The 69,606-nt window shown below is 50.9% G+C and overlaps 2 protein-coding genes and 1 pseudogene across 8 annotated transcripts in view; 1 reads left to right on the plus strand and 2 right to left on the minus strand.

Annotated features, from left to right (window-relative positions):
* Positions 1–4,406: 4,406 nt before the first annotated feature.
* ZMIZ2 (zinc finger MIZ-type containing 2) lies at positions 4,407–24,028 on the minus strand. 3 transcript variants are annotated; one of them, XM_021669333.2, is made up of 19 exons: positions 23,984–24,028; positions 16,331–16,442; positions 16,092–16,206; positions 15,490–15,692; positions 15,069–15,252; positions 14,516–14,776; positions 13,521–13,700; positions 12,752–12,829; positions 12,388–12,556; positions 11,392–11,536; positions 11,080–11,290; positions 10,045–10,150; positions 9,612–9,769; positions 8,527–8,594; positions 8,007–8,075; positions 7,434–7,678; positions 6,690–6,859; positions 6,363–6,605; positions 4,407–5,529 (listed from the first exon to the last, which is right to left on the minus strand). In XM_021669333.2, the coding sequence occupies exons 2-19, from the start codon at positions 16,378–16,380 to the stop codon at positions 5,422–5,424; spliced, it is 2,763 nt and encodes a 920-aa protein (XP_021525008.2). In that variant the 5' UTR covers positions 16,381–16,442; positions 23,984–24,028; the 3' UTR covers positions 4,407–5,421. The 3 variants fall into 3 exon arrangements, with proteins under 3 accessions (XP_021525008.2, XP_064222782.1, XP_012313793.2); XM_064366712.1 differs by lacking the exon at positions 23,984–24,028 and adding an exon at positions 23,624–23,666; XM_012458370.3 differs by lacking the exons at positions 12,752–12,829; positions 23,984–24,028 and having other exon boundaries at positions 16,331–20,715.
* Positions 24,029–48,934: 24,906 nt separating this feature from the next.
* LOC105721317 (heterogeneous nuclear ribonucleoprotein A3-like) lies at positions 48,935–50,130 on the plus strand (annotated as a pseudogene).
* Positions 49,748–69,606, minus strand: part of OGDH (oxoglutarate dehydrogenase) — a 470,461-nt gene continuing 450,602 nt past the window's right edge. For all 5 annotated transcript variants that reach the window (XM_064366720.1, XM_064366721.1, XM_064366723.1 and 2 more), the window contains 11 exons: positions 68,836–68,938; positions 68,408–68,536; positions 67,905–68,055; positions 67,479–67,606; positions 67,196–67,374; positions 66,705–66,776; positions 64,990–65,118; positions 63,931–64,003; positions 60,588–60,751; positions 60,240–60,394; positions 49,748–60,099 (listed from right to left, as the gene is read on the minus strand). In XM_064366720.1, the coding sequence (XP_064222790.1) occupies positions 59,979–60,099; positions 60,240–60,394; positions 60,588–60,751; positions 63,931–64,003; positions 64,990–65,118; positions 66,705–66,776; positions 67,196–67,374; positions 67,479–67,606; positions 67,905–68,055; positions 68,408–68,536; positions 68,836–68,938 (1,404 nt within the window). In that variant the 3' untranslated portion in view covers positions 49,748–59,978. The remainder of the gene's footprint in view (positions 60,100–60,239; positions 60,395–60,587; positions 60,752–63,930; positions 64,004–64,989; positions 65,119–66,704; positions 66,777–67,195; positions 67,375–67,478; positions 67,607–67,904; positions 68,056–68,407; positions 68,537–68,835; positions 68,939–69,606) is intronic.

Genomic DNA, 69,606 nt, shown 5'->3' on the forward strand with positions numbered 1-69,606 from the left:
ATTAAAATTAAAAAAAGTGGGAAGAACAATCACACCAGTTTAACTAATCAACTATGATGGAAACTGTGAAAGGCAGTCCACAGAGTGAATGGAGGCTTCAGGACGAGGCCCTGACTTGTCCTGGGGTTCCCCCAGGAATGGCGTGTCAGCCAAAGGCTGACTCAGAAGGAACAGGGTAATGTGGAGACTGCCGGGAGCAGGCAAGGGCCAGGGATTCTGACTTCATCCCAAGGCAATGGGAGGCCCTCTGTACTCCCTCTTATGATAACTGCTTCCCTCCTTTCGGGCAGTTCTCCTGACCTCAGTCTAGCTGTGTGGGTGGGCCCCTACCTGGTTGAGTCAACCAGAGCCCATTCCTGGGATTTTAAACTTGGAAGCAGAAGGAGAGTGATCATCACCTCTTTTCAGGGGTGAATCAATGAGAAGCGAGGCTCAGGAGCTTGAATCTCAAGTTCACAGAAGCAGCTGGCTGAGGGTGAAGCTCGCACACAGAGGCAAACAGGTCATCTTGGAAGGATGCCTACCCATGTCCAGCTGCCCCTGGAGCCCTTTCAGGACTGCTGTTTTGAGCCTCTTCCTTCCTTAGCTGGTTTAAATTGGTCAACGTCACGTGCAATTGAGTCCTGGCTAATGTACCATGAAAGGGTTCAAGACTTAGTCAGAGAAGAGCTGGGGTATAGGAGGTTGGGGAAGGGTATCCATTCCTCCCTTCTAGGTGGTAACTGAGAGAATAAACAGGAAAATTTACAGTTAAATGAAAATAAACATGGAAGCTTTAAGGATCTGTTAACAACAAGGAACAGACTCTAATATTCACTGACATAGTTTCAGAAAGGGCAAAATTAACCGCTGGTGATGGGCCGGAACAAAGATGGCCTGGGGTGCGGTGTGGGTGTCTCCTGTCAGGTGCGGAATGACAAGTACACAGGCGTGTGCGCCTACCGAAACCTACTGCACTGCGCATCCGACTGCACCGATGTCCCTGGCTTCTCTCTTTGAAGCAACCTGGATGACAGGCCATCCTGAACCAGTCATGTCCTGCCCTCCCATCCAGGGTAGGCAGGATGGACTGTCTCAATGGCCAACCACCAAAGCCTGGAAGGTTGGAAGGGTGGCAAGGAGGAGACCCACAGTGGGTAGAGTTACAGGGGGCAGAGGTGGGGGCCACTGTTTGCTGGGGAGGGCCAGTGGAGGGAGCCGGGGCAGAGTGGGAGAGAAGCTGGCCCCCCACATGAGTAGGGGTAGTTAGGAAGTGTTTTATCCTCTGCAATGTTTGGGAGAATTTGGAGATTTATGTCCGTCCATTCTTTAGTGTTTGGTAGAATTCACCATCTGGTTCTGGGCTTTTCTTTGTTGGGAAAATTTTGATGGTTGGTTCTACCTATGTGTTTTAGGTTGGTTCAGATTTTTTCATTTTTCTTCCTTTTTTCAGGTAGGGTCTCTGTCTGTCTCACTCCTGGCTGGAGTGCAGTTGTGCCATCATAGGTCACTGCAGCTTTGAACTCCTGGGCTCTAGCTATCCTCCTGCTTCAGCCTTCCAAGTAGCTGGGGTTACAGGCACATGCCATGATGCCCAGATAATTTTTAAAGTTTTTGTAGAGGCAGGGGTCTCTTGCCCAGGCTGGTCTCAAACTCCTGGCCTCAGGCCACCCTACCTAACTAGTTCTCCCCAAGTGCTGGAATCACAGGTGTGAGCCACGGTGCCTGGCCCTGTTCAGATTTTCTATTTTTCCTGGGACAGTTTTGGTCATTTGTATCTTTCTAGGAATTTTTTTTTTTTCTTGCATTGTTGCCCAGGCTGCAGTGCAGTGGTGCAATCTTGGCTCACTGCAACCTCTACCTCCCAGGTTCAAGCAATTCTCCTGCCTCAGCCTCCTGAGTAGCTGGGATTACAGGTGCCTGCCACCCCGCTCGGGTGATTTTTTGTATTTTTAGTAGAGATGGGGTTTCACTAGGTTGGCCAGGCTGGTCTTGAACTACTGACCTGGTGATCTACCCGCCTCGGCCTCCCAAAGTGCTGGGATTATAGGCATTAGCCACCGTGCCTTTTTATTTGGAGACAGTGCAATTGCATCTTGGCTTACTGCAACCTCTGCCTCCTGGGTTCAAGTGATTTTCCTGCCTCAGCCGCCTGAGTAGCTGGGATTACAGGTGTGATCCACCATGCCTGGCTAATTTTTTTTTTTTTTCCGTATTTCTTGAGACGGAGTTTTGCTCTGTCGCCCAGACTGGAGTGCAGAGGCACTACCTCAGCCCACTGTTCAAGTGATCTCCTGCCTCAGTCTCCCAAGTAGCTGGGACTACAGGTGCGTGCCACCACACCCAGCTAATTTTTTGTATTTTTAGTAGAGATGGGGTTTCACCATGTTAGCCAGGATGGTCTTGATCTCCTGACCTCATGATCCGCCTGCTTCAGCCTCCCAAAGTGCTAGGATTACAGGCGTGAGTCACTGTGCCCGGCCAATTTTCTTATTTTTAATAGAGGCGGGATTTAGATATGTTGGCCAGGCTGGTCTCGAACTCCTGACCTTAGGTGATCTGCCTGATCAGCCTCCCAAAGTTTTGAGATTACAGGTGTAAGCCACCACACCCAGCCAAGATCTCTCCTTTTTAAATGTTGGCATTTGCAGCTATAAATTTCCCTCAGAGCAGTTTTTCCTACATTCTTTAAGTTCTGTAAGTTGTGTTTTTGTTTTTATCCATCTCTCAGTATTTTTTAATTTCCCTTGTGATTTCTTTGACCCTTTGGGTTGTTAAAAAGTGTATTTATTTTCTGGATACAAAAAGAAAAAAAAAGGTGCTTAATTTCTATGCATGTGTGAATTTTCATTTTCCTTCTGGTACGGATTTCCGCTTTTATTCCATTGTGATTGGAGAAGGTAGTTTGCAGAATTCCGATCTCGAATTTACTGGGACTTGCTTTGTGCACTAACATGTAGTCCGTCCTGGAGGATGCTCCCTGTGCACTTAGGAACGTGTGTTCTGTTGTTGTGGGGTGGAGTGTTCTGTTAGGTCTGGTGAGCCTTTTGGTTTTTATGTAATACTTGGCACATACACAAGAATATTTGTGACACAGCACAATAAAGTGAAACCCACGAAGCCAACACTGACCCTGAGGTTCAGAACCTCCAGCATCTCTGCTCTTCCCCGAGCTCAGCCCTGTCCCCTCCTCACAGGTGAGCACTGTGTTGTGCTGGCTCCCTGTCCTCCTTGATGACTTTAGCACCTGGGTATGAATCCCATACATATGTAGTTTTGAGCTTTATAAAAATGGCATCACACTATATGAACTGTCTTGCTTTTTCATCCCATGGTGTTTCTGAGATGTGTTCGTGATGGGGCCTCCCTCAATCATTTCTCCAGCCTTCTGAGGATTGGTTTCTGGGTCGTTTTCAGTCTTTTGCTTGTCCCAGTCTCCTGGTTTCTCCACTCCATCCAGGAGCATCCACGTTTGCAACAGGTGGGGAAGGTGGTGCACTGGATGTCCAGCATGCAGTCAGATGACACCCAGGAAAGGAGGGCCCGGTCCAGGCCGTGGTCAGATGGGGCTCTGCCGGGCTGCTGCACCCAGCACCAGGAGCGCACACGCCACTGCTCCTTTTTGTTGTTTCCTCCACATCTGTTCCCTCTTCCAGAGAGGGCAGAAGAGCAGGAAACAGAGGCTTTGTCAGCAAACAAGGAAGCCCACCTGTGTGTTCCCAAATGTCGACGATTCAGGGGCACTGCTCACACCAGACACCTCCCTCTCTCCCCGCTGCAGCCTCTGGGCTCACACAGACAGATGCGCTCCTCCAGCGCCTCGAGGGGCAGGCCTTGGCCATCAGCCTGAGGATGCCCAGCATTGCCCTCCTCCCCTAGGTTCCTATGCTCCCCCGGCAGTTCTTGCCTCTCCTGCTGTTGGCTGGGAAGGCCCTCGAGGATGGGGCCCAGGACAGGAGGAAAGGGTGACCCCGACCCCACCAAGCTGGTAGGCAGGACACACCTCTGCAATCTCTGGGGAGTGACAAGCAGATATAGGTGTCCCAGGGACAAGAGCTGAGCTGGAGTAGCCCCTGGCTGGGCTGGGGCCGCCAAACAACTGGCTCAGTGCCCCAGGGCAAGCCCAGATAAGGTGATATAGTGGCAAATGTCTCCCCTGGGCAAGCCTGGGACACTTCACAGAATAGCTTTTTAGTTGAAGCCAACTTGGAAAATTCCAGGGAAAAGGAAATTTACTATGGGCCAGGAATAGCTAAGCCTTGGCTTGGAACATCCAGAGCTCAACCCGGGGCCCTAAAAGCCACTGGGAGGTCGGCCTGGCCCCCAGAGCCAGCAGCACAGGCTTTGCAGGCACAGAGGCCCAAGCTTCAGGCAGGTTGCTGGCTTGAGACCACAGTCCCTGGGAACACGAAGGAGGGACTCAGCCAGGCCCACCAAGAGGGAGTCCTTTAATAGAGATCGGCACAGACAGGAGACACAACAGCCCGGGCGCCCTGCTCACACAGGCACAGGCTCGGCCCTGAGCCAACAGATGCAGTGGCTCCATCCTCCCCCACCTGGGTGTGGACCCATGGGGTGGAGACAGAGAGGTGGCTTTAAAAAACACAGCTGTACTAATTCTTCACTTTCACGGAGAAGGGGAATTTGGGGGAGAACAGCCCGCTAGAGAATTTTTACACAGAGCTGAATCTGAGAGCCCACCCACCCACCTCGGCCAGGCTGAAGCTCGCTGTCCCCTACCCACTGGAGGTTCCTCCCTGATCTGTCTACACACGGGAAGGAGCAGAGCACACAGGGAGACCGGGCTGTACAACAGGAACATGCTGGCTGGACAGCTGGCTCCCCGCTCCCAGCTGTTAGTGTTTCTACACTATGTACATTGTTGTGCTTTGTAGCTCCCCCACCCTGAAGCCTCTGCCTGAAGCCAGGGTGGGGAGGGGAACCCGACACCACACACGGCTGGGCTGCCAGAGCTCCAGGCCCCCAAGAGGCTGCCATTTAGCCAGGTTCCAAGAGCTGGACTGCCGGGCACAGGCGCCATTGGAGCCAGAGGCCCAGGGGACAGAGCCAGCCCTGCCAGATGCCCAGCTCTGCCCAGTAGAGGAGTTGAAACAGAAGGATCAACACTGGACAAGAAGCAGGCTGGGCGGGGGCAGGCAGAGGTGGAAGGACAAGATGCGAGGCAGTGAGACCAGGGGTGTGAGGTGTGTGTGGACAGGGCTGAGCAGGGCTGGGCAGGGGCACCTCAGCAAAAACCGTTCTGCAGCAGCAGGCTGGGTAGAGGGAGGTGGCGAGGGCTGACGGCAGAAGGCTCTGGCTCCAGGTGTGTTTTTGGGGAGGTTTGGGGAAGACCACCGGGTGTCCCATGGGGCTGGGCATTAAGGGCAGGGCTGTGGTGACATCTGTGAGCGTGTCCCCCCTGGGCCTGGGGTAAACACAGGATCAGTTGTTCTCAAACAGAGACAGCAGGTCGTCATTGTTGTTCGTAGGGAGGTCGGGCGGGCCCAAGTAGGACAGTAGCTCATCAGGGTTGGTCAGTTCTGGGAGCAGCTGAGGACAAAGTGAACTATGTTAGCAGCTTTGGTCTCTGACTGGCCGCACCTGAGTGATCATCCTGTCACCACATCCTGGCCCTGTCCCCAGGTGCAGTGGGGATACCAAGCAGGCCTGCCCCACACACAGGCCAGGTGCAGGGCCCCACCATAGGCCTGCAAGTGCTCAAAGGGGCACACGCCACCCCCAGGGGCCTCCCTGCAAGGCCGCTCTGAGGCTAGTACAGCTCGCAACACGCTGTTTACCACCACCAAAAAACAGGATGTGAGGCAGTGCAGCCACTCCGTGCACTTTGTGCACCAGCCTGCGTGGGGATCGCCACCGTGATTCCCCAAGGTGAGTGCTGGTGGTGGAATTCCAAGCCCCTAGGATTTTCTGCTTGGAGCTGTTCTTCCTAACTTTTTTCATGTTGAACTTCAATGAGTTTCTATTATGGTCCAGGGACAGTCTGTTCTGTCTTTCATGTACTGAGTCTGCACTCCCATTCCACCTGTGAGTCAAGACCCAGAACTACTGAGCAAATGGACAGATGAAATCTGATTCTAAGGACCACGCATCAGCTTCCAGTGCAGTCTCCTCTGAGACTCTGTGTCCACCCGTACGGCATCCAGGTCCCTCATGAACACACATGTGGAACATCACAGCCCACCCACAGCTACTCCAGGTACCTAACTTGAGAACTAAAGTTGCATTTAGTTGACCTTATCTGACCGGCTCTCTGAGGGATCACTGTCTTCCCTTCCACAAAGCACACGGAACCCAGGGACAACAGACACACCACCTCTAGCCCTGGCTCCCACGTACTCCCTGGCATGGGGCCTGGTACTCACATCCAGAACTGGTTCCGGGGCCTCCCCAGCTCCAGACATGCTGGGGGGCCCCATCACACCTGCGGCAGGACTGAAGGCCAGTTCGCCCGTGGGCCCTAAGCTCGCTTGGCCCAAGGGCTGCCGGGACACTGGGGGAGGGTTTGAATGGTGCAGCTGGGGACCTGGAGGGGCCCCAAGGTTGGAGGTGTGCAGTCCTGGTGTCCCAGGATTGTGAGTGGGGTCCAGGTGACCTGCTGGTGCCACCTGCAGACAGAGAGAATTTGTTAAAACGGCTCAGGTGCTCCCCTGGGGAGACAGGCCCCCTTGGCCTCTCGGCATGGCACTGACCTGGCCTGGGAGGCAGGCAGCAGACTTCTCTGGAGTCAGGAGACTGCTGGGAATGTCAGACTGGTAGGAGATGGGGGGTGGCCCCGGGGTGAACTCAGCAAGGGTTGGGGTGCTGGGCGTGGTGGGTGGGAAGGACTCAGGGAAAGTTCCAGGCCCCAGGAAGCTGGAACCTGCGAGGAGAGTTGGGCCCTGGGTGAGGGCTGGGAAGGCTACTGCCGGCAGAGGGGCCAGGAGGGAAGCTGGCTGTGGCACGGGTGGGACTTGCAGTGCTCACCCACAGACAACAGCGGGTTTTGCAGAAGTCGCTATTTGGAAAAGGGCATTTCTTCTCATTGCTGCCAAGGGAATTGGCCTTGGGACATTCCTAGGAGTGAAGGTCTCGGAGGTTATAGGAATGGGAGCAGCCACAAACAAATGCACCAAGAGTGTGAGGTGGGTCCCCGAGGGGGGCCCCAGATGGGGCCAATCTGTGGAGGTGTTCTAGCCAAGAGTCCCTTACTCCACATAGGGGGAAGGAAGGGTAGAGGCCCCACTGTCTGTTTCCTAGGCCCATAGCCGAGACTGTGCCTTCACTGCCACGTCCCTGAGATGGGAGGTGCCCCATGGCATGTTTTCCGTGGAAACATTGATAACCTAGGTATGTGGTCCGCATAGCCACATTCTTGCAGGTGAGGACACTTATCTGGGGAGAGGGGCCATGTGCCTAGGGTCATCTGAGGTTCGAGGCTGGCCTGCTGTACTTACCCTGGCCAGGGTAGTCGCTGGGGGCAGGGACTGAGGGGGGCTGCAGGGGGGCAAAGGGGGCAGCGCCAGGGCCCAGGGCGGCGATCATCTCCATCACGCTGGGCATGAGCACATGGGCGGGGCTCACGGTGCGGCAGCGCTTCAGGGCCGGCCCGTCCGGCTCCTCCTTGATGTGCATGTCAGGCTTCACAGGCACTGGCTTCCAGCTGCACGTGGGGTCGATGGTGATCTCCTCATAGTCAGAGCTGGGCAGGGAGACGTGGGGAATGGTTACCTCCTGCCCTGCTGCCTGCCCAGCACCCACTGCCCTTCCTAGCCCTAGGCTAAGTTTCCAGGCAGGCCCCCACTCAAACGCTCGCTGCCACCCAGCACCTTCCACACCCAGCAGGACGTTGGGCCCAGCGCCAACACTCAGGTAGGACACACACGTTATCCCTGGCCTGGAATCCAGCCTGCTCCATGCCAGAAAGAGGCTTGAAGGCTGCACTCGGCAAGGGACATCCGCCCCCACCACGTCCTGGGGCTGCCCTCCAGTGGTCACAGATGCGGGGGTCATGGAAAAAGGACACTTACTTCTGAATGTAAATCAGGATACCCAGCATGTACTGGTCCACCTCCAGGCCCTCCAGCAAAGCTGTCTTGCTGTGGGGAAAAAAAGGGACACAGCTCAGAGGCCTTGCACAACCTTGTCCTGGGCACGGGCCCTGTCATTTCTCAGCCCTGTCAGCTGTGACCCTGCATGAGGCAATCCTGTGTGAGGCAACTGTACAAGGTGACCGTGTGAGCTGACCCTGTGTGAGGTGACAGTAAGGTAACCCTGTGTGAGCTGACCCTTGTGTAAGGTGATAATACGAAGTGATCCTGTGCATGCAGTGACTCTGGGTGAAGTGACTCTGTACAAGGTGACTACATGAGACGACCCTGCATAAGGCCACCCTATATGAGCTCTCTGTGCTGAGCTGCACAATCTTGGTCCATACGGTGACTTCTCCCACCAGGCTTGTGTCTTTGATGATGCTGTTGGAGGTTTCACCCATGAAAGCCTCTAAAAGCACCAGCCCCTCCCCCATCACACGCTGCATCTGAGACTCACTTGCACACAGGGCACCTCCAGGTCCCCCGCTCACAGTTGAGCTGCAGGTATGACTCCAGGTCAAAGCACTATAGAGAGATGAGGAGAAAGTCAGTTTCTCATTGTGGGCAGGACAGGGAAGACCTGGTCACTCTGCAATCCATTTTCAGGAATGTGTGACTTATTTACATGCATATCTGAGACACTTCATGTACCAGGTTTTCACTGCACCATCATTCCAATGGCTCAAGGTTGGGAAGAGCCCAGAGAGCTCTCACTGGGACTGGAATGCCATGTGGCCAAAGCAATATTTGGGCAGCCGTGCTGACTGGGACCCACTTCCCGAATATGGTGTGTCTTTGTTTTGTTTTTGTTTTGAGACAAAGTCTCACTCTGTTGCCCAGGTTGAAGTGCAGTGGTGTGATCTCAGCTCACTGCACCTCTGCCTCCCAGGGTAAAGCAATTCTCCTACCTCAGCCTTCTGAATAGCTGGGACTACAGGTGTGCACCACCATGCCCAGCTAATTTTTGCATTTTTAGTAGAGGTGGGGTTTCACCATGCTAGCCAGGCTGGCCTGGAACTCCTGACCTCATGATCTACAAACCTCGGCCTCCCAAAGTGCTGGGATTACAGGTGTGAGCCACTGCGCCCAGCCTCAGAACATGGTGTTAAAAGAAGAAAAACTACAGCACAGAGCAGTTTGTGCAGTAGGGACCACTATGTAACCACAGAGACAGTGGGCTGTGTGTCTACTTGTCCATACCCAGAATATTTCTGCAAAGACACATACGCTAACAATGGTCACCTTTGAGGTAGGGCAGGAAGAAGACTGGACCCTGCAACCTTATGCCTTTCAAAACTTGAACCCCATGAATGAAGCAGGCAGTAAAAAATTCAGTAAAATAGTCATCATATTTGGAAGAAAAAATAGTATAGTTTCAGGGGAGCCTGGCCCACCTGCCTCCTTGGCGGGGGAGGCCTGTGCTATCAGCCTGACAGCCAAGACACTCGGAGTTCACGCCTGTCCAGAGGTTGAGACTGATGTATTGGCTCAAGATATTTTAGCAGCAGCAAATTCTGGCAAGGTTCTGCAGTAATCACCTACTTGTATGTGGCGACAGTCATGACCTCGGGCAGGGAGCTGGATCCTGCGGAAGGTGATGGGGCACTTCAGGGACACCTTGATAGCTGTCTGCTCCACCCCGTCCTCTCCGTTGGGCCCAGGGGTGCCAGGGATGGTGCCGCTGCTGAAGTTCCGCTTTACTGACATCAACAAAGTAAAGGACTTGAGTAAATGGTCCCCAAGATGAGGAGGTGTGAATGGGGATGGCAACCAGGCAGAGACCCAGTCACTGACCCACTGACAGCTCTGAGGGGCCACTTGGAGCTAAGCACTGCCCCTACTGCAGAGCCACCTGTCCAAGGAGATGGCCTTGTATGACATGGGGAGGTGCCTGCAAGGAGCAGTGTTCGGCTTGGGCATGGGCCAGACAGAGGGAGCATGGCTGCTCGGCAGCTTTGGGGCTGGGGCCACTCACTCTTGGTGATGCAGTGCTCGGCAGGCAGGAGGCGCTTCTTGAGGAGGCCCTGCAGCACCGAGCGGACCGACGGTCGGTGCACTAGTTGCAGCACGAAGAGGTGGGACTGCAACACAACAGGAGGATGTCACTGGGGGGACTCAAGCCAGGGGCCACCTTGGTCAGGGAAAGGGTCTGCTGGGGTGTGTGTGTCAGGGTCTGCCAGCTGGGGAAGGGATGAGGCTGAGGGCAGCGTGGGCTGGAGGTTGGGGGTTAAAGTTAGCCTGCCACACTCCTCGGTTGGCCCCATCTGGCTGTCTTTCCTGGGGAGCCCCGGTGACCCTGGCCTCAGTGCCCCTGCCCACACTTGTATCCGTCTCTACAGTTGTGCTGAGCATCCTGCCTGCTGTCTAACATCACCCAGTCACCCCCTCTCCATCAGGAGAATCACCTCAAGTCCGCTTGAATGTCCCCCTGCTTGCACATCCACAGTCACAGATGCTGGGTCTATGTTGACATCTGCCACATCCCAGAGAATGTGATGTGTGGCCGCCCTGTCCCCAAGGGCCTCATGGGCAAGCTGATGAGTGCGCTCATAAGCTGTATCTTTCTTCTCTAGCCCAAGGGTGACCCTGATGCTTGCTAGAACCCGGTAATGCCTGATCAGCTGGGGACTCCGAGCTCCATGAGCTTTCTGCACAGCCTGGTTTCTCTTACATAATTAATGTGTGCATCATATCTAGTCAATTTATTCTAACTGGAAAACAGCTAGGGTGTATTACTGGATCCCTTTTCTTAAAGGGCAAGGATGACAGATTAAAATGGAAATACAAGGCAGTAACAAGAAGCAATGCATTTTTCTGAAAAAAATAAAGCCTCCACGGCCTGCTCTCCACCCACAAAGGGGGCGCGCACAGGCGGTTGCAGGATCTGATGGTGCTGCAGCCCGTCCCGCCCAGGTCCTGGCTCCGCTCCCACTGTGTGGCCAGCCCAGGCCCCGCTCATACCCTGCCCCACCCCACAGCTCCACCCTCAAGGCGCCGCAGGGGCACGCACGCAGCAGCAGGCGGTGACGGTGATCTGGATGGTGTTGCGGCCTGGCTGGCACACGTGCTTCAGGTAGAGCGGCTTGTGTGAGGTCTTGTTGTCACCGCGCTCGATGGTGAGTGGTGTGGCGTTGACGCTGACCTGCACCGAGGCTGGCCAGTTGGTGTTCATCTGCCGATCCTCGTGGTGGTAGCACTTGAACTGCAGCTCCAGGTCAGGCCTGCTCAGGAAGATAGGTGGACACCCAGAAAAAGGGCCCTGAAAGTGTGGCAGGAGGAACAGGGCCACGCAGGGGTCAGATGGGGGCCAGGCGGAGCTCACCTCAGCATCAGGGTCTTGTAGACTGAGTCTCGCAGCTGGAAGACATGGTTGCTCACAGCCAGGTTGTGCTGCAGGCGGAAGGGCTCCAGGACCACCCCATCGCGCACAGGGAAGGTCAGCCGCAGCTCGTCACAAGGCCCGCTTCCTGGAAGCAGAGGCCACTAGCTGTGAGCTGGGCTGCCCCAGTGGGCGTGTCTTGTGCCACTCAAGGAGGACAGTGGCTCCCTAGCCCCATTCACTGTAGGGATCTTGGTGAAGGGAGTTCCTCCTGTCAGGCACTGCTTGGCAAGCCTGAGTGGTACCCTGGGGCTGGGGCATGGGCCTCAGGCAGTATCTCTCCTGAGGTCTGGACACTGCCTCCTGCCTCGGCAGCCTGTCCAGTGTCCTCTAAACCATAATAGGGGAACATGTCCCCAACCCAGACAAAAGGCGTTTCCAGTGCTTTCAGGGAGACTGGGAGGCCAAGATGTGTGAGGGCCACCTGCAGTTGCCCTACAGCTTCATTCAGAGTTCTGCGATCCCAGCTTTTGCTGCTGTGGTCTCCCTGGAATGGCCTTCGGGGGTTCATAAATCCCCTGAAATTATATACAAAATTTTGTGCACAGGGGTATTTTTTTAGTGAGAAGACCCACAGCCTCCAACAGTTTGCAAAGAAAGCCACAAACGGGAATAAAAAAAGGTGAAGGCTTGGCACTAAGCGACTTATCTTTAAGAAGATGGAATCCTTGGCTTTTTTTTTAAGACAGGGTGTTGGTTTGTCACCCAGGTTGAAGTGCAGTGGCAAGATCATACTCACTATAACCTTAAACTCTTGTGCTCAGCCTCCCAAGGTGCTGGGATATACAAGTGTGAGCCACCACACCCAGCCCTTTTCTTAGGGATATGGCAGCCACCCCCTGTCCCCCAAGCTCCTACAGGACTCTCTGGAGTCCTGTGATTCCCTCATGCCCACCCTGGCCTTGTCACCCCTGTTGTCCCAAGAGTGCACAGACTCACCAGAGGGCGATGAATGCAAGGAGTTGAGGCTGGGCTTGAGATCAGGCAAGAAGGGAGACTTGACCTCTTGGCTTGGTGACATGTAAGGGACGCTGCTGCTTGGGGTCATGGGTGGTGTGGGGTTCCCTGGCAGTGGGGAACTGGGATAGCCCGGGATGGAACGGGCAGGCTGTAGGGTTGAGCACAAACAGTCAAGGCAGAATGCTGGGGGGGACGGGGTAAAGTCTGTTCACGGAGCACCCACTGGGAACCATGAAAACAGAGGTGGGCAGGAGGCAGCCCCAGGGGTGCCTGCCCAATCACCCTCTCTCCATTTGCCCACCCTGTGAGCCTCCCGGCCCATCCGCCCGGCCAGGCCCCCTACCCCACTCAGGCTGGGCTGGCTGTAGCCGACGCTGCCCCCGTTGAAGCTGGTGCCCTGCCCGTTGAACTGCTCTGTGGGCTGCGGGAGAGAAAACTGCATGCACCTGGGGCTCCAGCCTGACCCCAGCTGGGTCCCCTGGACCTGATTCTAGAAGCCCGCCATACACGGTCTTCTTTACACTTTCTTGTATTTTCCAAATAATCTACAAGTAACACTACTTAAAGCAATCATGGCCACAGAGGAAAGTGATCACACAGGTCAGAGGGGCTGAAAAGACAAAGGCACACTAAGCCCTCCCCACCTCCTCCCGCCAGCTGCACCGCCCGGCGCACCCAGGCTTCCAGGGAGGTGCGCTCTGCCCATGCATCCAGAAAGCGTGCATGGCCCGCATCAAGGGCCTGTCTTCTCACTGGATTTCTCTGCGGCGAGCAGAAGAAATGAGGACACTTTTCCATAAAGGACATTCAAATGTCTTGGGTACCTGCCTGCTGCTCCCTGCACTGGATACCCTGAGACATACAAATCTTGTAGAGGGTACTTTCGGAACTAGATCCCAAACCCCTGGAGCGCTCCTGCACTGGTCAGGATCCCCCAGCCCCCACCCCCATCTCCTACAGAGCTGTGGTACATTAGCACACACGGACCCACACACCCTGCTGCCCGCTTTAGCCACCCTGTCACTCTCGAGGACAGGACTGCCCCGAGGTCCCCTGTGTCCCACAGCACTCAGCAAGGAGCCCGGCACAGGGCCTGGAGGAGCCTGCCCTACCTTGTAATGCAGTCCCGTGGGGCCGGGCACAGACAGGGACTGGCTCATGCCCTGCTGCAGGGGCAGCCTGTGCCCAGGGTAGGAGGGGGAGGGGGCAGGGGGCTGCCCGGGGCTGGGCGCAAACTGGGCGGTGCTGGGTGCGTACTGGCCTCCTTGCAGATACTGCTGCCCTGGATACACCTGAACAAGAGGCAAAATGCCCGAGGGGAGAAAACAGGCATCAGGGGAGCTGGTTCCAGAAGGAAAGCAGAGTCTCATGTGTGGCAGGGTCGGGGAATGAAGATCTCTTGGCCCCCTTGAAGATTCTGCTGTGACGACAGTGTCTGGCATAGGCAGTTCTCACACGGAGAAGCCTTTTTTTTTTTTTTTTTTTTTTTTTAGAAACAGTCTCATTTCGTCAGCCAGGCTGAAGAGCAGTGACACGATCTTGGCTCACTGCAGCCTCTACCTCCCAGGTTCGAGTGATCCTCCTGCCTCAGCCTCCCAAGTAGCTGGGATTACAGGTAAGCGCCACCACACCCAGCTAATTTTTTGATTTATTAGTAGAGATGGGGTTTCACCACGTTGGACAGGCTGGTCTCAAACTCCTGGCCTCAAGTAATCGGCCTGCCTCGGCCTCCCAAAGTGCTGGGATTACAGGTGTGAGCACCTGGCCTTTGCTCTTGTTTTTGAAACAGGGTCTCACTCCTGTTGCCCAGCCTGGAGTGCATGGAAGCAATCACATCTCACTGCACCCTCGACTTTCTGGGCTCAGGTGATCCACGTGCCACCACACCAGGCTAATTTTTGTAGAGACAGGGTTTCGCCATGTTGCCCAGACTGGTCTCAAACTCCTGAGCTCAAGGGCTCCGCCCTCCTCAGCCTCCCAAAGTATAGGGACTACAGGCATGAGCCACCACACCCGGCAGAAGCCTGTTCTTTACCACAGCTCTAAAGGGTGCCTGGGTGAGGGATTTGGTACCCAAGGCCCCAAATTAGGTGATCTGGACACTCACCTCAGAGTAGGTTCTCTTGACCCCCTGTCGGGGCAGTGGCTGGGCCTGGGGAGGCCCAGGATACCCATGTTGAGGCAGGCGCTGCCCTGCATACAAGGGTGCCATTCCTGCTGCCCGGGTGGGGTTCATAGCCATGGGGGAGAGGCCGGAGGGACCCATCACCCCTCCCATGCCAGTAGGGTTCATGCCAGTGGGGACACTAGGCCCCCGGGGACCTCCATGCTGCAGAAACTGGCTGTTAAAAGACTGTCCGGCCCCCATCTAGGAAGAGAATAAAGAAGAATGGTCCAGGTTCCACCCACAAAGGGCTCCACAAGATAGACACACCACCCACCCACCCACCCACCAGGGTGGGCACCATACCCTTTCACAGGATAGCGCAGAAGCCTCGCCTCCCCTCAGACCCTCACTTCTTCCCACACATCTCTCTTTTACTGGCCTCGTGAGCCCTGGCGTATTCCACGCTTGTCCCTGGAGCCCACTGCCTGGAAGACTACCTCCTCCCAGGCCCTCAGGCTGGCTGCCACGTGGGAGAAGCTGCTGAGGGGCTCACCGCTCCATACTGGCTCAGCTCCTGGCTCTGCTTCTCCTGGAGAGCAGCCACGGTGGCTGTGGCCGTGGCGGTGGCGGTGGCGGCAGCAGCAGCCACCGCGGCGGCAGCCGCCGCTTGCGTGAAGTCGGTGGAGGGTCTTGCAGCGTGTGAGGGGAGGCCCAGGCCCCCCGGTCCGCCTGCATACCTGCAGGAGACACAGGATTGCCACGCTCTCTGCATGGGCTCATGAGGGCCGGGACCATGCTCACCCTAGAGGCATGCAGCACCCAGGGGGAGCCCGTTCTTTCTAGACCCTCCATGACAGCTGTCGGAGCTGGCGGAAAGCAGAGAGGCAACGTCCAGCTGATGAGCGCCACAGTCCTGAGGTGCCAGCCAGGGTGATGGCTCCTAGCACACCTGCCAGGTGAGGGGACCTGCTTACCCGGTGGTGAAGCCGGGGGCCCCAGGGTAGCCCCCGCGGCTGTACACGCCTTGCTGCACGTAGCCCTTGTTGGCGCCACCTTCAGCAAACGCCTGCTGTCCCAGGCACTGTGGGGAGGTCAAGGCGGAGCTGCCCCCTGCCACACCAGGCATCATGGAGCCGCCAGAGGGACTCCCTGCAGGGCCCATGGGGTTCCCCAAAACCTATGAGGAAGCAGGAATCACCAAAGGGAACCAGCCAAACAACATGCTTCATGCAGCAGCTCCAAAGTGCTAGAAACCAAGAGGCCTGGTGAGCGGGTTGGGGGATTGGTGGAAGGGACGGGGTATCACACAGAAGCAGGGAAAGCAGCTGTCCACAGGTACGTCGGGCATTCTGTGAAGGCTACGTGAAGACCGGAGAAGAAAATCCCACAGCAGGTGTGGAAAGAGAACCGGTGTCCAAAGATTTAGGGGACTCAGGAGGCCCCATCCTCATGTCATGCCTCAGCCTCTCCGTCCTCACTGCTCAGCCTGTCTCTCAGAGCTTTAAGGAGGCACTAAGCACTGCCAAGTGCTGGGAGGCTCTGTCTACTTGGGGATGGGGCCCCAGTGGGTGCTTACCTGGCTCTGCGTCGCGTTGCCAACTCCCCACACAGTAGTGACCACAGACAGTGATCCAGCCGGCTGAGTGGCGCTTTGTTGCCAAGGCACAGACTCGTACGCGAATGAACCATCACTGCAGGGAGAGAGGCTGCTGAGGCCTGGGTCCGGAAGCCATCGGTGTCCAAGAGTCCAGGACCTTCCGGAAATGCCACCCCCAACCCTAGGACCTGGGGGTGGGTAGAGGGGCCCATACTCACCCGTGTGGCGCGGGGGGCAGGGCAGGTTTCATGGGGTTCATGGAGTTCATTGGCAATGGAGCAGCCTACAGGCCGAGTCTGACAGTGTTTATCTGGAACTCAGCTGCTCTGGCTGCCCAACAGGAGGGAAGGGATGTTAGCTGAGATGCAGCCAGGAGACCCTTTCAGCAGGGTGGAAGGACTCCAGTACCACCAGGCCCCACCCCTTTCTCAATAAAGAACACCTGGCTCCGATGGCAGGCAAGGCAGTGGAGGAGCCTGGCACTGGCCCATCCCACCCACTCTGGTGATGCTCTGCCCCCACAAACCCAGCCTGGCAGCCAGCATGAACCCTTTCTGATCCAGGCCCTGCCACCAAGAGTCCCTGGATCAACCTTAGAGACGGCCTTCCTGATTCCAAATACTTTCCCCACTCTCCTACTCACACCGAGGGCTGGATATCCATATAAAGTCAGGGACAATCTTAGCCACCCTGTAGAAACTGGGATTTAGAGAGGAGCTAGTAGCCAGGAACCCCCCAGAAGGCCCTGGGGTGAAGGACAGAAGGCCAGTGGGGGTGGGCAGACTCCCTGCTCAAGGTCTTACCTACCCTGAGTAGCCCAGGTAGGGGCACAGGCAGTTCTGGGGGCCAGGGGCTGGGAAAGTCAAGGAGGAGAGTGCAGTGGTCAACCAATAACCCTCCATCCTGGCCTTGGGAGGAAAGTGCAGGATACCTCCTGAAAGGGGGTGTTGGGCCGGTAACCCGGGACCTGGCTGGCAGCCCCTCCCACCAAGAGGGCCCTCCTCAGGGCAGCAGAAGGGCTCCTGACAAGGGGACCTCAGAACTGACCCAGATTCCACCAAGTGGGGGCCGCCTGAAACTGATATAGTCATAGGGGCCAGGCAGGAAGACCCACTGGCCCATCCATGACACCCCCAGGGAGTGCTCAACAGGAGAAGACATGGACACACACAATAGAAGAAGGGTGGGTACTCACAGACCTGGCAGGGACTGTGACTTGGCCAGTGTTTCTAAGCAGGGGGCTTGGGGGATGCTGAAGTGACTCTGCAAGATGGGGCTGAGTGGACCCTGGGGATCTGGTGCTCAGGAAAGGGCAGCAGAGGGGGTGTGTCAGGGAGGAATGCAGCACGTGGACACTCGCAGGACCATAGTGCTGGCAGCATGGGACTTCTACGTGCTATGCTAAGTTTACTCTCCCCATTAAGTAAACAAGCCATGGAAGTGACCACAGCTTCAGGTTGCCTCCGAGTGCCACGCCTTCCCACACTGCCACAAGCAAGCCCCTTACCAAAGCGGGCCCAGACATCCCCTGGGGCCCTGTCCCTGGACTGTCCCCAAAGGGCCTTCACTGGCACTACCTTGGGTCCTGACACTCCCAAAACCACCTGCCACGTCCACTTCTGCCTGCCTGGGCTGTCCACAGAGGCACACTGGCTGTGGCACAGTCCAAGGAGTGGGTGTGTGAGAGGCCATTTCAGCTGTTTCTCAGGAGTCCCTGGGGAAGGCAGGGGCATGCTCACCTTGGATATCACTGCCTTTTAGGGGCTGCAAGGCTGACACACACACACACACACCCGAGGTGTGCTGACTGTTGGTGCCATCTTGCCATCACAGCACTCACAAGGCCTCTCCCTGCCCCAGGAGAGGGTGGCCCCATGTTCATCTAGGCTGCCATTTCTTGTGCTAACCGAGGGCCTCACCAATGGAGGTAGCAACAGCCTCACCCCTCAAAATACAGACCTGGAGTTTCTGAGGGTGACCTGTATGCCCAGGGCCCCAGAGCAGGTGAGAAGTAGAGCTGAGTTCTGCTTGGGCAGCCTGAGCATGTGGCTTTTAACTGGATCTTCCCACCAGCAAGCACTGAGACTGGGGAGGTACCAATTAGGGAAGAGGGAGAGGGCAGTGGTCTGAACTTCCTCACACCCTCAGGGGAGGCAAGACTTGATTCCCATGGGCTCCTCCCCTTGCCCCGCCCCCCACCAAGTCCAGCTCAGGAAGCGGGGGTTAGAAAAAACAGGGGCTGATGGCTCCAGAAGGCTCCAGGCACCTGGACTCTGGGCCAGGACAGGCCTGGGAGCTGAGATGGCCCAGCTAGGCAAGGCAGGGCTGGCAATCCCAGTCCCACAGCCTGACTCAGGAACAGTGACGTTGGGGGACAGAGCAACCTACCAACAACCAGAATCTCCTCCCCAGATCTGCTGGGTGGGGCCTTGAGCAGCCACATACACATTTTAGGACTTAGCATATAGATATGGTAATCAAAACTGTGTGGTACCAACAGGGGAACAGAACCATGGACCAATAAGCGAGACCAGAGAATTCGAAACCGATCTGCATAAATAGGCCACAATGACGTCTGACAAAGGTGCAAGAGCATTTCAAAGGAGGAAGGTGAGCCTTTCCAACCAGTGGTGCTGGGACAGTGGAGCAACTGGGCACCAAAACAAACGAACAAACAAACACCTAAACTTCGCACCTTATACAGAAAGTAATTCAAAATGGTTTACAGATTTAACTATAAAACATAAATCTATAAAATATGCAGGAAAATACATAGAAGAAAATCTTTGCAATCTAGGCGACAGAGTTCTTAGACCTGATACCAAAAGCATGATCCAAAAAAGAAAAAAACTGATAAACTGGACTTTATCAAAATTAAATTTTTCCTCTGTGAAAGGCCCTGCCAAGAAGATGAAAAGATAAGTTACCAGCCAGGAGAAATATTTGCAAGCTTCATATCCAACAAAGAACTAGTATCTAGAACATATAAAGAATTTTCAGGCAGGCACAGTGGCTCACACTTATAATCCTAGCACTTTGGGAGGCCGATGCACGAGGACTGCTTGATCCCAGGAGTTCAAGAACAGCCTGGGCAACATAGTGAGATGTCGTCTCCTGAAGAAATTCAAAAATTAGCCGGGTGTGGTGGCATGTACCTGTGGTCCCAGCTTCTCAGGAGGCTGCACTGGGGGGATCACTTGACTCCAGAAGGTAGAGGCTGGAGTGAGACATGATCCTGCCACTATACTCCAGCCTGGATGACAGAGTGAACCATTATTTAAAATAAAAATAAAATACAGAATTCTCAAAACTAAAAAAAAACTTACAATAAAAAACTCCAATTAGCAAATAAGCAAAAAACATAAAGAGACACTTTGCCAAAGAGAATATACAGATGGCAAATAAGCATATGAAAAGATGCTCGGCATCACTAGTCAGTGGGGAAATGCAAATTAAAACCACAGTGAGATATCACTATACAACCATCAGAATGGCTAAAATAAAAAATAGTGACATCACTAAATGCTGGCAAGGAGAAACTGGATCTCTCACACATTACTAGTGGGAATATAAAATGTACAGCCACTCTGGAAAACAGTCTGGCTGTATCATATGGAACTAAGCACACAGCTACCCTACTATGACCCAGCAACTGCACCTGTAGGCATTTATCTGAGAAATAAAAACTTATGTTCACATCAAAACCTGTACACAAATGTTTATAACTGCTTTATTTGTAATAGCCATGGAATGGAAACAGCCCAGATGTCCTTCAATGGATAAATAGTTAAACCAACTGTGGTACATCCACAGCCCGGATGCAATATAAAGGAATGAACTACTGATACACGCAACAACCTGGATGAATCTCCAGAGAATTATGCTGAGTGGAAGAAGCCAATCCCAAGAGGCTACAGGGTGTATGATTCCTTTATTTAGCATTCTTGACACAAAATTAAAGAAACGGAGAACAGATTAGTGATTGCCAGGGGTTAAATGTGGGGGTAAGGGAGAAAAGTTCTAATCTTTTCTCTATAATTTTGGCAGGAGAAAAGTGGGTGTGAATAAAAAAAGGCAACAGGACGAGCAACAGGCTCACGCCTGTAATCTCAGCACTTTGGGAGGCCGAGGTGGGCGGATCATTTGAGGTCAGAAGTTCGAGATCAGCCTGGCCAACATGGTGAAACTCTGTCTCTACTAAAAGCATAAAAATTAGCAGGGCGTGGTAATCCCAGCAATCTGAGAGACTGAGGCAGGAGAATCATTTGAAGTCAGGAGGCAGAGGTTGCAGTGAGCTGAGATCTCACCACTGCACTATAGTCTGGGCAACGGAGCAAGACTCTGGCTAAAAAAAATAAATAAAAATAAAAGGCAACAGGCTGTAACCTCTTTACTGTATCAATGTAGTGTCCTGGTACAATGTTGCACTAGAGTTTTCCAAGATGTTTCCATTGACGGAAACTGAGTAAGGGATAGAATGAATCTGTGTCATTTCTTATAATGCACATGAATCTACAATTTCTTTGTTTTTTTTTTTTGAAATGGAATCTTGCTCTGTCACCCAGGCTGGAATGCAGTGGTGCGATCTCAGCTCACTGCAACCTCCGCCTCTCAGGTTCAAGCAATTCTCCTGCCTCAGCCTCCTGAGTAGCTGGGACTACAGGTGTGCACCACGATGCCCAGCTAATTTTTGTATTTTTAGTGGACATGGGCTTTCACCATGTTGGCCAGGCTGGTCTTGAACTCTTGACCTCAAGTGATCTGCCCACCTCAGCCTCCCAAAGTGCTGGGAACAGAGGTGTGCACCACCGTGTCCAGCCAATAATTTCAAAATAAAAAGTTTAATTACAATGCAACTGCTACCACCAGCCTTTTGTCTCCGCAGAAATGCTGTGACCATCCTTCCCCACTGGAGAAGGTTGGGTTGGCCTGGCCACTTTGCTGTCCCAAGAAGCACAGGGAGGGAATCTGGCAGGCAAGCAGATGTGCCCTCTTCCCTGCCCCTGGTCAAAGGCCTCAGAGGGCAGGCAGTACTTGATGCAGAACTCCCTCATTTTAGGTCACCTAGGGCAGCAGTTCCCCAATGGCAGCATGTCAAAGCCAGCTTGCAGCTGGTGATGACAGGCTGCCCAGCTCCACCTAAAATCAGTAGGATGGGCTGGGGCCTAAGTCCGGAATTTCTAACAAGTTTGCAGCTACTGCTGCTACTGGTCCAGGGACTAGTTTGAGAGCCTCAGTTCTAGGAAATGCAGAGAGCTGGAGAGAAGGGGCACAGGCCAGGTACAGGGAGGGGAGGAGCCCACAGCAGGCTCCTATGTCACATGGTCTTGGGGAATTCCACCCTTGATGCTTCTCTGCTGTGGACAGAGACCACAAAGATTTCCAGTTCCCTCTGAGCTTACTCTTCACTGCACAGGGGGATTTCCTGCCGACCCAAACTCATGCCTCTGCTCTCTTCTCTGAGGACAGTCTCTCTGGGAAGACTCCCAGTCTCCAGGTCTGGTATCCTTGACACTCTGCTCCTGACCATAGGGAAGCATTCTGTGTTCTGTGTATGCAGATCCTCCTCCTATCCCCTGGCTCTGAGTCTGGGCTGGGAACAAGCCTGGAACCTGGAACCTGGATCCCAAATCATGCAAGGCCCATGCCCACAGAGGGGCTTATCACCTGGGGCTTTCCTTGTACACTAACTCCAGCTTGAAGCTAGGACCCCTTGACAGATGGACAAGGTCAGTCTAGAAGGCCACAAGGCTTTCTGGGGGTCAGATCACATCTTCCTCTAGACATAGAGCTACAGAACTCACTACCCAAACCTTTCTTCCCCAAGTGTCCCAGAGCAGCTGTACCCCTAAGTCTCTTGGTTAACCTCCTGAGCCTTGTTCCATACCACCTCTCTGCCTGCCTAGTAAGCTAGGAGCTAGGCCACAGGCAAGCCAACCCTTCTCAATAGGTCGCAAATCAGGACTCACTGTCTCCAAGGTTGCAGGGTCAGGATCCGGATCCAACCTAAGTGACAGTGGAGTCAAAGAGTCTCGAAGAAATGATGGCTCTGAAATGGGGCAGGAGCAGGGTCCTTGGTAGCAAAAGGTAGGGTGCTCACAGGTACAGGTACCCGGAAGTCCTGCCCCTCTCTCTGTAAGGCCACAATACTAAACTGCCTCAGTGTGGGGCTAAGTCAAGATGCAGAGTTCATCAAAAAGTCCAGGAATAAGCAATGGCCCAGGCATGAGACATTTCAGTGAACAGCTGAAGGAACAACCTTTACCTGGCATCAGTTTACAATGTGTGCGATGGGTATCTGGTGGCATCCTAGGCCTGAGGACACATGACCACCTTCATGTCATCAGCCCTTGGGAGCTCAATCCCAATCATCAGGATGCTCCGCAAACATCTTAGGCCTGTCCTTCAGAAATCTACACTGGCAACTGTTACCTGCTTGTTCTCCTCATTTACATTTGCAGCTTGTAACTACCCCCTAGGCGTGACAAGGGCTAGAGGTCAGTACCCCTGGAAGTTAAGATTCCTTCACTTCTCCTGTTTCCACACTAAGCATCAAGGGATGCCCTCTGGTACTAGCTTGCCAGAACTTGGTGGTGAGTCTGTGTCCATCCTATCCCTAATCACCACGGTCTCAGACCAAGTCACATGTTCTGTGTGTGTCCCTGTGAAATCTGTGATGACACAAATTAAATACACCACCATGGATGTTCTGTAATACTGGAAAGAGGGTACCCTAGGGAGAAGGGGAAGCAGAGCACTGCAGGGTAGAGGGTTCAGGGAATGGGGGAAGAGACAGGGTAGGTGGAGGGGTAAACAAGGCACCGGGTGTGTGTATGGGGGGGTGGGTCGCGGTGAAGGACACCTGCCGGGAACAGGGCACTAGGAAAGACAAGGTACCTCAGGGGAGCAGGGCATCCTCACGCCTGAGCTTCAGTATGTCCAGTTTGGAAAGGGGTGTCCCCATCAAAACTGCCAGCTGGGGGCTGGCAGGTCAGTGTCGTTCAGCCCAGGAGCGGAACCGCTCCTCCGCGGGCTGGTGACTGCCTCGGCGGGCCCCCACATCGCCCTGCTGGTGGGCACGTAAGTGGGAGCGGAGGGGCGTATCATGAAGGTGAGACTGCCTGGCCCGAGCCAGGAACGATCAGGTTTGAGCGAAGGCCCGGCCAGCCTTCACCGCTCAGGAGAACCTCAAGCGCCGCTTACACCCCTCGGCCAGCCTCCAACAAAGACTCAGGGGAGGGCTGGACGACCCTGACGCCCACGGGGCCGAGCCTGACCAAGACCACGACGCACGCGTGGCAGGTGCCGGCAGGTGGGCGGCAGAGCCTCCAGCCCCAGCCCGGCTGGGTACCCTACGGTGGCGCCGCAGCGGGACCGGGGCACCCCGGGGGACCGGCTACACCTGCCCGCCCGCACCTGCCCGCCCGCACCTGCCGCACCTGCCCGCCCCCGCCGGCCCGCACCTGGCCGCGGGCGGCGTTGCCAGGGGCCACCCCCAGGGCCCCGCTCACCTCCGCCCGGCCTGGCCCGGCCCCTCGCCGTGGCGGCCCCTGGCCCGCGCCGCTCCATGCGCTCAGCCCGCCCTCCGCGCCGCCCGCCGCCCCGGGGCCGCCGCCACCCGCGCCATCGCGCCGCCGCCCGCTCCGAGGGCACAATGGAGCCGCCGCCGCGCCGCTCATGCATATGCATGACGCCGCGCAGCCGGCCCCGCCTCCCAGGCCAGAGCAGCGGAGCCCCGAGCCAGCGCTCGGGGCGGGGGCGGCCGCGAGCCTGAGCGGCCCAAAGCGGCGGGGTGGGGCCAGGGCCGCAGGTGGCTGGGCGGGCAGGAGTCGCAGCCTGACCACGACCTGCGCCCCCAGCCCCCTCCACACCTTTCCGAACGCGGCGTCGGCGGAGACACCGCGCGCTTCCTGCTCTCAGTCCGCCGGGAGCGGGGCGGGGCCGGGTGGCGGAGGCGGGGCCAGGACCACGGGGCGGGGCCGCGTGGGCCAATGTGCCTGGGCGGGGTCGTGAGGGGGAGGCGGAGCCAGGGAACCGGGGCGGGGCCAGGGCTGGGGCGGGCCCCGGCGGAGGAGGAAAGGAAGAGTGAGTCCTGGCCCTTCCCCCACCCGCCCCGCCCGCGCTGCCTCTGCTTCTGGGAGTCCATTGCTGTGGCCCGGCGGGCGGGGACACGACAGGGAGGCGGAGAGACCTGGAGTGCCACTTGTGGGAGAGGAGAGGATCTTAAGGGACTTGGGAAGCCTCTCGTTAAAGCAGAAAATCAAACTTAACCGAACAAGTTCGCTTTCCTCACTGCTCAGTTCTCTCTCCAGCGGTTCTCTTCTTGGAAAAAGTCACTATTGAGCTAGTCTAGCCTGATGAAATAGCCTCTCTGATCAGTTGCGACCTTTGAAATGCTATTGTCAGCCTTTAAGTTATTCTTGACTTTTCCTACGGTAAGTTTAGGAAGACCACATTCTCATAGCAAAGACTTGGAAAAACAAACAAACAAACAAAAAAAACAACAAAAAAAAGGAAAACCACATTCTCTCTACTACCCATAATTAGTTTTTTTTTTTTTTTTTTTTTTGAGACAGAGTCTCGCTCAGTCGCCAGGTGCCAGGCTAGAGTGCAGTGGCACAATCTCGGCTCACTGCAACCTCCGCCTCCCGGGTTCAAGTAATTCTCCTGCCTCAGCCTCCTGAGTAGCTGGGACTACAGGCGCACGCCACCACGCCTGGCTAATTTTTGTATTTTTTTTTTTTTTTAGTAGTGACGGGGTTTCACCATGTTGACCAGGATGGTCTCGATCTCTTGACCTCATGATCCGCTTGCCTCGGCCTCCCAAAGTGCTGGGATGACAGGCGTGAGCCACAGTGCCCAGCCAAATTTCCTTCTTTCTTACGCCCAAATAATAATATTCCATTGTACGTATATTCCACATTTAGCTTACCCATGCATCCATTGATGGATACTCAACAATTAATTTTTGACATTGACATTTTTTTCCCAAGGCCGCCTCTGAACTCTGTGCTCTATTTCTTTTTGGAATCATTCGTCCATCGAACAAATATGGTAGGCCTGCTGCACAGCAGTCACTGGTCTGGGATCTGTGAACACTGGTCTGCCCCAGGGACCACGACAGTAAGGCCCTTCCATCCTTAAATCAAGCATGTTCGAGGGGACAAACAGAAGGAAATGAGTTAACAGGTAACAATGTGTCTCTCAGGAAGAGTGTTAGGAAGAAAACTAAAGCAGGACCAGAGAATGGGGAGGGAGTGATGAGGTATGGGGATGAATTCTCTGGGGAGCTGGCCCTGAAGAAAAGACCTGAATAAAGGGGAGACAGGCACCAGGAGACCCTGACCATTCCTCTGTCTCGGAAGAGGCTGCGTTTCCAGGGGTGAGGGGTTGCAGGCAGGTTCGTGGAGGATGCTGGAAGTGGCCACACCAAACATCCCACATGCCCCCAGGGCAGGCATCTCTGTTACCTCCTAACTGCTACAACAACTCCTGCCCTGTGCCCCTGTGAGAGGCCACCTGGTGTCCACTCCTTTCTAGGGAATGTTTTCATTTTCTACTATATGATGAATCGTTAAGAAAGTCTTCCTCCCTTGCCACGAGCGGTGGCTCACGCCTGTAATCCCAGCCCTTTGGGAGGCCAAGGCAGACGGATCATCTGAGATTGAGAGTTTGAGACCAACCTGACCAACATGGAGAAACCCCATCTATACTAAAAAATACAAGAATTAGCCATGCATGGTGACTCATGCCTGTAATCCCAGCTACTCAGGAGGCTGAGACAGGGTAATCACTTGAACCTGGGAGGTGGAGGTTGCGGTGAGCCGAAATTGCGCTGTTGCACTCCAGCCTGGGCAACAAGAGTGAGACTCTGTCTCAAAAAAAAAAAAAAAAAAAAAAAAGGAAAGTCTTCCTTGAGGGGCCAGGCACAGTGGCTCATGCCTGTAACCCCAGCACTTTGGGAGGCCAAGGAGGGTGGATCACCTGAGGTCAGGAGTCCGACACCAGCCTGGCCAACATAGTGAAACCTTGTCTCTACTAAAAATACAGAAATTAGCCGGGTGAGGTGGCAGGTGTCTGTAATCCCAGCTACTCAGGAGGCTGAGGCAGGAGAATTGCTTGAACCCAGAGCAGGGTGGGGGTAGAAGGATGGAGGTTGCAGTGAGTTAAGATCGAGCCTCTGTACTCCAGCCTGGGCAACAAGAACGAAACTCTGTCTCTAAAAAAAAAAAGTCACTGGGCACGGTGGCTCACGTCTGTAATACCAGCACTTTGGGAGGCTAAGGCAGGTGGATCACCTGAGGTCAGGAGTTCAAGACCAGCCTGATCAATATGGTGAAACCCCCATCTCTACTAAAATTACAGAAATTAGCTGGGCGTGGTGATGTGCGATTGTAGTCCCAGCTATTTGGGAGGTTGAGGCAGGAGAATCACTTGAACCCGTGAGGCAGAGGTTGCAGTGAGCTGAGATCATGCCACTGCACTCCAGCCCGAGTGACAGAATGAGACTCTGTCTCAAAAAAAAAAAATCTTTATCATTTACTGGAATAAAAAAGCTGCCTTCCTGAGGCCTTTCCTCTAAAACTGCATAAAATAAAAATCTTCACTTTGCTATCTGATGACTCTTTAAAAATTAAAAGAAACTTTTCATTCCCCCAGTCTTCTGTTAGAGGAGACATGCTCCCAGTTCCTTAAGTGTTAACAGTAACACAATTTCCAGATGCCATACCAACTGGCCACTGTCCTTTAGACGGTCACCAGTTAGACAATATCACTTTTAAAATGTGACACCAGGAAGGGAAACTGATATCTTAAATGTAATCAGCCTAGCCCAGCGTCCAGGGGCTCCTGCAAGTCCACAGACTCCTACAGTCAGTGTGGCCTAAACCTGAATTTGGTTTTTAACCAGTTTTAGTACCCCCAGTTATTATGACTCTTGACTTGCAAAACTAACTTTAAAAAGAAAAATGTGCTGCTGCTTCTTTTCATGCAAGCAATATGTCCTCATTATGGAAAATACAGAGAAATGTTCAAAATACATCAAAATCTTCAGAGATAATTCCTGTCAATTGTTTGCTGTTTTTTCCCAGGTGGTTCTCTTTGCATATCTTGATGTTGTGGAGATTATGGCATATGTACGATTTTTGCATTCTTATTTTTTCACATTATCAACATAAATGTTTCCCTTCTTATAAGCATTATCTGTGTTTCTCACAAAATAAATACTTCAAAGATTTATTTACAAGGATGTTTGCTGTGACATTAGGATATTGAAAAATTACACACAAACTGTATTAATTCATTCAACAAATTTTTGTTGAGCTTCTGTTTGCCAGATACCACTCTCAGTGCTGGAAACATGGCAGTGAGTAAAGCAGATGAAAATCTGCAGTGTCGTGGAGCTTACGTTAGCAAGCTCACAGTTACGTCCTAGTAGGTAATAGTTAAGTAGAATGCACACATACGGGTTGGAATTTAGGCAGCACCAAAAATCATGTTTTTGAAGAATATTTAATGGTATGAGAAGACAGTCACAATTTGCTAACTGGAAACATAATACAAAGTTGCACGATTCCAACATTTTCGTTTCTCGAAAAGCCTTTATGGAGCACACAGTCTTCCCACAGGCCTATAATTCATCACATGGGGAGAAAGGAACCTTTATAATAACATTGGTCAGATACCACCTTAACAAAATGACCAAGGTTAACACCACCAACAGTGCGACCAGCTGACATCCTGGGTACCTGATGTGATGCTCAGAGAAAAGACACAGACTCCTTCAAGTAGAATTTCCAGCCAGAAATGTTCAACCTGAATCTGATCATGAAAACACAAGACAGATCCACACAGAGGCCCAGTCTCCAGCACTGGCTGCGACTCTCAGAGAACATCAGGCCTGGGGAAATGATCTTGTTTCTCTCTAAGCTGTGCAAGCCTGCCCCCAAAGTCTGAGGAGGATGAGAGGTCAAAGAAAGAGGCTCACAACTACAGTTTCTCCAAAAGAAAAAACATTCAATAGGGACTCATGAGCAGAAGCCAAGTCTGTCTATCAAGCGTCGGCAATACCAGGGCTTATATGTGATAGAGAAAGGGTGACTCTGAAGAAATGTATAGGATCACTGAAGTACAGTAACATCAGGACCGTTTTGACCTAAGGGCAGGAATTACAATAAGGCCTCTAACACAGGGAACAATAGATAAACTGGAAATCTTAGAGGCCTTCCCAGAACAGGGGTTAATCAGAGGTCATCATGGCAGATCGGCATCGAAGACGGACTTGCTTTAGCCTCCACAGGTCTGGATCAGGGGATACTAGAGACAGGAGAAGTAGATGCCATGCTCCTTAACTAGACTGGGGCAGGGACGCTATTGGGACAATTGGTAATCTCAGCACTCTGGGAGGCCTAGGCAGGCGGATCCCTGAGCTCAGGAGTTCGAGACCACCTTGGGCAACATGGTGAAACCCCCGTCTCTACTAAAATACTAAAAATTAGCCAGGTGTGGTGACACACGCCTATAGTCCCAGCTACTCAGGAGGCTGAGGCACAAGAATAGTTGGAGCCCAGAAGGCAGAGGATGCAGTGAGCCGAGATCACACCACTGCACTCTAGCTTGGGCTACTGAGTGAGATTCCATCTCAAAAAAAAAAAAAAAAAAAAAAGACAGGAAAGAAATGTGCCAAACCATGAATAAGAATGCATTCTTTTTAGATTCAGGAACTGGCATGGTGGCTTATACCTATAATCCAGCACTTTGGGAGGCTGAGGCTGGAGGATCAGTCAAGCCCAGGAGTTTGAGACCAGCCTAGACAACATAGTGAGACTCCATCTCTACAAAATATTTTTAAAAAATAGCAGGACATGGTGGCTTGCACCTGTAGTCCCAGCTACTTGGGAGGCTGAGGTGGGGGTATCGCCTGAGTCTGAGAGGTTAAGGCTGCAGTGAGTTGTGATTGCAGGTGTGAGCCATGCCACTGCACTCCAGCCTGGGTGACAAGAGTCTCAAATTAAACAAAACAAAACAAGAATACGCTATTTGTAGAATCAGAGAAAAAAAAAAACCTATTTAAAATGTTAAATTTTTTTTCTTTGTCACCCAGCAGGTTGCATGGCTCATTGCAACCTCAAACTCCTGTGCTCAAGGGATTCTCCCACCTCAGCCTCTTGGGCAGCTGGGACTATAATAAGCACATACCTCCACAACTGGCTAATTTTTATTTTTATTTTTTAATTTAATTTTATTTTTGAGATGGAGTCTCACTCTGTTGCCTGGGCTAGAGTACAGTGGTGCAATCTTGGCTCACTGCAACCTTCACCTCCTAGATTCAAGCAATTCTCCTGCCTCAGCCTCCTCAGTAGCTGGGATTACAAGTGCTTACCACCACTCCCGGCTATTTTTTTATTTTTAGTAGAAACAGGGTTTCACCATGTTGGTCAGGCTGGTCTTGAACTCTTGACCTTGCAATCCCCAGCCTTAGCCTCCCAATGTGCTGGGATTATAGGCATAAGCCACTGTGCCTGGCTGTTTTTATTTTTAGTAGACAGGGTTTTGTTATGTTGCCCAGGCTGGCCTCAAGCGATCCTCCAGCCTTGGTCTCCCAAAGTTCTGAAATTACAGGTGTGAGCCACCAAGCCCAGCCTAAAATAGTCTTCGTGACTGCTTGTTTTATAGATGTATCATGATTTACACTGTAGGCAATAGGGAACTTATAACTGAGCGAGTTGTAAGGAAAGCGCCACACTCCGAGTTTCAATTTCGAGTCCTTTATTGCCAGCAACTGAGAGACAGCTAACACTCAAAATTCTCTCTGCCCTAAGAAGGGGTTTGATTCCTTTTTATACCTTGCTTAGAGAAGCGGGGTGGCGAAGTGGAATTTTACAGAAGCAGAACAAGCAAGTTAGGTAAGGAAGCTGGTAACCAGGAGGCAGGAGGTTCCCAGGATTGTTGGTTACCAAGGGGGATAGCAGGGGGGACTTTCCATGCAATCAATCACCAAGAGGGGTAGGTTATTCACAGTAGCAGGTAGTAGTTACAACACAACAGGATGTAGTTACAACAAGCAGGATGTAGTTACAACAGTTACAAGGTACTGGGTACAGCGCGACGCAGCTGTGCACCGGAAGGAGAAATGTCGTGGAGGGAGAGGCTAAAATGGAGTTTGTCAGGCTTACATCTAAGATGGAGTCTGTTAGGCTATCACAGAACAACAACCAAAAAAATCAAGCAGGGTGGAATGGGCTTGTTGCATTTTAGGGAGATGAATCTGAGAGGTGAGTATGGGACCCATTGGACTGAGGGAGACCAAAGACAGGAGCTATTGTTAGATGCATAAAGTGAGCAGGCTGCTGAATGGGGCGGAGTTCAGTGAAATGTATGGAGACCATTGTTTTGGAGTAAGCGCCTGCACTAGGCCCCAGCAGACCAGACCAAATAAGAATTGGCAATCACTTGCCAGGTGTGGTGGCTCACACCTGTAATACCAGCACTTTGGGAGGCTGATGCAGGCGGATCACCTGAGGTCAGGAGTTGGAGACCAGCCTGACCAACATGGAGAAACCCTGCTTCTACTAAAAATACAAAATTAGCTGGGCATGATGGCTCATGCCTGTAATCCCAGCCACTCAGGAGGCTGAAGCAGGAGAATCACTTGAACTGGGGAGGCAGAGGTTGCTGTGAGCCAAGATTGTGCCATTGCGCTCCAGCCTGGGCAACAAGAGTGAAACTCCGTCTAAAAAAAAAAAAAAAAAAAAGAATGGAATCACTCATACTAGGTACCATGTCACCCAGCTGAACTTTGAAACAGGCCAATTTTCCAAAAAACAGGAAATTCACAGCAACCAATCAGAAGGGTCCCTGTTTTCCAGAGCTGAGCTGGCTTGACAAGAAAGTTCCCTTTGTTTTAACTCTATAAAGTAATTTAAAATGACCCACCCCCTTTTTTTTCTTCAGCCCTTTTCAACAAAACAACCATCTCTGCTCCTTTCATTGGAGTGTCTTTTCAAATCCTTAGATGATATGCTGCCCAATACATGAACCACTAATGAAAACCAATTTGAGGCTGGCACAGTGGCTCATGCCTGTAATTCCAGCACTTTGAGAGGTAGAGGCGGTGGCTCACTTGAGGTCAGGAGTTCCAGACCAGCCTGACCAACATGGTGAAACCCCATCTCTACTAAAAGTACAAAATTAGCTGGACATGGTGGCTCATGCCTGTAATCCCAGCACTTTGGGAGGTCGAGATGGGCAGATCACTTGAGGCCGTTTGAGACCAGCCTGGGCAACATAGTGAAATCCTGTCTCTACCAAAAATACAAAAATTAGCCAGGCATGGTGGGTGCACATCTGTAATCCCAGCTGCCTGGGAGGCTGAGGCAGGAGAATCACTTGAACCCAGGAGGCAGGGGTTGCAATGAGCCAAAATTGTGCCACCACACTCCAGCCTGGGCAACAGAGCGAAGCTCTGTCTCAAAAACAAATATTTTTAATCTTTATATTTATTTATTTTTTTATTTTTGAGACGGAGGCTTGCTCTTGTTGCCTAGGCTATAGTGCAATGGTGCAATCTCAGCTCACTGCAACATCTACCTCCCAGGTTCAAGTGATTCTCCTGCCTCAGCCTCCCGAGTAGCTAGGACTACAGACATGCACCATCATGTCTGGCAAATTTTGTACTTTTAGTAGAGATGGAGTTTCACCATGTTGGCCGGGCTAGTCTCAAACTCCTGACCCCAAGTGATCCAACCACCTCGGCCTCCCAAAGTGTTGGGATTATAGGCGTGAGCCACTTGACCCGGCCGAATTTGATCTTTAAACTAAAATAAATGTGTTGAATTTTTTTTTAACAGTGGGCTGTGGGTAGAGAGGCTGCAAATGTCTAAAATCACATCGTTGAGACGGTGTCTTGAGCAGATGTGGCGGAGGAGAGAGCTGGAAACTGGCTGGGTGGCTACGGCCATTCTCCCTGCGGTCTTACTGGGCAAATGAGCAGAGGTGGGGGTAGGTCAGGAGCTGGGGTGAGTTGCCAACTGGTGTCTCTTCACAAGGGTCTACCTGGTCATGCCTGAGGTCTGGAGGGAAAGGGGCAGGGCTGGGCTAATAGTGCTGGTGCCTTCCCAGCAGGGTGACTTGCCATGGAGCAGGCAGCAGAGCCGGGTGGGACGGGACGGTCACTTCACATCCGGTTTCCTGCCATAGTTTTGTCTTCTTTGCTGCAAGGATCATGGAGATCTTCTCAGAATTGTGTATGAAAAAGCCTTCCTCTCTGCTTCTTCCTATCTGCTCAGAGAGCTCCGCCCTCTGAGAGCTTCTGCTGTCTTGGAGCTTTGGCTCCAGGTGGCCCACCTGGTCCCGCTGGTCAAGTTCATATCCTTACTCAACTTTCTTACCTTCACTCTCCCACTAACTGGCTCAATCTTTTCATACTTCTTAAAGTTCTAGGAGAATCAGGGGCTGGTCAGCTGATTGGGTTCAGCCAGGCCACCCTGGGAGTTGAGATCCCGACACTGAGTAGTGAAGAGGGGAGGTCAAGGAGCAGGCACAGGACATGGGGAGCAGGGGTTACTGTGCACACCCACGGTGCAGGTCAGAGGTCAGGAGGGGTGAAGTGAACGTGGCACCAGACAGCTCTGTCCTGTCACCCGGACCTGGAACCAGAGCTGTGGCTCCAGCCAAGCTCCTGCCACCTCTCCCGTGCACCTTCACCTCCCAGGGCAGATGCTGAAAGCCTGGCCACCCTGCCTTCCTCACTCAGAGTACAGCAGAGGCCAGAGCTCACTGAGCCAGACGTAGCCTCACAAGGTCCCCCAGGACCCTGGGCTCCTCCGAAGATCTGCCCCAGGCAGCACCCTAGGTCCTACCCAGGCCTCACCCAGGCTCTACCACAGGCCCTACTTGAAGCCCACCTCAGGCCCCCACCCATGTCCCCCTCCAGGACTCGTCTAGCCTTCACCCAGGTTCCACCACAGGCCTGCCCCAGACTTTGTCACAAAACCAATATCTATTTATCGTAAAACATAAAAATAAGTAAGGCTGGCTGGGTGAGGTGGTTCACGTCTGTCATCCCAGCACTTTGGGAGGCCGAGGTGGGCAGATCACCTAAGGTCAGGAGTTCGAGACCAGCCTGGCTAACATGGTGACACCCCGTTTCTACTAAAAATACAAAAAATTACCCAGGCGTGGTGGCACGTGCTTGTAATCCCAGCTACTTGGGAGGCTGAGGCAGGAGAACTCGGGAGGCGGAGGTTGCAGTGAGCTGAGATTGTGCCATTGCACTCCAGCCTGGGCAACAAGGGCAAGACTCCATCTCAAAAAAAAAAAATCTACTTGTTCTAGGTGCTTCAGGAGCCACCGTTTAAGGTGCAGAAATGACCAAGTCCAAGAACCACACCACATGCAACCAGTCCTGAAAATGGCACGGAAGTGGTATCAAGAAACCCTGATCACAAAGATACGAATCTCTTAAGGGGGCGGAACCCAGGTTCCTGAGGAACATGCGCTTTGCCAAGAAGCACAACAAGAAGGGCCTAAAGAAGATGCAGGCCGACAAGGCCAAGGCCGTGAGTGCAGGTGCCAAGGCCATCGAGGCCCTTGTAAAGCCCAAGGAGGTTACGCCCAAGATCCCAAAGGGTGTCAGCCGCAAGCTCAATCCACCTGCCTACATTGCCCATCTCAAGCTTGGGAAGCGTGCTCGTGCCCACATTGCCAAGGGGCTCAGGCTGTGCCACCAAAAGCCCAAGGCCAAGAATCAAACCAAGGTCAAGGCTGCAGCTTCAGCTTCAGTTCCAGCTCAGGCTCCCGAAGCTGCCTAGGCCCCTACAAAGACTTCAGAGTAGAAATCTCTGTCTGCCAACGTGAGGATGGAAGGACTGGTGCGGCCACCCCGGGCTGCCTTCTGCATGGAGCTGGGGTCCTTCTGTCCTATTTGTAGAAATAAACCTGAGGCAGGAAACAAAATAATAATAATAAGGCCAGGTGCTGTGGCTCATTCTTGTAATCTCAGCACTTTGGGAGGATAAGGTGGGTAGCCCAGGAGTTCAAGACCAGCCTGGACAATATAGAGAGACCCCACTTCTGAAAAAGAAAAATTAAAAATTAGCCACCACAAGCATGGCGCCACATGCCTGTGGTCCCAGCTACTCAGGAGGCTGAGTTGGGAGGATTGCTTGAGCCCAGGAGGTCATCTGTCATGAGCTGTGATCGCACCACTGCACCACTGCCTGGGAGACAGAGTGAGACCTTCTCTCTTAAAAAACAAAACAAAAAACTAAAGTAAAGAGAATTAAATAAAATTTACTGTAATCCTGCCTCTCAGAGAAAAAAACAAATAAACTACTTTTAGCTATTGATGTTCTGCTATTCCACCTGCGACATTCCCACAGCACTGGAACCACTGTGTGTGTTTATACAGATGGAACTGGGTCAGCTCTATCACCCATGCTCCCTCCACCCAGGGCCACCACGCCACCTCCCCTTGGCTTCCAGCATTCTTAGGGAGCCTGCAGGACTGCTGCATCAGCCTGACAGGCACAGTCTTGTGAGGGACCCTCCACACTTCTCTCTCTGCTTCTGTCTCCCCATGACCAGTGGGCCCTTGGCCGTGACCCCAGCTGACATGCCCATGCCATGGGCACCATATTCAGACACTTCTGAATTTCTGAACCCTGAGTCAGGCAAGGTGCCGGCATCTGCAAAGTGAGGACAAAAGTCACCTATGCCCCAAACCCCGCTGGCTGGTCACAGGAGGGATGAATTTCAATCCACGCTCCTCCAGCTACATTTGGGCCCTTCTAGCCACTGGGCTCCCATGTCCAAGACCTGACACAGTCTGCCCCAGGCCTTCCTGGGGGCCAGCAGCTCTCATGGGCTAAGTTGGCACAGGTGGGCAGGGAGGAGAGAAGAGGCAGTGTCCAGAGGAACTCAGTCCCCAAAAACACCCAATAATAATGCTCTACAGAGGTGAGATTCTAAGGTGGAAGTTGTGTTGCCTGTTTTCATGTGACATTTGTATTATGTTCTAAGTGTCTGCTTCCAAGCCCTGCTAACCCCCACCCCTCTCCATACCCAGACACCAGCAGCCCACAGTTGTGTAGGCCCTGCTGCCTGGTTTCAGTTGACCTTCCTGACCCCTGATTTTGGGTGGACCCTGAGTGCTGGCCAGTTGGACTGATTCCTTTCCGGTCAATGCACCTTGTGCTTCCAGACACAAACCACAATTTCTCACCTCCTTGGCTCACTCTTCACAAATGACCTTCCTGCTGAGTCCACTGAGCCCATAAAAGTGATGGGAGAGGGCCTCAACAGGCTGCTCTTCCCAGGACCCCACCCAGCTGCCTCTGGCTCGGGCTCAGCCTGTTCTGATGATCCCCTCTGCTCCAGGACCCTGATCACCTTCTTTTCCTCTTCCTCCTTCTCGTCCTCCTCCCTTCTTCTCCCTCCTCCTTCTTCTTCCTCTTCCTCCTCCTCCTCTTCTTCTTTTTTTTGATGGAGTTTCACTCTTGTTGCCCAGGCTGGAGTGCAGTGGCACTATCTCGGCTCACTTCAACCTCCATCTCCCAGGTTCAAGCTATTCTCCTGCCTCAGCCTCCTGAGTAGCTGGGATTACAGGCATGCGCCACCACATCTGGCTAATTTTGTATTTTTAGCAGAGATGGGGTTTTTCCATATTGGTGAGGCTGGTCTTGAACTCCTGACCTCAGGTGATCTACCCACCTCGGCCTCCCAAAGTGCTGGGATTACAGGTGTGAGCCACCGCGCCTGGCAGGACCTCTGATCTTCTGCACCCTCTGCTGAGCCACTTCCAAGCACTTTGCAGCACCCAATCACTGCTGCCCTCGCCCCAGACCTTGCCAGCCCTCTCTTTTTGCTCTCTCTCTCTTATAATAATAAGAATAATTATTATTTTGAGACAGGGTCTCTTTGTAGTCCAAGCCGAAGTGCAGTAGCATGAATACAGCCCTCTGCAGCCTCAATTTCCCTGGCTGAAGTGATCCTCTCACCTCAGCCTTCAAAATAGCTGGGACTACAGATACATGCCACCACACCCAGCTAATTTTTATACTTTTCATGGAGAGAGGGTCTCCCTATGTGTTTCCAGGCTGGTCTCAACCTCCTTGGCTCAAGTGATCTTCCCATCTCTGCTTCCCAGAGTGCTGGAATTATAGGTGTGAGCCACTACGCTCAGTCTCTTTTTGCTCTTAGTAACAGCTTAATTGAGCTCTAAATTCACATTTATACAGTTCACCTGGGCCGGGCGTGGTGGCTCATGCCGGCAATCCCAGCACTTTGGGAGGCCGAGGTGAGTAGATCACAAAGTCAAGAGTTCGAGACCAGCCTGGCCAACATGGTGACCCCCTGTTTCTACTAAGAATACAAAAAATTAGCCGGGTGTAGTGCGGTGTGCCTGTAATTCTCCAGCTACTCAGAAGGCTGAGGCAGGAGAATCGCTTGAACCCGGGAGGCAGAGTTTGCAGTGAGTTGAGGCTACGCCACTGCACTCCAGCCTGGCAACAGAGCAAGACTTGATCTCAAAAAACAAACAAACAAACAAAAACAAAAAAACAATTCACCTATATAAAGTATACAATTCAACAGTATTATACATATGAACATAGTCAATTTTAGAGCATTTTTATCACTACCAGAAGAGCTCCCATATCCATTAGAAGTCATTCCCCGTTACCTCCTCCCCAGTCCCTGGCAACCGATAATCTACTTTTTATTCCCATGGCTTGCCCATTCTGGACATTTCATATATATATATATGGAATCATGCAATTTGTGATCTTTTGTTTCTGGCTTCTTTCGCTGAGCATAATGCTTTCGTGGTTTATCCATGTTGTAGTGTGTACCAGTGCTGCATGCTTTTCTATTGCTCAATAATATTCCATGATAGGGATATACTGCATTCTATTTAGCTCTTCGTGAGTTGATGGACATTTTGCTTATTTCAGCTTTTTGGCTATTGTGAATAATGTTGCTATGAACATTGATGTACGAGTCTCTGTGTGGAGATGCATTCACTTCTCTGGGTACATACTTGTAAGTGGAATTAATGGGTTTAATGGTAACTGTCATGTTTAACCTCAAAGAAACTACCAGATGACTTTCCTCTTCTCCAAAGCAGCCGTGTATTTGACATCCCCACCAGCAGTGGATGAGGGTTCCAGCTTCTCTACATCCTGTGTCTTTTTATTAGTCATTCTCGTAGGTGTGACGTGGCATCTCATTGTGGTTTTCGTTGGCATTTCCCTAATGACTCATAATGTTGAGAATCTCTTCACATACTTTCTGCCATTTGTATATCTTCCTTGGAGAAATGACTATTCAGATCCTTTATCTGTTTTTAAATTGATTTCTTTTCAAGGAGCTGAGTGTCTCCCAGTGTTGCCTAGGCTGGTCTCTAACACCTGGGCTCCAGTGATCCTCCTGCCTCAGCCTCCTAAGTGGCTGGGACAGGAGACACATGCCACTGCTCCTAGCTTGGGATTCTTTGTATATTCTAGACACAAGTCCCTTATCAGATATATAATTTGTAAACATTTTCTCCTATTCTGTAGACTATCCTTTCACTTGCTTTTTCTTTCTTTTTTCTTTTCTTTTTTTTTTTTTCTTGGAGAAAGAGTCTCGCTCGATCACCCAGGCTGGAGTGCAGTGGCGCAATCTTGGCTCACCCTCCACCTCCTAGGTTCAAGCTATTCTCCTGCCTCAGCCTCCTGGGTAGCTGGGATTACAGGTGCACACCACCACACCGGCTAATTTTTGTATTTTCAGTAGGACGGGGTTTTACCATATTGGTCAGGCTGGTCTAGAGCTCCTGACCTCATGATCCTCCTGTCTTGGCCTCCCAAAGTGCTGGGATTATAGGCATGAGCCACCATGTCTAGTCACCTTTTTTTTCTTTTCTTTTTCTTTTTATTATAATTATTTTTTTAGAGACATGGTTTCTCCATGTTGGCCAGGCTGGTCTTGAACTCCTGACCTCAGGTGATCCACCCTCCTTGGCCTCCCAAAGTGCTGGGATTACAGGCGTGAGCCACTGTACCTGGTCGTTCTTTCACTTTCTTGATGGTGACTAAAATTAAATTAAAAACTTATAATTTTAATTTTCATGAAGTACACTTTATTGTTTCTTTTATTGCTTGTGCTTTTAGTGTTATATGTAAAAAACTATGGCCTAATCCAAGGTCACAAAGATTTATACCTACGTTTTCTTCTAAGAGTTTTATAGTTTTAGCTCTTACACTTAGGTCTTTCATGCATTTGAGTTAATTTTTGTATATAGTGTAAGGTATGGGTTCAACTTTATTCTTTTGCATGTAGATATCCTGTTGTCCCAGCATGATTTCCTATTCCTTCCTTCCTTCCTCCCTCCCTCTCCCTCTTTCTTTTTCTCTCCTTCCTACTTTTCTTCCTTCCTTCTTTTCTTTCTTTCCTTCCTTCCTTCTTTCTCCCTTTCTCTCTTTTTTCTCCTTTCTCTTTTTCTTTTTTCTTTCTTTCTTTTCTTTTTTCTTTTTTTTTTTTGAGACGGAGTTTCGCTCTCGTTACCCAGGCTGGAGTGCAATGGTGCGATCTCGGCTCACCGCACCTCCGCCTCCTGGGTTCAGGCAATTCTCCTGCCTCAGCCTCCTGAGTAGCTGGGATTACAGGCACGCACCACCATGCCCAGCTAATTTTTTGTATTTTTAGTACAGACGGGGTTTCACCGTGTTGACCAGGATGGTCTCGATCTCTTGACCTCGTGATCCAACCGCCTCGGCCTCCCAAAGTGCTGGGATTACAGGCTTGAGCCACCGCGCCCGGCCCTTTCTTTCTTTTCTTTCTTCCTTCCTTCCTTTTTCTTTCTTTCTTTCTTTCTCTCCTTCCTTTCTTCTTTCCTTCTTTCTTGTTCTTTCTTTCTCTCTTTCTTTTCTTCCTTTCCCTTCCTTGCTTGTTTCCTTCCTTCCTTCCTTCTTTCCTTCCTTCCTTCCTTTCTTATCTTGCTCTGTTGCCCAGGCTGGAAGCCAGTGGTGTGATCTCTGCTCACTACAACTTCTGCCTCCAAGGTTCAAGTGATCCTCCTGCCTCAACCTCCCAAGTAGCTGGAGGCATAAGTCATGGTGCCCGGCTAGTTTTTGTATTTTTAGTAGACACGCGGTTTCACCATGTTGATCAGGCTGGTCTAGAACTCCTGACCTCATGATCCGCCTGCTTTGGCTCCCAAAGTGCTGGGATTACAGGCATGATCCACCACACCTGGTCTGTGTCTTGACTTTGAATTCTATTCCATCGATTTATGTATCTCTCTTTATGATAATACCTTACTGATCTAATTACTGTAGCTTTGTAGTAAGTTAAAATTGGGGCCCAGTTTCCATGGTTCACACCTATAATCCCAGTGCTGTAGGAGACTGAAGCCTGAGGATCCCTTGAGGCCAGGAGTTCAAGACCAGCCTGGGCAACTCATCTAGACCCTGTCTATACAAAAGGAAATTTTTTATTTTTTAAGATGAAGTTTTGCTCTTGTCACCCAGGGTGGAGTGCAGTGGCACAATCTCAGCTCACTGCAACCTCTGCCTCCTGGGTTCAAGCGAGTCTCCTGACTTAGCCTCCTGAGTAGCTGGAATTACAGGCACCTGCCACCATGCCTGGTTAATTTTTGTATTTTTAGTAGAGACAGTCTTTTGCCATGTTGGCCAGGCTGGTCTTGAGCTCATGAACTCAGGTGATCTGCCCACCTGGGCCTCCCAAAGTGCTGGGATTACAGGTGTGAGCCACCATATCCAGCCAAAAAATATTTTCTGCTTTTTTGTTTTTTTTGAGATGCAGTTTCATTCTTGTAGCCCAGGCTGGAGTGCAATGGTGTGATCTCAGCTCACTGCAGCCTCTGCCTCTTGGGTTCAAGTGATCCTCCTGCCTCATGTCCTGAGTAGCTGAGATTACAGGTGCATGTCACCATGACTGGCTAATTTTTGTATTTTTAGTAGAGACAGGGTTTCACCATATTGACCAGGCTGGTCTCGAACTCCTGACCTCAGGTTATCTGCCTGCCTTGGCCTTCCAACGTGCTGGGATTACAGGTGTGAGACACCGCACCCAGCCTAAAAATATTTTTTAAAATTAGCTGGGATCATCAGGTGGGATAAAATTAGCTGGACTTGGTGGCATGTACCTAGACCAGCTGCTCAGGAGGCTGAGATGGGAGGATTGCTTGAGCTCAGGAGTTCGAGGTTGCAGTGAGCTATAATTGCACCACTGCACTCCAGCCTGGGAGAAAGACCCTGTCTGTAAAAACAAAACAAAACAAAAGGTATTGTTATATGTATACACTGTGGAATGATTAAATCAAGTAAACTAGGCTGGGAGCAGTGGCTCACGCCTATAATCCCAGCACTTTGGGAGGCCAAGACAGGTAAATCACTTGAGGCCAGGAGTTTAAGCCCAGCCTGGCCAGTGTGGCAAAACTCTGTCAGTACTAAAAATACAAAAATTAGCCAGGTACCATGGTTCACGCCTGAAATCCTAGCACTTTGAGAGGCTGAGGCAGGTGCATCACCTGAGGTCAGGAATTCAAGATCAGCCTGGCCGACATGGTGAAACCCCTCAATCTCTACTAAAAATACAGAAATTAGCAGGGCATAGCGGCACATGCCTGTGATCCCAGTTACTCAGGTGGCTGAGGCATAAGAATCACTTGAACCTGGGAGGCTGAGACTGCAGTGAGCCATGATTGGGCCCCTGACTCCAGCCTGGGTGACAGAGAGAATCTGTCTCAAAAAAAAAAAAAAAAAAAAAAAGGTTAACTTATATGCCTATGTATCTGTCACCTCATATACTTATTTCTTTGTGGCAAGAACATCTAAAATCGACTCTTTAAGCAACTTTGGAATATACACTCCATTATTATTAGCTATAGTCACCACGCTGTGCAGTAGATCACTAGAACTTATTTCTTCTAACTGAAACTTTGCATGTACCCTTAGACCAACATCTCTCTTTCCCCATCCATTACTTCCTGCCTCCTCCTGCATCTGGTAACCACCATTCTACTCTCTACTTCTATAATTCTGTTTCTTGAGACGGAGTGTCTGTTGCCCAGGCTGGAGTGCAGTGGCAAGATCTCGTCTCACTGCAGCCTCTACCTCCTGGGTTCAAGCAATTCTCCTGCCTCAGCCTTCCCAGTAGCTGTGATTACAGGAGTCCGCCACTATCCCTGGCTAATTGTATTTTTAGTCGAGACAGGGTTTTACCATGTTGGCCAGGCTGGTCCCAAACTCCTGACCTTAAGTGATCCACCCACCTCGGCCTCCCAAAGTGCTGGGATTACAGGTGTGAGCCACCATGACTGGCCAGTATCCTGCAAACTTTAAACGTTACTAAATTTGTTTATCAGTTCTAACAAGTTTTTTTTTTTTTTTTTTTTTTTAAAGACAGGGTTTCACCATGTTGGTCAGGCTGGTCTTGAACTCCCGGCCTTAAGTGATCCACCCGCCTTGGCCTCAAAAGTGCTTGGATTACAGGCGTGAGCCACCATGCCCGGCCCTAACAGGTTTTTTTTTTTGAAGTCTTTAGGTTATCTGTATATAACGTCATATTATCAGCAAATAAAGATATGTTCACTTCTTCTTTTCCTATTATGATAGCTTTTGCTTCTTTTTTCTCCCCTAATTGCTCTGGTAAGACTTCCAGTGCTATATTGAATAGAAGTGGTGAGAGTGGGCATCCTTGTCTTTTTCCCAATCTTAGGTGACAAGCTCGCAACTTTTCACTGTTGAATATGATTTTAGCTGCTATGGGCTTGTGACACATGGCCTTTATTGTGTTGAGGAACATTACTTCTATATCTAATTTGTTGATAGATTTTATCATAAAAGGAGGTGAGTTTTGTCAAACCTTGACTTTTATTGTATTATTATTTTTTTGGGAGAAGGACAGAGTTTCACAATTGTTGCCCAGGCTGGAGTGCAGTGGTGCAATCTTGGCTCACTGCAACCTCCGCCTCCCAGGTTCAAGTGATTCCCCTGCCTCAGCCTCCCGAGTAGCTGGGACGACAGGCACATGCCATCAAGCCTGGCTAATTTTTGCATTTTTAGTAGAGACGGGGTTTCACCACATTGGCCAGGCTGATGTCGAACTCCTGACCTTGTGATTTGCCTGTCTTGGCCTACCAAAGTGCTGAGATTACAGGTGTGAGCCACTGCGCCTGGTGGAAACCTTGAGTTTTCATATGAATTTTAACGTCAGCTTGTCAATTTCCACAAAAAACAAAATCTGGGATTTTGATAGGGATTGTGTTGACTCTGTAGATCAGTTTGGGGAGTAACGTCATCTTATTTATATTAAGTCTTCCAATCCATGGACATAGGATATCTTGCCATTTATTTAGATATTCATTTTTTTTCCTTTTTTTTTTTTGAGATGGAGTCTTGTTCTGTTGCCAGGCTGGAGTGCAGTGGTGCAATCTTGCCTCACTGCAACCTCCGCCTCCAGGGTTTAAGTGATTCTTCCACCTCAGCCTCCTGAGTAGCTGGGACCACAGGCTAGTGCCACCACACCCGGCTAATTTTTGTATTTTTAGTAGAGACGGGGTTTCACCACATTGGCCAGAATGGTCTTGATCTCTTGACCTTGTGATCTGCCTGCCTCGGCTTCCCAAAGTGCTGGGATTACAGGCGTGAGCCACCGCGCCCAGCCTAGATATTCTTTATTTTTTCTTTTCTTTTTCTTTTTTTTGAGATGGAGTCTCACACTGTACTGGCACAATCTCAGCTCACTGCAACCTCCGCCTCCCAGGTTCAAGTGATTCTCCTTGCCTCAGCCTCCCAAGTAGCTGGGATTACAGGCGCCTGCCACCATGCCCAGCTAATTTTTTTTTTTTTTTTTTGTATTTTTAGTAGAGATGGGGTTTCACTATGTTAGCCAGTCTGGTCTCGAAATCCTGACCTCATGATCCACCTGCCTCGGCCTCCCAAAGTGCTGGGATTATAGGCGTGAGCCACCATGCCTGGCCTATTTTTTCAATAATAGTTTATAGTTTTCAGAGTATAAGTTTTGCACTTTTTGGATAAACTTATTCCCAAGCATTTAATTCATTTTGATCCTATTAAAAGTGGAATGTTGGCCAGGCGTGGTGGCTCACACCTATAATCCCAGCACTTTGGGACGCTGAGGTGGGCAGATCACAAGGTCAAGAGATCAAGACCATCCTGGCCAATGTGGTAAAACCCTGTCTCTACCAAAAATACAAAAATTAGCCGGGCATGGTGGTGAGCACCTCCCGAATCCCAGCTATTAGGGAGGCTGAGGCAGGAGAATCGCTTGAACTTGGGAGGCAGAGATTGCAGTGAGCCAAGATCCTGCCACTGCACTCCAGCCTGGCAACAGAGCAAAACTCCGTTTCAAAAAAAAAATAAAATAAATAAAAATGGAATGTTTTCCCTCCCTCCCTCCCTTCCTTCCTTCTTCCTTCCTGCCCTCCTTCCTCTTTTTTCTTTCTTTCCTTCCCTCCTTCCTCATTCTTTCTTTCTTCTTTCCTTTCTTCCTTCCTTCTTTCTTTCTTTCTCTTTCTTTTGACAGTGTCTCCCTTTGTCACCCAGTTGGAATACGGTGGTGTGATCTCAGCCCTCTGCAGCCTTGACCTCCCAGATTCAAGTGATCCTCCCACCTCAATCTCCCAAGTAGCTGGGACTATAGGAACAGACCACCACATCCAGCTAATTTTTTGTATTTTTGGTGGAGATGGAGTTTCACCATGTTGCCCAGACTGGTCTTGAACTCCTGACCTCAGGCAATCTGCCCACCTCAGCCTCTCAAAGTGCTGGTGATGCGGGGTTGTTTTTTTTTGGTGCTGCTTCACTAACTGGAGACCTCCGTGACTGGCAACCTCCCTGCCAGGGCCTTGCTTGGCTCCGGGCTTGCCTCTGGAGGTACGCCACCCACTCGGTCAGGGGCTGCCCTTGGCTTGCACTCAGCCCGCAGGTGAGCTGAGGGTGCTCCAACCTGCTTCTGCCTTGGGCACCAGTGCCCGGACAAGGGGAAAGCAGTGGCGCCTGAGAAAATAGAGACACCAGCGATTCCAAAGCCCCAAAGAGGGTGTGACAATGTGCTGCAGCTTTGGCACGGGGAGCTCCGAGGTCTCGGCCCCCAGAAGGGTCATAGCTCTTCTCTCCTTCCCATTGCTCACAGTATTTGGAACAAGGGTTGGGGGGCCTGTTTAAGCCAGTTTGTGTTACAGCTCATTGAGTCCTGCTGCCCCACTCTGGCCCAGGGCTCCAAGGCTGACTCGGCCTCACTGCGGCTTCCTGTCACGTGGGGCAGCTGCCTGGAGCCGGTGGAGGCCAGAGGGCGACAGTGTTAGAACAGCTCCTCTGGCACCCACCATTCAGTGGGTCCTGAGTTCTTGTTCAGCATCCAAGGAGAGTAAGGCTACCTGGACAACCAGAGGGTGGGAAGGGCAGAGAAGAGTTTTATTGAGCAATGGAACAGCTCTGAGCTGAGAGGGGACTCGGGAGGGTGGTCCCCGACCCACACGTGTGGCTGAGTCTGGGGCTTTTTCATGGGCTCAGAATGGGGATTGCATGTTGATTGGTTTGTGAGTATGCAAAAAAGGCTAAAAGAAGGCACCACTCAAAGATGGACTTGACTGCAAAAAACCAATTAGGGAAGGGTAGGTAGATATAAAACAGGTGAAGGGTGGGAATTAATCAGGAAAGTGCACCAGATGGGAACAGAGGTCTTCCATCTGGTCCCGACTCTATCCAAGACTCATAGCTTGGTATTCAGGCTTTAAACTGTCTTCAGCTTGAAGGATGGGTTTCACCGGGAACCTGCCCCTGTCTGCAGAGTGATTTGTCTGCCTCCTGCTGCTATCACTGGGATTACAGGCATGTGCCACCTCACCCAGCCAAAATGAAATATTTTCTTTAAAAAAAAGTTTTAGAGTAGAAATGGTGTCTCACTATGTCAACTAAGCTAGACTCAAACTGCTAGGCTCAAGTAATTCTCCAGCCTCAGCCTCACAAAGTGTTGGGATTATAGGTGTGAGCCACCATGCCTTACCAAAAATGGAATATTTTTTCTTGTTTTTGGAGTTGGAGTCTCACTCTGTCTCCCAGGCTGGAGTGCAGGTGGCACGATCCTGGCTCACTGCAATCTCTGCCTCCCGGGATCAAGTGATTCTCTTGCCTCAGCCTCCCGAGTAGCTGGGATTACAGGCGAGTGTCACCATGCCCAGTTAATTTTGTATATTTAGTAGAGATGGGGTTTCACCATGTTAGCCAGGCTCACCTCAAACTCCTGACCTCAGGTGATCTGCCCACCTCAGTCTCCAAAGTGCTGGGATTACAGGCATGAGCCACCATGCCTGGCCCAAATGGAACCTTTTTAAAATTTTATTCTCAGTTTGTTCATTGCCGCTATATAGAAATACAGTTGATTTTTGTATTTGAGACAGAGTTTCCTTCTTCTTGCCCAGGCTGGAGTGCAATGGTACGATCGCGGCTCACCACAACCTCCACCTCAGCCTCCCGAGTAGATGGGATCATAGGCATTTGCCACCACGCCTGGCTAATTTTGTATTTTTAGTAGAGATGGAATTTCTCCATGTTGGTCAGGCTGGTCTTGAACTCCTGACCTCAGGTGATCCGCCTGCCTCTGCCTCCCAAAGTGCTGGGATTATAGGCGAGAGCCACTGAGCCCAGCTGGCCAGAATGGTCTTGAACTCCTGACCTCAGATGATCCTCTTGCTTCTGCCTCTCAAAATTCTGGGATTACAGGCATGAACCACTGCGCCTGGCCAGTATTCTCTGTATAAAATATAAAGTCATCTGCAAATAAAGATAATTTCACTTATTTTCCAATTTGGAGGCCTTCACAGCATCTTGCTCTGTTGTCCTACAGTCTGCACTCTACAGGCTGGAGTGCAGTGGCCTGATCAAGGCTCACTGCAGCCTCCACTTCCTGGGCTCAAGCAGTCCTCCTGAGTAGCTGGGACTACAGGTGCACACCACCATGCCTGGCTAATTTTTTTGTAGAGACGGGGTTTCGCCATGTTGCCCAGGCTGGTCTTGAATTCCTGGCTGGTCTCGAATTCCTGGCTGATCTTGCATTCCTGAGCTCACGTGATTCACCCACCTCAGCTTCCCAAAGTGCTGAGATTACAGGCATGAGCCACTGTTCTTGGCCATATTTCATTTTCTTGCCTAGTTGCCCTGGGTAGAATCTCCAGTGCAATATTGAACAGAAGTGATGAAAAGTGATTGGTCTCCCTGCCTCTGCCCTTCCCTCAAAGAAAGCAGCCAAAGGGGTCCCTGTAAAGCATAAGCTGGCATATGACGCTCCTCTCAGAACCCTGTAGTGGTTTCCCATTGCACTCGTGGTCAAAGGAGACCCAGTCCCTTTAAGGTTTGACACGCTCGGGCCAAGCTGTCTCCCTGCCTTCCTCTCCTATTACTTCCTCTCCTTGCTCACTGTGCTCCAGCCACACTGGCTGACTTGCTGACTCCCGGACCTCTCCAAGTTCCTTTTCTTGCCACTTCCTGTACCCTTTCCTGTGCTGTTCCTTTCCCAGACTTCCACATGGCTCATTGTCTCATTTGTACCCGTGTTATTTTAAGTTAGAGAGGTGACTAAGTGACAACATGAGGAGACCAATGACTTTGAAAGGGAAATTTAATGTAACTCACAGTTTTTCTTTTTTCTTTTCTTTCTTTCTTTTTTTTTCTTTTTAAAGATAGGGTTTCACCATGATGGCCATGATGGTCTTGAACTCCTGACCTCAGGTGATCCACTCACCTCAGCCTCCCAAAGTGCTAGAATTATAGGCGTGAGCCACCGTGCCTGACCAGCTCATGGTTTTTCTAGAAACAAGAGGCATGCCATGCCATGTCACATGGGGAAGCACCAAGTTTGGTCAGGAGACAGAAGCAGAATCTGGGGAGAGCCTAAGCCAGATTTTTTTCTTTTTTTAGACGGGGTCTCGCTCTGTTGCCCAGGCTGGAGTGCAATGGCATGATCTCTGCTCACTGCAACCTCCACCTCCCAGGTTCAAGCAATTCTGCCTCAGCTTCCCAAGTAGCTGGGATTACAGGCACCTGCCACCATGCCCAGCTAATTTTTGTATTTTTCATATAGAAGGGGTTTCACCATGTTGGTCAGGCTGGTCTCGAACTCCTGACCTCAGGTAATCGACCCACCCATCTTGGTCTCCCAAAGTGCTGGAACTATAGATATGAGCCACTGTGCCTGCCCTCAGATTCTTTATTGGGTTTTTATGGGACAGGTGTGAAAAGAACATAAATTCTGGGACCCCCAAAAGGAAATTCCTTATGGACAAAGATCAGACAGAACTCAAAGTCACCCCTCTGAGGCTCACTGGAGACAAATGCATATCTGATTGCTTCTTGTACTCTATTGTTTATATAAAAAAGCAGATCCACTGAGCCAGTCTAAATTGTGTATTCAGTGGAAGGCTGATCGAGGACTCAAAATAATGCAACCTTTTGTTTCTTACCCACTTATGACCTGAAGCCCCCATCTCCAGTTGTCCTACCTTACCGGATCAAACCAATGTACAGCTTACACATATTGATTGATGTCTCATGTGTCCCTGAAATGTATAAAAGCAAGCTGTACCCCGACCATCTTGGGCACACGTCCTCAGGACCTCCTGAGGCTGTGTCATGGGTGTGTCCTTAACCTTGGCAAAATAAACTTTTGAAATTGACAGACCTGTCTCAGATATTTTGGGTTCACACAGGCAAGGCAGAGTGAGGCGAACAGTTTAGGATTTGCTCACTTGAATAATTTTAGTGGGCTTTGGAATACTGGGGCTGTCCAAGTTTTCTGGAACTTGGCTGTGTGTTGATTTCAGGCAGGGGAAATATTCACTTGGTATGTGAGTGTTTGATAAAGAAGATTGTTGGGCATATAGGCTCTAAATTGATTAGTTTGCAGATAAAAAGTATGTTCTCAGGGAGGACTTTGCTGAGAACTGACTAGGTCTAGGAAGGGTAATCTTTCTCCAGCCAGCAAGGTCACACATGCTAGAGCATTAAGAATACAGAAAATAGGCCAGGCACAGGGGCTTACACCTGTAATCTCAGCACTTTAGGAGGCCGAGGTGGGTGGATCACTTGAGGTCAGGAGTTCAAGACCAGCCTGGCCAACATGGCGAATCCCTACTAAACATACAAAAATTAGCTGGGCATGGTGGCGCACACCTGTAATCCTAGCTACTTGGGAGGCTGAGGCACAAAAATCACTTGAACCTGGGAGGTGGAGGATTGCAGTGAGCCGAGATTGCACCACTGGACTCCAGCCTGGGTGACAGAGAGAGACTACCTAAAAAAAAAAAAGGATACAGAAAATAAAGCTGGGCACGGTGGCTCATGCCTATAATCCCAGCACTTTGGGAGGTGGGCTTGGGCTTGAACCCAGGGGTTTGAGAGCAGCCTGGGCAACATGATGCAAAACCCTGTGTAAGTTTATATATATTTATATACATATACACACACACACACATATACAGAAATTAGCCAGGCGTGGTGGCAAGTGACTGTAGTCCCAGCTACTTGGCAGGGGAGGTGGAGGTTGCAGTGATCACACCACTGCACTTCACTCTGGGTGACAGAGTGAGACTCTGTCTCAAAAAAAAAAAAAAAAAAAAGAAAGAAAGAAGAAGGCTGGTGCAGTGTCTCACACCTGTAATACCAGCACTTTGGAAGGCTGAGGCGGGTAGGTCGGGAGTTCAAGACCAGCCTGACTAACATGGAGAAACCCCGTCTCTACTAAAAATACAAAATTAGCAATATTGAACTAAAGTTGGAAGAGGCGAGTCTGGTCTCAAAATGGAAGTAAAACCGCCACCTGGTCGCCCCCAGCCCCACTCCAGCTGTCGCCATCGCTGCTGGGGGAAGGAGGGCCTTGATCCAAAGGAAACACAGCAGTTGAGAAAACTGTTTATTGGTGGTCTGAGCTTTGAAACTACAGATGATAGTTTAAGAGAACATCTTGAGAAATGGGGCACACTCAGATTGTGTGGTAATGAGAGATCCCCAAACGAAACATTCCAGGGGCTTTGGTTTTGTGACTTATCTTGTGTTGAAGAGGTGGATGTGGCAATGTGTGCTCCACCACACAAGGTTGATGGGCGTGTAGTGGAACCAAAGAGAGCTGTTTCTAGAGCAGATTCTGTAAAGCCTGGTGCCCACCTAACAGTGAAGAAATTTTTTGTTGGTAGTATTAAAGAAGATACAGAAGAGTATAATTTGAGAGACAACTTTGAAAAGCATGGCAAGATTGAAACCATAGAAGTTACGGAAGACAGGCAGAGTGGAAAAAAGAGAGGATTTGCTTTCATAACTTTCAATGATCATGATACAGTTGATAACTTTGTTGTTCAGAAATACCACACTATTAATGGGCATGACTGTGAAATGAAAAAGGCCCCTTCTAAACAAGAGATGCGGTCTGCTGGATCACAGGGAGGCCGTGGAGGTGGATCTGGCAATTTTATGGGTCGCGGAGGAAACTTTGGAGGTGGTGGAGGTAATTTTGGCCACGGTGGAAACTCTGGTGGAAGAGGTTATGCTGGTGGAGGTGGTAGCAGCAGAGGTAGTTATGGAGGAGGCGATGGTGGATATAATGGATTTGGAGGTGATGGTGGCAACTATGGTGGGGGTCCTGGTTATAGTAGTAGAGGGGGCTATGGTGGTGGTGGACCAGGATAGGGAAACCAAGGTGGTGGATATGGTGGTGGTGGTGGTGGAGGATATGATGGTTACAATAAAGGAGGAAATTTTGGCGGTGGTAACTATGGTGGTGGTGGGAAATATAATGATTTTGGAAATTATAGTGGACAATAGCAATCAAATTATGGACCCATGAAAGGGGGTAGCTTTGGTGGAAGAAGCTCAGGCAGTCCCTATGGTGATGGTTATGGATCTGGTGGTGGAAGTGGTGGATATGGTAGCAGAAGGTTCTAAAAACAGCAGAAAAGGGCTACAGTTTTTAGCAGGAGAGAGAGCGAGGAGTTGTCAGGAAAGCTGCAGGTTACTTTGAGACAGTTGTCCCAAATGCATTAGAAGAACTGTAAATATCTGCCACAGAAGGAGCAATGATCCAGTTAGAAAAGTTACTGCAGCTTAAACAGGAAACCCTTCTTGTTCAGGACGGTCATAGCCACAGTTTGCAAAAAATGCAGCTATTGATTAATGCAATTGTGTCAATTAGATGAACATTCTTGAGGACTTTTATCTGTTGTGGCTTTTTCTTTTTCTTTTCATTACATCAGGGGTATTGCCCTGTAAATTGTGGTAGTGGTACCAGGAATAAAAAACTAAGGAACTTTTAACTTTTTTTAAAAAATACAAAATTAGCTGGGCATGGCGGCACATGCTTGTAATCGCTTGAACCCGGGAGACAGAGGTAGCGGTGCCAAGATTGCACCACTGCACTTCAGCCTGGGCGGCAGAGTGAAACTGTGTCTCAAAAAAAGAAAATATGGTTAATCCAATTGGGCCTGTGATTAATGGATGCAAAACAGACAAATTCACAATCTGAGAAAACTGGTAACCAGAGGTGAAAGTATCCTACAACGCCTAGGAAGGACAGAAGCTGTTGTTTCGTGGATGGGGTTGGGGTTTGGGAAATTATCTGGATACATTTGGCAGGGAGAACGCATCTCCAAAAAGGAAAGAAAAAAGATTCAATTTTTTTTAGGACGCAGGCTAGAGGCAAAGACAGAGGAACAGAGGGCGGAATATTGCTCCTGGCAAAGGAGGTACGTTTTAAGGAAAAGAGTAGAGTAGAGACGAGGAGAAGGAGCAAGCAGCTACCAGGGTTTTCAGCAGGCGTCCCGGACTGAGTCCTGGGCTGTAACGTGGCTGAGTGATCAAGGCAGGTGTCCCCGTGACTGACTGTCTTCCCGAGTCCATGATTGACATCGGAGTTTTTGAGCGAGAGGGAGAGACTTGTCTCCTCTGTCTCTACATGGATAAAGAGTATCTTCTTTGTCTCTACTAGAAGGAGAAAGATTTAAAGAAAAAGAGAGAGGGAGGGAGGGACTTGTATCCTTTTCCCTAAAGGAAAAGAGAGAGAGAGAGAGACGGAGATACTTGTCTCCTTTTCTCTAAAGGAAAAGAGAGAGAAAGAGGGAGAGTTGCCAGGTGTAGTGGCATGTGCCTGTAGTCCCAGCTACTCGGGAGGCTGAGGTGGAAGGATAGCTTGAGTCCAGGAGTTCTGGGCTGCAGTGCGCTATGCTGATCGGGTGTCCGCACTAAGTTCGGCATCAATATGGTGACTTCCCGGGAGCCGGGGACCACCAGGTTGCCTAAGGAGGGGTGAACTGGCCCAGGTTGTTAACAGGGCAGGTCAAAACTCCCACGCTGATCAGTAGTGGGATCGTGCCTGTGAAGAGCCACCGCACTTCAGCCTGGGCAACATAGCGAGACCCTGTCTCTAAAAAATAAATAAAATAAAATAATATAAAATAAAAAAAGAGGGAGAGTCTGCTTACCCAATCTAAAGGTAGTGGGAGAGCTGTTTGGCACGCTAAATGTGAGCTGCTGGTCTGGTCTGATGTGTTGAGGTCTCAGGTGGGTCTCTTCCCAGAGGGGGAGCAGGGACAGGGGGCTGGTCTCCCCAAAGGAGTACCCCTATCCCGGGTTTCAGCACCAAATGTTAAAACGCAGGCTCTGAATGAAGAGAAGCCCCCCTGCCAAACAGGCTTTGTGTGAGCAACATGGCTGTTTATTCACCCAAGTGAGGATGAGCTGAGTCTGAAAAGAGAATCAGTGGAGGGCAGCGGTGGGATAGGAGTTGGTTTTACAGGTTTAGGGTAGGCAGTGGAGACTTACAGAAGTTACAGTGTAGGGCAGTTTTTGCAAGCTGGGAGGGGGTCATGGGTCTGGAGTCAGGAGGTTAACCAAGGTTGGCTATAAAGTCCAATTGCTTTATCAATTGAGGCAGGAATAAGGAACAACAGAGAATCTCTCAAAATTAATTAGGCACCGCAGGGCTTGATCATTTCCTTTCCTTTTGTGGTTTTCCAGTTACTTCAGAATTTCGGGTTTTGGGAGGCCATCCAGAAGTGTATGTGCAGGTCACGGGGGTCACCATGGCTAGACTTAGGATATGGCCCATGGTGCAGCCAGTTGGCCTAAAATACCTTACCAAAACAAAGTTAGAAAACTTTGTTTTTCTTTTCTTTTTTTTTTCTTTTTTGAGACAGAGTTTCATTCTGTCACCAAGGCTGGAGTATAGTAGTGCAATCTTGGCCCACTGCAACCCCTGCCTCCTGGATTCAAGCGATTCTCCTAATCAGCCTTGCAAGTAGCTAGGATTACAGCCTCGCACCCCCACACCTGGCTAATTTTTGTATTTTTTATAAAGACAGAGTTTTAAAATGTTGGGCAGGCTGGTCTCAAACTCCTGACCTTATGATGTGCCCACCTCAGCCTCCCAAAGTGCTGGGATTACAGGTGTGAGCCACCATGCCCAGCCTATAAGGTTTTAAGAATTGGATTTAACATTAATAATACACTACAGTAAAGGTGAAATTTGTCTTACTTGGTACAAAAATTATACAGGAAGCATTGTCAAATCGAAATGGTGTTTGGCTTTCTTTGGGCTGTAGTTTTATAAATGTGTTATTGGTATGTGTCCTAAACTAATGGGAAACTCATAATTCTGATATGACTTAGTGTATGTTATTGATAATTATAATTATTACATAAAATCATTGTATGCCACAGAAATAACCAAATTTTTTAATCGTGTTGTTGACTGTGGCTGTCCTAAGACGTTTTGTCATCCATATATAATTGTTGTCTTGTTTTGGTCCTCTTTATAAGGTGGTTTATAATCAATTATGGAACTCTAACAGATGTTTGTGAATGCAGGTTTCTGATAACTTTCAAGATTGTGACATTAGAGTACAGGAAAAAACTTTCAGGACTCTCATGGAGAGCTGAAATGTTCATGAATATCAAACAGAACAGGAGTTAACTGCATGGACTAAACTAACAGAAGCCTGAAGTAATCTTTTTTAACTTTTTGCTTAAAATGTTGCTAATCCTTTGCTTTGTCTTTCAGAGTTAATAAAAATTTTCCTTTTAGCTATTTCTAGTTTTTAACAATTGAGTATACTCCTGTGCACAAAATTTGGAGCATATTTGTTTCTCTCTACCTGATTTCTCCAGAATTTGGAAACTAGTTGTGAGTATTCTTAAGTTATGGCAATGTAGTTATTGGCATAAGTGCAATAAGAATCGGTTTTCAGCCAGGCATGGTGGCTCACATCTGTAATCCCAGCACTTTGGGAGGCCAAGGCAGGTGGATCACCCAAATTCAGGAGTTCAAGACCACCTTGGCCAACATAGTGAAACCTCATCTCTACTAAAAATACAAAAATTAGTCAGGCATGGTGGCAGGCACCTATCTGTCGTCCCAGTTACTCAGGAGGCTGAGGTGGCAGAAGCGCTTGAACCTGAGAGCCAGAGGTTGCAGTAAGCTGAGATTGTGACATTGCACTACATCCTGGGTTACAAGAGCAAAACTGTCTTTTAAAAAATCTGTTTATTTTTGCAACAAGACACCATTTGAGAAATTGGTTATTTTAGGCTTTGCTTGGTGGCTCATGCCTGTAATCCAGCATTTTGGGAGGCCAAGGTGGGTGGATCACAAGGTCAGGATTTCAAGACCAGCCTGGCCAAGATAGTGAAACCCGTATCAAAAATACAAAATAATTAGCTGGACATGATGGCAGGCACTTGTAATCCCAGCTACTTGGGAGACTGAAGCAGAGAATTGCTTGAACCCAGGAGGCGGAGGTTGCACCTGGCTGGGAATCAGAGTTTTTAAGGATGGTTTGGTGGGTGGGGGAGGCAGCCAGTGAGTCAGGAGTGTTGGCTGGTTGGGTTGGACATGAAATCATAGGGAGTTGAAGGTGTCCTCTTCTGCTGGGTCAGTTCTTGGGTGGGGGCCACAAGATCACATGAGCCAGTTTATCAATCTGGGTGGTGCCAGCTGACCCATCTAGTGCAGGGTCTGCAAAATATCTGAAGCACTGATCTTAGGTTTTACAACAGTGATGCTATCACCAGAACTGACTTGGGGAGAATCAGAATCTTGTAGTATACAGGGGCATGATTCCTAAACCAAAATTTCTAACTTGTTGACTAATTTGTTAGTCCTACAAAAGCAGTCTAGTCCCAGGCAAGAAGGGGGATTGTTTTGGGCAAAGGCTGTTATCTTTATCTTTGTTTCAAACTATAATCTATAAACTAAGTTCCTCTCAAGGTTAGTTCAGCCTATGCCCAGGAATGAACAAAAACAGCTTGGAGGTCAGAAACAGGATGGAGCTGGCCAGGTCAGACCCGTGTCACTGTCTCAGTTACAATTCTGCATTGACAGTTTCAGGAGGTCCCTCTGGGGAAGCAGAAGTGACCAGCATTGGGCAGGAGTTAGAAAGCTCTTACAACACAGAATGAATACGTTTGTGGTGACTTGAACCCCAAAGAGCAAGTGCCAACCACTCAGTAAATAAACCCTGGATGAAGGGTGGGGAGAGGGTTGAGGGATCCCTATCCTAACTTTGGAAAATCTAGGCAGGACCTGGCCCACTGTGGCTTAAGGGGCTCTGGTGTTGAGTCTTGGAAGGAAAGAGCTATGGTAGCTTCCCAACATGATGGCCAAAGTCCTCTTCCACTTTCCTATTACCAGCCTTTCTGTTCAGCCTTTAGTTACCACCTCTCTAATGGAGGGAAAGTTTAATAGACAAACAAGTATCCCTTCATCCTGGAAGCCCAAGGGAGTCCCTGCCATGTGCCAGGCACTGCAGCCAACATGGGGGACAGCAAACAAGCCAGGGACAGGATGGTGACACACACACAGCTCCTGAGTGATGGGTCGGGCTGGGAGGGAGTGGGCTCCACAGACAAGGCAGGGAAAGGGACTCCAGGGAGAGGGAGCAAGAAGATGAGGAGGGGGCACCTAGTTCCTCTCCAGGTCCTCTTTGGGCAGCCTGGGGCGCCAGTGGGGAGGGAGGACAGCCCCTAAGCAACCAGACTGCTGGGGAAGGCGAGCTATTGGTTTCCTACAGAGGACAGACAGCATCAAATCTGAGTTTGAAGATCATTCTGCAGTAACAAGGCAGTCCATACAGCCCTCAAGAGACAAGCAGGTGGCTCCTGGCACAGCCCCAGCAGGGGGAGGGAATAAGGGGTACAGGATGCCCAGTGGCACTGCCAGGTTACTGGCATGGCTGATTTAAAAAACTTAGGGAGGGACAAGATCTGGGGCTGGGTGGAGAAGAAAAGAAGACTCCCCTTGGACATCTAGACTCAGCCCCTGATCTGCAGAGGAACATGGTTAGTTTTTGGGGTCCCGCTCCCCCCACCTCCTTTTTCTCCACTGTCTGATCCTGTGCCTCAGGGACCAGGACCCCCACCCACAGATGACTCAAAGGACCCAGCGAGTCTCCAGGCTCTGATCCGTAAAGCCAATGGCCTCCCTGACATTTCCACCTGGATGTCACAAAGCTTTCAAATTCAGCCTCCTCCCCTGCCACATCCCTCTGACCTACTTTCTCTCAGTTCCACATTGCGGTTGGCCAGCCAAGCCTTCCTGACATCTGTCTGCCTTCCACCCATGTTTCTTTCTCACTTGGATCTCTAAGCTCCATCCATTTCCCTTCAACACCTCTATGTGCTGGTAACATCTGCTCCCAGAGACCACTAGGGCCTCTGGACATACTCATCTGGTCACCAATCTGTTTACATTCCTTTCCTGGCCTCTGGCTACAATTAAGCAAAACTGTTCATTGATCCATAGCCCAGACCCTTCATTAAACTTAGGTGCTAAACTCTGTTAAGCCTGACCTTCAGGACCAGAGTAAGCAGAGGAAATGAGAGAGGCCTGGCACAGAGGGAACAGCCCCTATCCTCAGGGCCTGTTCAGCAGCGACTTTTCCCACTAGGGTTGGTTCCCTAGACAGGACAGAGGTCTGGGCAGGAAGGGACTCTGCCCAGGGTGTCCAGGTCGAGTCCCAGAGGCAAACTAGAACACAGCTCTGCACTGGGGAGGGCTAGAAAGGAGACAGGGTCTTGGCAGGTCTCAAGGCTGACAAACCACACCCAACACACCAGTGGAGAAAGCGCTGGAGGGGGAGACCCTCTGGCAGGGGGCCTGGGTGGACTTGGGCACTTGGAAGTTAACAGAGTTCCCATGGCAATCTGGGGCCCTGAGCCCATGAGCCAGGTAGGGGGCTGGTGAGGCCCTAGGGAGGAGAGGTCTGGGAAGATGGGTGAGGCTGGTTGGGGGAATGAGGCCATAGGAGGTGGGTAATGTGGCTCCTTTGGGTATCCTGGAGAAAACCCCCAGCTCTGGCCCTCATTCAGGGAAGTCTTTGATGATTTGTTTTGGGGACTGAGAGAGCCAGGTGTGCACTGGAGTGGGCAGAGCAGGAGTCCCTCAGCAGAGACCCGCTGGCAGATCACGGAATGCAACACGGGGACAGTTCTACAATCTCTGCAGTAAAATCCAATTTGAATACTATCCCGACAGGGAGCTCACTACCCCGCCAAAGTTAGGCCTGAAGTATCACTGGGCATCCAATTCTGTTTCTGCTGGAGGAAAAGGAGGGAATCTGGGTGTAGGGTTCCGAACTAGTCACTCCAGTGGGGCTGGCAGCCTCTTTTGACTTCTCCGGTGTGGACCTTTGCAGAAACACGTGGATGGGTGACGCCTCAGCCGGTCATTCCCCCATCCCCACCCCCAGAAAGCACTAGCTCTCAGACTATAGTGAGTTCATGGGCTGGTGATGTCCCCCTTCTGCCCTCACCCACCCCACTAGTCACTAGCCATGGCATTTGGGTGAGGGGCTGGCTCTGAAGCTCCCTCCCCAGTGGAGCGAGCTGACATTCTCACATCTAGCTCAGCTATTTTGAATCCAGAAGTACCTTTTCTATAACCAGAAAAGCACAAGGACGTTGACAGTGATGTTGGGTAGGTTATGCCCCTGTCTGCATTGCCCAACTGGCAATAATTCAGGAGCATCAGGGATGAGTCACAGGGCCAAGCTGCTCACCAGTGACCAGGACAAGGCCTCTTTGTCCTAAAAATGGTTTGCATTTCCCTTCAGCTCACCCACACCACACCATGCCTACTACATATCCGTGACACTAACTCAAGGCTGTCACCTGATGTCACTCTGCTGTTTGGTACTCTCTCTCTCTCCAGTCCTGGCCCACAAACTCCCGTCTAAACACAGAAGATGCTGCCTAGACTGTGTGGAGCTTCTTCCTTTTAACAATTGTTTTCCAATTTCAGGAAATGGGACAATTAACTGCAACAGAAGAAAACCAGGGAACCATCTGCATGACATCATGTGTGAGTACCTGGTCCAGCAGGTTGACTATTCCTGCTTTACAAAGGCCTGTTCTCCTCGCAGGGTGCTAAGGGTCACAGACCTGCACCGAGAACTTAGGAAGACCACTACCCCCACTTACTTCGAGATTCCAGAGGAGCTTTGTCTGTTACTGTGGTCACAACTACCGCCAGGACGACCTAGGGGTCACCATGCTGAGCTGCTTCAGGAGCCAACTCAGGCCCCACTCTCTGGGGAGTGTTCCCAGACCCTCAGAATCAGTTTGGGAGTTTGGGCTCTGCTCACCCAGATGTTCCGCTTCCCTGGCCAGCTGGGAAGCAGAGGTGAGTCCCAGCTTCCCTTGCTGCAGTATACCCTGTGGCCATTTTTCCAAAAGATATATACAGGATCTTGCTCTGTCACCCAGCCAGGAGTGCTCTAACAGCTCCCTGAAGCCCTGACCTGCCAGGCTTGGGCGAGCTTCCCACCTCAGCCTCCTGAGTAGCTGGGACTACAGGTATGTGCCATCACACCCTGCTGATTTTTAAATTTTTTTGTAGGGGTGGCAACTGCACTATGTTGCCCAGGCTGGCCTTGAACTCCTGGCCTGAAGCAATCCTCCTACCTTGGCCTCCCATAGTACTGAGATGACAGGTGTGAGCCACCCTGCCCAGCCAGAATTTTGGGTAGGTGGTGAGGCACAGGGAGGTGGCACTGGTCACTAGCAGACACATGCAGGAGCGTCTGTCTACAGCACTGGGGGTGGCGACGGCAGCTCTTCACACCCACCCCAGGACCCACCCCACCTGGCACTGGCTGGTGGTCACGCTTCCAACTGGAAGAACCCTGAGCCATGCTGCAAAGGGACAACAGGATAAATCACGGGACCTAGGCAGGTGCTCCCTAGAGAACAGGGTGGTGAGTCAGAGGTTTGACCCCACTTAAGCTCTTCCTCAGGGGTAAGATTGGTTCAATGCTCAGGAAGTCAATACCTGGCTTGTTGGGGGATGAAGCTCTTGGCCAGAGGGGACCCCAGGGTGTGTGCTGGTAAGGGGCCCCATCTCCAGGTTGGAAGCGCTGCTTGGTCTCTAGGACGCACTAATTAACAAACGTGTTGGGTGAAACTGCAGGCATGCTGGCTCAAACGCAGAGGCACAGAGCACAGAGTACTTTTTTCAAGGTGGTGTGTGGGAGAAGACCCAGAACAGGGAAAACTCAGAAACCGGGCTACACCCAAACAGCCTGGCGGCCCAGGCCACCTCTGCCTTGTTCACAACGGCGGCTTTGCCTGCAAGGGAGTGTGTAGAGGGCCGTGGGGTGAGGGCCTGCAGGCCGTGGTCATGGCTCCCCCTGTCCAATGAGGAGAGGACTGTTTCCCAGGAGGGTTAGGAGGGGCCTGGCCTAGCCCCATCCCCTCAGGGGAGAAGGCGGAACAGACAGAAAGACAGAGCAGACGGGCCTGCGGATAACTTAGTTTATGAGTCAAGCCAATGCAATGCAAAATTGTTTCTGTTCCTTTTTTTTTTTTTAACCAAAATAAATAAATCAGATCTGTCCCTGTGAAGGTCAGAGTGATGAATGAGGGGGAGCTGGCCCCTTGGCCATGGCCTGCCCCTCACCCCCGGCCCCTCCTCTCCCTCTTCTGACCTGCTTTGGCACAGCAAAGAAAATGATGCATCAGAAAGTCTCCACTGGGCTAAAGGAGAAAGAGAGTGGTGGGGTGGGGCAGGAGGCCGAGGGAGGAGGTTGGGGGAGGTGGAGGGTTAACAGGACCAAGACAGCGCAGCCAGTTCCCCTGCGGTGGCAACCTGAGCGGGGCTTCCTGGCCACGCACAGACTCAGTAGGCTCCAGGTGCTGTCTGAGCCCAGGCGGGGTGGGTGGGGCATGCTTGGGCCCCACACACAGCCTGAAACCCTTGAAGAAACAGCAGAGAATGGACACTGCAGAGACCAAAGCTGCCCTCTGTGCCAGGTCACACCAAGGCTCTCCGCCAGCTGCCCTGTGTCATCCTCAGTTCACACCACAGCTGGGGCCCAGCCTAGAAACCTCTGCCAGCCATGGCTAGATCTGACTCTAGGCTCCTCTACAGATTCTCAAGATGAAGCTATCCTAGTCCCAAATACAGGAGCCTGTGCCTTGCTGGGTGGCAGGGGTTGCCAGCAAACTAGGAAGCCACACGAGGCCCAGTCCCTACCTGAGGGGGTGACACTGGCGGGGAGGGTTGGGGCCAGAGCTGACCCCTCCCCAAGGACATCCCTCAGGGGCTACCTTTCCTCCTCCTGCTCCCCCACGGCCTCCTGGAAAACTGCTCAGAAGTCAGCGAAGCCTGGGCAGCGTGTGGCCTGTGGGGCAGCCAAGCACTGGAGGGGACGACAGCCTAACTCCTATGAGAGCAGAGGGAGGGGTGCGGTACAGTGAGGAGGGCGGCGGTGTGGGCTGCGCTGAGGCACTATTCTTTAGTTGAGAAGCAAGGGGCAGTCATGGGTGTGGAGAGGGCAGTGGCCCAAGCAACCCTAGGCAGCATCTATGACAAGTTCTTGAAGACGTCCAGGTCAAAGGCCGTGTCCAGGAGGCGCTGCAGCTCTGTCAGGTGGGTCTTCTTGTTGCCGGTGGCTGGAGCAGCTGCTGGGTCTCGGCCGGCATACCTGAGAGACGGAGGGAAGGGACAGTGAGGGCAGTGGCCACTGAGTGGGCCCAGTCCATCTCTGCTGCGTGTGCCCGGCTAACTGCCCACTGGCCTAAGGGGAAGGTCCTACAGCCGTCCTGGCAGGGACTGAGGCCTTACCAGACAGGCTTGGCGCGGCTGATGGTGGTCCGAAGTCTCGGCTTCACGTAGTCGTAGTAGCCTTGGTTCTTGTGCTCCTCCTGGCACCAGGCCAGCTCAGCATTAGGGTACTTCTGCACCTCCTTCAGCAGGAGGTCAAAGGGGAATGGCGACAGCTAGGAGACAGCAGGGGTCACATCAAAAAGGGGAAACTTAGAGGGCAGGCAAGATCCAGCAAAGGGAAACTGGTGTTCTGAGCAGGGGAGGCCAGGAATCTGAGGGCCACACCCCCAGCAAGGCTGTTCCATGAAGGCACCAGAGCCCTGACCTCTACAGGGGGGACACCCTGATGGTACCACCCACCCTCACCTGCTCGATCCTTGTGATGGCCACCTGCCCCACCATGTCACGTGCTTTGCGCTCCCGAGTGAGGTCATAGTACACCTTGCCAGTGCAGAAGAGAAGCCTTTTGACATTCTCTGGGTTCTGAGCCGCAGGGCCATCTTCTGGGATCACCCGCTGGAAGTGGGTTCCTACAAGAGAATTTCCATGGCTGGGCTGGTTTTCTCAGGGATGTGGCTGAGAGCTCTCCTGGAGCCAGGGCTGTGCCATGGACTGCTACCAGGACATGCAGCTTTCAAGGTTTAGAGAGGCTTCCCATTCGCCAACCTCTCCCTGTATTTGCTCAGACCAAGTACACTTTGAAAAGCACATAATATGTAACAAACACACAGCAGACATGTCCAGTTCAGGGTATCAAGTAACCCCAGGCTATCCTTCAAAACAACTTGTCTTAGACTTTAGGAACAAGTAAGTATATTAAAACATCCCATATTCACTCCATTTCTACTGCTCAGGATTTTACAAATATAAACACTTTCAACACAATCTGAGAAAATATTCAGATAGAGAATAGTGGGTTGGCTGGGTGTGGTGGCTCAGGCCACCACAGTACTTTGGGAGGCTGAGGCAAGAGGATCCCTTGAGCTCAGGAATTAAAGACCAGCCTGGGCAACATGGTAGTACTCCGTCTCTACAAAAAAGAAAAAAACCTAGGCCAGGCGCAGTGGCTCATGCCTGTAACCTCAGCACTTCGGGAGGCTAAGGCGGATGGATCATGTGGTCAGAAGTTTGAGACCAGCCTGACCAACATGGTGAAACCCCGTCTCTACTAAAACTACAAAAAAATTAGTTGAGCATGGTGGCGTGCACCAGCTACTCAGGAGGCTGAGGCAGGAGAACTGCTTGAACCTGGGAGGTGGAGGTTGCAGTAAGCTGAGATCATGCCACTACACTTCAGCCTGGGCAACAGAGTGAGACTCTATCTCAAAAATAAAAAAAAAAGTGGGTTGAAGGGTACAAACATACAGTTAGATAGAAGGAATAAATTCAATATTTGATAAGTAAGATTAACATACATTGTACTAGGGTGATGGACACCCTAATACCCTGACTTAAGCACTACACATCATATACACGTAACTAAAACCAGTTGTGCTTTTATACACAGTGAACAGTAAGAAAAGGAAATTAGGACAATTCCATTTAGGATAGCATCAAAAAGAATAAAAGTCTGGGCACAGTGGCTCACATACGTAATCCCAGTACCCTGGGAGACCAAAGTAGGAGGATCACTTTAGCCTGGGAGTTGAGGCTGCAGTGAGTGATGATCACATCACTGCACTTTGGCTTGGGCAACAGAGTGAGACTGTCTCAAAAATATGCAAACAAAAAATAAAAAACAAAACAGAAAAATTAGCTCAAAGTGGGTCAAAGATCTAAACATAAGAGCAAAAACTATAAAACTCAGAAGAAAACATAAAGAGAAAGTTTTACAACAATGAATTTGGCAATGATTTCTCAGATATGACACCAGAGTCACAGACAACTAAAGAAGAAATAAGACAAATCTGACTTCATGAAAATTAAAAACTTGTGTACATCAAAAGATACTAACAACAGCCCAGGTTCGGTGGCTCAGGCCTGTAATCCCAGCACACTGGAAGGCCAAAGTGGGCAGATCACCTGAGGTCAGGAGTTCAAGACCAGCCTGGCCAACATGGTGAAACCCCGTCTATACTAAAAATACAAAAATTAGCCAGGCGTGGTGGTGTGTGCCTGTAATCCCAGCTACTTGGGAGGCCGAGGCAGGAGAATCATTTGAACCAGGGAGGTGGAGGTTGCAGTGAGCCAAGATCATGCCAATGCACTCCAGCTTGGGTAACAGAGTAAGACTCCAACTCAAAAAAAAAAAACAACCCAAAAACAAACCAACAAACAAAACAACAACAAACCCAAAAACAAAACAAAAGATACTAACAACAGAATAAAAGAACAACCCCTAGAATGGGAGAAAATATTTGCAAATTATATTTCTGATAAGGAATTAATATCTAGAATATACAGATAACTCTTAAGACTTAAAAACAAGCAACCAGATTCAAAAATGGGCAAATGACTTGAATAGGCTGGGTGCTGTGACTCATGCCTGTAATCTCAATACTTGAAGAGGCCAAAGTAGGAGGATTCCTTGAGCCCAGGAGTTCAAGACTAGCCTGGGCAACCTAGTGAGACCCTGTCTCTTAAAAAAAAAAAAAACACTAAAAAAAAAGGATTTGAATAGACAATTCTCCAAGGAAGATATACAAATGGCCAATAATATAAAAAGATGCACCGGGCATGGTGGCTCTAGCCTGTAATCCCAGCACTTTGGGAGGCCGAGGCGGGTGGATCACAAGGTCAAGAGATCGAGACCATCCTGGTCAACATGGTGAAACCCCGTCTCTACTAAAAATACAAAAAATTAGCAGGGCATGGTGGCGTGTGCCTGTAATCCCAGCTACTCAGGAGGCTGAGGCAGGAGAATTACCTGAACCCAGGAGGCGGAGGTTGCGGTGAGCCAAGATTGCGCCATCGCACTCCAGCCTGGGTAACAAGAGCGAAACTCCATCTCAAAAATAAATAAATAAATAAATAAAAAGATGCTCAACATCACTTAATTATTAAGAGAAATGTAAATCAAAACCACAATGCAATGTCATCTCACACCCATTAAGATGGCTACTATGAAAAAAAACCCCAGAGAATAGTAGGTGCTGAGAGGCTGTAGAGATGGTGGGATCCTCATATACTGCTGGGATGTAAAATGCAGCCACTGTGGAAAGTGTGGCAGTTCCTCAAAAAATTAAAAATAGAATTACCATATGGTCCAGCAATTCCACTTCTGGGTATATATTCAAAAGAACTGAAAGCAGGGACTCAAAGAAATATTTGTACACCCGATGTTCATAGCAGCTCCTCTAATCATAATAGCTGAAACATGGAAGCAACCCAAGTACCCATCGACAGATGAATGGATAAGCAAAATGTGGCATACACATATAATGGAGTATTATTCAGTCTTTTTGTTTTGTTTTGTTTTGAGACAGAGTCTCACTCTATCACCCAGGCTGGAGTGCAGTGGCGCAATCTTGGCTAACTGCAACCTCCACCTTCCAGGTTCAAGCAATTGTCCTGCCTCAGCCTCCCCAGTAGCTGGTATTACAAGAGTGAGCCACCACACCCGGCCATGTATCATGGGTCTTTACAATAAAAAATCTGGCAAGAGCCAGTAAGAATCACAAATGTCAGCCCCACGAGCTACAAAAGAGCAGCAGCAAAGAAGCACCAAATGTATCTTCCCCTAGGAAATGCCCGTCTCCCTCACACCCACCTGGAAGCATCTCATCAAAGCTTGATCTGGCCTCGGGGTGGCGCAACAGCGATTTAGGGGTGAAGATAATTAACTGAAATACAGAACAACAGGCTTGTGAGGGATCAGATTCTGAAGATTCCAGAAGGAAGGTCAAAAGAAAGGCTGCCCAAGCCTTGACCTTCAGGCCATGAAACACAATGACCTGCCCTCCCACTCAACAGGAGCCTCAGGTCAGAAGAGGCAGAGGAGGAGGAAAAGGAAAGATGACCAATTTCCCTGCTGTTCACCTCCCTTAGCCAGGCATTCAATCCTGGCAGGGCCCATCCCAGCCTGCGCAGACTCCCAATCCTCCTCTCCCTGCTTCCCTGTACCTAGGAAAGAGCTCTGACCCTCTCCCTGGCAGCTGCAGAGCAAACACACTCAAAAGATACCCAAAGTCCATCTAAGGCTGTGATGTGGCCCAGCACCAAGAAGCACCAGGGCTGTTCTGCCTGTGGGCCCTTGGGCTGCTGGGGACACTCCAAGCTGTGAGCCTCTGCCCCACACCCCCACCTCTGTGGCATCCCAGGGCAGCAGGGCACTCTCCCTGGGCTGTCCCCCACACTCCTTCCTTCTTAGGAATCAGTTCTCCCACTTATCCCTCCTCTTAGCTTCTACTCACCCTTCAACACCCAGCTCAGGAGCCGCTCTCCCTGGCTCCTGAGCTGGACCTGCACTCCCTTGGCCTCTGCCAGGGCTCACCTTTCTTCCAGAGCTCAGCACACCCACTACAACCACCTATTCAAACATCCATTCTCCCTATCAGGCTGGAGCCTCTAGCCTATGTGATTGCTCTGCACGTGGTGCTCAGCAGCATGCAGGGGCCCAGCCAGGGAAGAGGACTCGCAGGACATGCAGTTCCCTCATGGCAGTAGTGAGGAGGAGGGGCCAGGCTCCCTGATGCCAGGTCCGGTCCATAGCCCCCACTGCAGGTGCCCACCTAGCCAACCCCAAGCAACAGGCTCTCTGAGGAGCCCTTTCCTGCACCAACAGGGCAGGGCCAGGCCTTGTTTGAGCAAGGGAGACCCTGCCACTGACCGGCTTCCGGAAGGGTAGCAGGATCTGGCGTCGCAGCACGTGGAAGAAGTTGCCAGGGGTGGAGCAGTTGACAACAACCCAATTGCAGTCATACAGCTGATTGATGTCGAAGTTGGCTTCTTGAAGGTCCTGCAGCAAGGATGGAAATGGCCAGAGGCCAGGACGCAGCACTGAGTATTCTGGAGCATCCAGGGGCCCTCAGGGGATCTAGTTTGGATATTTGTCCCTGCCCAAATCTCAGGTTGAATTGAAATCCCCAGTGCTGGAGGTGGGCCTGGTGGGAGGTGTTCAGATCATAGCTTGGGCTATGTGATAAGTGAGTTCTCACTCTGAGTTCACATGAGATCTGGTTGTTTAAAGGGTGTGGCACCTCTCTCCCACTCTCTCTTGCTCCTGCTCTGGCTATGTGACATGCCTGCTCCCTGACTTCATCTTCCACCATGATTATAAGCTTCCTGAGGCCTCCCCAGAAGCTGAGCAGATGCCAGCATCATGCTTCCTGTACAGCCTGCAGAAGTGTGAGCCAATTAAACCTTTTTTCTTTATAAATTACCCAGTCTCAGGTTTTTCTTTATAGCAACACAAGAATAGCCTAACACACTGACTCACCAGGAGACGTAATCCAACACTAAAAAGTGAGTCCAGCAAGCTCTGTTGGCCAGCCTCATACCCTGGAGGAGAGCCTCAGTCCCACTCAATCCCTCCTATTTCTCTGAAAGCAATTGCCCAGCATGAAACAGATACTACTTTAAGAGACACAAGTTCTACCTAAAACCTATTCTAATTTTCCTTAGACACTGACTCTTAATCATTTTCTTTGGGTTCTTTTTTTTTTTTTTAAGACAGGATATTGTTCTGTCACCCAGGCTGGAGTGCAGTGGCACAATCTTAGTTTATTGCAGCCTTGACTTCCCAAGCTCAAGCAATCATCCCATCTCAGTATCCCAAGTAGGTGGGAATGCAGGTGTGTGCCATGACACCCAGCTAATTTTTACATTTTTTGTAGAGACGGGTCTCACCGTGTTGCCTGGGCTGATTCTTTGAGTTCTTAAAGTTTCACTAGAATCACCCCAAAGTTCTCTCCTCTTTTTCTTTTTTTGACATGTAGTCTCGCTTTGTTACCCAGGCTGGAGTGCAATGGCATGATCTCGGCTCACTGCAATCTGTCTCCTGGATTTGAGAGATTCTCCTGCCTCAGCCTCCCAAGTAGCTGGGAATACAGGTGCATGCCACCATACCCAGCTAATTTTTGTATTTTTAGTAGAGACAGGGTTTCACCATATTGGCCAGGCTAGTCTCTTAACTTTCGACCTTGTGATCTGCCCACCTTGGCCTCCCAAAGTGCTGGGAGCACCACGTGAGCCACCGCACCTGGCCAAGCTCTCTCCTCTTAAATATGTACCTGAATCAGGGTCCAGGAGCATCCCCCAGGAGTCTGTGCTAAGGGGCTCACATGGCGTTTCTGTGCTTGCAGCAATATCAGGAAGCCAATGGAGGCAGTCCCTGCACCTTCCTTTGTGCTCTGAAGAAGTCTCCCATCCCAGGGAGCCCAGAGGTATGGGGCCACACCTGTCCACCCATGTGTGCTCCCCAGGATAGAGGAAAGGACAGAGCCATGGTCTGCCACCTCAGGATGTCCAGATAGCATGTCCTTCCCCAGGGTTCCTATCAGACACCCTGAGAACAACTAGGCTGACAGGGCCCGTATTACTCACCGGCAGGACGTCTGGGTCATCATTGCACATCTGCAGGAACCGCTCTGGGCGGGCAGAGGAATGTTCTGGACCCTGGAACCAGACACACAAGTTATAGTTTAAGAGTTCCTGCATACTGACATTTGCCGCATTTGCTGTTCCTCCTCCTTAACCAACTAGCTCATTTCTGGTTATCCCTTTTCTTGATGGCAGTGTTCGGTTCCTTCCCCCTCCCACCGGCAAAGCACTTGGTTCCTCATCATTTCCACACTTGGATGCCTGCATGTTTAGGGAGTCTGCACCAGCAGGGATGGGGCATGCTAGCCATATCCAGATGAGCTACTCTGGCCTTCTGAAGTGACATCCCATCTGAGATGGATGAAAAGCACCAGCAGAGCCCTTAGGAGGTTGGTGTGAGTCACTGGTTCTTGTGCCAATCTTTGGGGTCGGGGTCCTACCTAGGCCCTTCCCAAGTGCTAGCTAGGTCTGGCAGGGAAGGGCCAGAGGCTCACCATGCCCTCCATGCCATGCGGCAGCAGTAACACAATGCCATTCTGCCGCACCCACTTGGCTTGTCCAGGACAGATAAACTGGTCGATGATGCACTGAGCCGTGTTGTGGAAGTCACCAAACTGGGCTTCCCAGAGAACCAGGGCATTAGGACTGGCCATGGCGAAGCCCAGCTCAAAGCCTATAAGGGACAAAGGAAGGAGAAAACCGCGTCCAGGACACCCGCCAGTGGGCCGGGGAGTTGGGTTGGGGAGAGGCCCTGGTGAGGTGGCTCCAGGCACTCACCCAGCACGCCGTACTCAGACAGTGAGCTGTTGCACACGGTGTAGGGGGCCTGATTGGGCCAGAGGTGGTTCATGGGGATGCAGGTTCTCTTGTCTACGTTCTGGTCATGGAGCACATGGTGGCGGTGGCTGAGACAGGACAACAGAGGTAATAACCAGGAGCTCTGACTTGACAAGCTAATATGCTGGGGACCCACACAAAGCACCAGCAGATGCCACGTTCTGTGACCTGGACTTCCGACCAGGCAGCTGCAGAGTGTAGCCCCACCCAGGTCTTAACAGAAGCATCCACAGCAAATGAGGGACAGAGGCTTTCAGCCTGAGAGCAATGGAACTCAGTAGCTGTCTTCTGGAAAAGAAACACCAGAACCCCTCCCTTTCCATCTCCTACTCTTTGGAGGGCAAACAAGACCGCCTAGAACATTACCTGAATGTGCCCCGCTCCACGTCCTGGCCGCTCAGCCGGATGTGGATGCCCTCCTTCAGGAGTGAGCCAAACGCCATGTACTCCGCCAGAGCCCAGTCCACAGTCCGGTTCTTCACCATTTCCCCACGAGTCTTCAAGATCCGGCTCAGCCCTGCAGAAACACGGCTCTCACCAGCTGCTGCAGGCCCTGCCTGCATATGCCTGCCTTGCTTCTCAGCATGCCCATGGCAAGAGCAGAGCCTTTTTCATTCGTATAGTTTCTGGGTTCCTGACTCGTTGGAAAAGCTGTGACCAGTCTCTCCTTTACTACTGAGGAAGTGTAGGATCGTGCTAAGGGCAGGGAGTGAGAGAAGTGGCTCCATCCAACCACCCCAGAGGCCTCGAGCAGGGCAGGAAGGGAGTCTCTGTAGGACACATGATGGGGGCCAAGGTCACAGTCCTAGACAGTCGGCGCCACTGGCCTGGGCTCCAACATTTCCACAGGTCAGCACAGAGCTTGTTACCTCCATGAATAGTGAAGTTTTCCACAGGCACAGAGCTAGCCACGTTCCCGATGTGTGTCAGAATATCCTCCGTCAGACCCGTGGAGGGACAGGACATGCTCCTGGGCTGCCCGTCCAGGGTGAAGAAGCCTAGGAGATGAAGGACAACTGAGGCATGACATCTGCTCTACTTTCCAGGGACCACACCTTGGCAGACGCATGATCTTGGGGAGAAGCAGGGTGAGAGACAGTGTAGCTCGCACTGTGTTCCCCAGAAAACATTAGTGCAGGGGTCTCAGTCTAGGGTCTGCAGGGAGGTTTGCTGAAGTGGTGCACACAACTGTGTATTATGAGTACAAAGTGGAAAGCATGAATTTTTCTGGGAAGAGGATGCCTCGTTTCATCAGATCCTCAAAGGAGCTTATTTGTGGCACTGTTTCATCACTCACCAGGCCAGGGGGAGTCCAGCCAGTGCTTAATGTGCAAGATCTTCTCATCTTTAGATCTGGCAAAAGCTTCCTCACAGATCTTATCATACTTGGAAATTTCCTCCTGGAGGGTTGGGCACAACACAGCAGTGACTGGCACAGGGCATGACTATTGCACGTGCCCACCCGTACCCCCACACTTTCTGATGGCCACCACGCAAGCCCAACCATACCCCTGGCACAACCCCATGCATGCCCACCCATACTCCCATGCTTCATGGGTGCAAAACATCTCAGACTCGGCCAGCCTCCGGGTCTGCTCCTTCTCAACATGTACAATGCTTTTCTAAGATTTTATTCTTCTCACTCCCAAAAGTTTCTTCCCCACATTTGCTGGTAGAGATCCTGCTCAGAGTTTGAACCCCTAACCTTTCACCATATTTTTTAAGAACTGGTCCCAGGCAGCTGGGCGTGGGGGCTCACGTCTATAATCCCAGCACTTTGGAAAGCTGAGGCGGGCAGATCACCTGAGGTCAGGAGTTTGAGACCAGCCTGACCAACATGAAGAAACCCTGTCTCTACTAAATATATAAAATTAGCCGGGCATGGTGGTGCATGCCTGTAAGCCTAGCTACTCAGGAGGCTGAGGCAGCAGAATTGCTTGAACCCGGGAGGCAGAGGTTGTGGTGAGCCAAGATTGAGCCATTGCACTCCAGCCTGAGCAACAAGAGTGAAAACTCCATCTCAAAAAAAAAAAAAAAAAAAGAACTGGTCCGGGCTAGGTGCAGTGAT

Source organism: Aotus nancymaae, unplaced genomic scaffold, assembly GCF_030222135.1.
Source record: "Aotus nancymaae isolate 86718 unplaced genomic scaffold, 86718_ANA_hifiasm-v0.15.2.pri h1tg000065l, whole genome shotgun sequence".
In the NCBI taxonomy this organism is placed as follows: Eukaryota; Metazoa; Chordata; class Mammalia; order Primates; family Aotidae; genus Aotus; species Aotus nancymaae.

Coding starts and splice junctions, on each gene's coding strand:
- ZMIZ2 (XM_021669333.2), bottom strand. CDS start 16,380: ATGAACTCCATGAACCCCATGAAACCTGCCCTGCCCCCCGCGCCACAC. Junction 12,830..13,520: donor CCACGGGACTGCATTACAAG/GTAGGGCAGGCT, acceptor TCTCTCCCGCAG/CCCACAGAGCAGTTCAACGG. Junction 7,679..8,006: donor ATCCTGATTTACATTCAGAA/GTAAGTGTCCTT, acceptor CTCCCTGCCCAG/CTCTGACTATGAGGAGATCA.